A 71,570-nucleotide genomic window follows, 5' to 3' on the forward strand; every position below is an offset into this window, starting at 1 on the left:
ATTTCATTTCTTGCTGTTCCTCAGCCATACCCAGTCAGTTTGGTATCCACTTCAACTGGTAAAAAAACCCCATTTGAGTGTGAAAATGCTGCTGAAATTAATGGAGCTCAGTGTCAGACACTTTTTAGCCCACTTGTGTCTCATGTTCTAGATGCTTTTGCACTTATTGAGGTACTTAACTTATTAAATTGGGCTTTCAGTCGTACTAGGCCTCCGTTCCTCTCCCATAAAGAGGACATAAGTGCTTTTCCTCACCTCAGGATGCCTCTGTTGTCTTGCCAGCCCTATGGGATGTTTCCCCCTAGATGACCCTGCACAGAGTGCACATGGAGGCTCTTGCTTCATTAAATAATTTACAAGCTTAGCTAGTCTTTGTTGGGTTTTTATGTCCTCTGCCTTGCCATCTCTCATGTTCTCTGGTTTAGGCAGTGTGTTCTCCAAAGCACAGCAGGGTTCTGATTGCACCCCCTAAATTTGGCAGCAGATCCAGCTGTGGCTGGTGCTGCTCAGTCTCCAGAAATGGTGCTTTTGGCAGTGAGGTGTCCCTTTCCTTCAGAGGATGAGTTGTACAGCACAGCTGGCTGGTTCATACAGTGTCTTCATTTGCTGGAATTGCCTTTCTTGGGTCATATTTCCTCTGCCTTTCCACCTTTCCACCTCAGGGGCAGATGTGGAGGTGGTGACTGCAGCCACATGGACAGATCCTGTCCTGGCCCTGCTGTTCCTCCTGCTGCCCACTTGATTTGGCTGCTGCCCAGAGGTTTCAGGGGAAAAGTCACCTGACAGCAGGAGGTCTTAAGCCACACAAGCTGTTCCTTCCTTGCTCTGTGCAATGTGGGTGGTTAAGAGGACTTGGTGTAATTTCTGCTGGTAGAACTTGCCAGAAGTGTGTGCCAGGTGAGGACAGGGGGCCCAGGGAGGCTGGTGGGCACATTGCCCAGCCCTGGGCAGCTCAAGGGCCACCCCAGTGCAGCCTCCTGCTCTGGAGCTGGAGGAAGGCACTGTGTACTGAGCTGCCCCTTCCCCACCTGCATGAGGGACGTGGCAGGTCCTTGCAGTGCCCTCCAACACCCAGGGAGAGGGTTTTTGTCAGGGCTGTCACATCACTGATGTTCAGCCCTGGTTGGCTTGGTGCCTTCCCTGTCCATGTGCCCTGTGAGCACCCGTGGCGTGGCAGTGGGGCTCTGAGGAGGTGTCTCTGTAGCTCTGCTTTGGGTGTAGCTGAAGGAGACAAAACTACAGGGTTTGTGGCACCAAAACAAACAGAAAGGTGGGGTAACCTTTGCATTTCTCTGCCCTGAGGAGCTGGGTGGGCAGTCTCTGCTGTCAGATGTGCCTGGGTGTGCAGTGCTGCAGAAGCAGCACCACTGGTGCAGCCCTGCCTGCCCCCATGGGTGTCTCTGGTGAAGCTGCCTGGAGGAGAAGGGTATTCATCTCTTGTGATGTGGTCACCAACAGAAGTTGGTCACCAAAATCAGCACAGTAAAGATTTTCTTCCTGATATCTGATCTAAACCTACCCTCCTTCATCCCAAAGCCATGACCCCTTGTCCTATCACTACATGCCCCTGTAAATCCCCCACACTGAGTGTTTTCCTGTGGTTATCCCATGCAAGGACTCATTGAATCCTTTCCTTGCTGGGTTCCTTGCTGCCTGCAGTGTGAAAGCAATAGCAGGCAGTGAGGCTTCCTCATGGAACAGGTCTCTGCTCCTCTTTTGTCCTAACTCCATGTGTGAAATTCCTGTTTATGCTCTTGTACAGATCTTCTTTACAGGGCCATCGTTAAGGGTCTCTCTGTGGGATCAGCATCTCTAAGTGGTGCTTTGTATTCACTGTTGCTGCACAATTGGTGTTCAAAGTGATGGTGTTGGTGCCTCTTGTATTTTTTCTTTTTTTTTAGTCCCCGGGTGAGCTGCTTCAGGGAACTAAACAAACAAACAAACAAAACCAGGCAGGTGAGTGGTTTTGTGCTGCATGCCCTCCCTGGAGCAGCTGCCTGTGGAACTGTGCAGAAGAGTGGCTCTGGGAAACACTAGTGCTGAAGTCAGCTTAGTAAATAAGACCCTTTTAACTGCTAAAAAAAGTCTCATTTTCAGACTCCTGAGGGACTTCTCCATTTTTCATGGCCATGAACATTGCTACTTTTCTAAACAGTCAGGTAAGAGCTGCCCAGTGACACTGGTGATGGTCCATGGGGTGTGGAATTGGTGGTGCTGCTCCAAGGCCTCTGTGCAGGTACATCCTGTGCCATCCTGAAGGGATTCAGCAGGTTAAGAGCACGATTTTCTCTCAGTGGGAGGTCATGGTGTTTTTTGACTGAAGGGCAGTTCTACATAAAGATTTGTTCTGCAGACAACTTTTCATCAAAAAAAAAAAAGTAAATCCATTATAACACTGTCAGCTTAAAGAGTTTCAATTCCCTCCTAAACAAGATTTTTTTATATGTGTCTGTGCCTTGGTAACAACTCACAGAAATTTTAAAACTGTCTAGTTGGATACCTAGAAATCAAGCTCAGAATTGTCCCTTTTTTTATTAGGGGTTTGGTTTTGCAGAAGCCATTTATTTTTAATGAGTTGATTATTTTGACTTCATTTTACCAACTCTCTGCTCACGTTGCTTCCTTGAGATGAAAAGATGATGTAAAATGACTTACTGCAAAATCCCAGCCTCAATAAACTTAATGTTTTGATGGAAAGAAGGTGAGCAAAAGAGCCCAGACTCCTTGCCTTTTTGATCTGCATTCAGACATTCTTGATTGATTGGCACCTAGGGGATTGCCCAGCATGAGATGGCACCTATACTCCAATTTTGTGCATGAAATAGTCTGGCTTTTTATCTAAATTCCCGAAATCAAAAGAAAAAGTATTTGTAAAACATTTGCATTTCTGTTGCTAATAAATGCTAAACTCTACCTTAGACCTGTAGCTGTGATCTTGTGCAAACAGAGGCAGATGAGAGTCAGCAGACAGGCATCTGTTTGATCAAAGACAAGTGGAACATTGCAGTGAAAATCCAGCGTGATTTCACCTGCTATTGAGCAGTGCCCAAGTGTGTACCTGAAGTGACAGCTTAAACAAATATATCGGGTAACCAAGGGCCGTGGAGCTCTTTGTGATTCAGAAACGTGTTGGTCTCCTTTGGAGGTTTTACACTGAGCAGTCAGCAGTGATTTCCATGAGCTGTCTTTGGGGCAATCATTGCTCCAGTTCAGCGTTCCTCATTTTGTAGCGCTGACTACAAATTCTTCCTTTTTTATTTTGGGCACTTATTTAGGTATTAACAAACTTCCTGGTCCCATGCCTCTCACTAAAGATGTTCTTAAAGAGAGTGACACAAATTACTGCTGGTTTCCCGTTGGCCACGAATTCACTTTTCATTAGGAACTGCCACAAAAGCAGCGCTTGCTTTAATCAGCCCTCGTCTGGGTGTTTGGGAAGGCTTGCAAGGCTGACTGGCTTCCTCGACTTGATCTGTGCTCACAGTAATGAGGCGTCAGGCTAATGAGACCACTGCCATCGCAATTACCAGCTTATTAAATCCTAATTAGGGCTCCAATTCTGCTCGGTGCTGAGCGCCTGTTGTAAGTAGCTGGATGTTTTCACGTGCCCGTTTTTGATGTCCAGTTGAAAGCAGCGCTTGAGGAGCATTGAAGCTCCCTGTTCACGTCTGAGCTCTGTGTCAGTGCTAATGGGGTAATTGTCTCTAATGATGCTGGCTGTGTGTGATGGTCAGAGCTGCCTTTCCTTCCCCTGAGAAGCCCGGCATCAATGTCCTTGTTAAATGGGCTGTGATTCACACGGCAGAAGGCTGCGTGGTGCTGAAGGACAGTATTTCCTATATAATGTTCTGTGGCAGATTGTTTTCTGCACATTCATGCACTAGTGAAAGGAGTTTGCAACTTTATTGTTCATCAGTGCCAATTAAATGCAAACTCAATGTTAGCCAGACATGCTTCCTCCTGAATAAACAACTCAATTCTGTCCTCCCGAGGCTGGAGGATTGTAAATGTGCAGTGTCTCTTTTAGAATCTAATTGCCAAGTGACCTTCCCACTGCCTGTTTTCTGCTCTGTACGAGTTACTGAGCTGAGCAGGCAGTGCCAGCACCAGAGCAGGGCACTCTGCAGAAGTGCATTGCAGAGCACTACAGAGCATCTCTCTTCCTGTCACAGGCTGCTTGTTTTGCTGTTGTTTCTGTCAGAGGAAGGTTGTATGAGCCCTTCTAGATTTCCATCTTGTGCAGATGAAGTTTCAGGCTCACCTTGGCTAGCCTGTGGAGCTGTGCTGCTCGTGGCAGGGGTGTCCTTGCAGGATGTGAAGCCTTCCAGCTCAGTCTGACGGCAGGGGCTGCTCCCAGGTCTGGAGAGGCCGGGACTGTGCTCCCTTCTCACCCATCAACCCCCAAAGGCTGAGCTTAGGGAGAGCCCTCTGTGGTAGGTCCCTTGCTGGAAAGGGACTGGGTTTTGTGCCTCAGTGCCTGTGTAACTGTGGGCACACACACATTGCTGAAGGAGATCCTTTCCACCCTGGAGCCTCTCCCCATCCACCAGCCAGCCAGGACTCCTTGTGCTGCTGTGCAGATGTGACACTCTCTGTAGATCCAAGGTAAAATCAGCATTGCAACAGCTTTGTCATGCCCCAGTCTTTCTCATATCTTTTTTTTTTTTGATACTGTGCCATTCCTATTTACCCAGCAGTGCCTGCTCCAGCAGCTTTCTGCTCTGTGTGTGCTGCAGAGGGGATGCTGTTCCTGGTGCTGCTGCACGAGTGGACAGTGCCAGATGTACTGCAAACAGCCACATGAAACCAGTCCTGTCCCACCTGAAATGAGGCTGGATTTTATCAGAGGTGTCTTTTAAGATACATATTCTTAGCTTTTAGTGCTGTGTATTCTCACAGTGGGGTCACCTGCACCTCTAAAATTGAGCTCAAATGAGGCTCCCACAAACCCATTGCTCCAAAATGCTTCCCTAATCTTTCTCAAAAGCTAGTAAAATGGAATGGGGCTTATTTTTCAGAAGTAGTTGAAGTTGTAATTTTTTTTATGCTCCTCTTGAGTTAGAGATGAAAGTTAATTTCCTGAGTTTGATCTTGATGTCTCTCACAGCTCTCCCCGTGGCTATAATGAAGTGGTCTTGAGTGCCCAAGGTGCCTGGAATGAATTCTCCATTTTTGAGGGTTGTTAACCTCATGTAACAGAACACTCAAACACTTAGTATTAATAACTGGTTCTTTGCTTCCACGTTAATTGGAGGAATGGTGTCTTGTCTTTGTTTTTTGAGTGGTGAATTGAATGCTGAATGTGGCAGCCAAATTGCATTTCTCCTTCTTTCTCTCTCTGACTCCTCCCAGATTTAAAGTTTCATCACAACTTTCAGCAGTCCACGTCATTATTGGGATTTCATTAGCAAGGTTGCTAATGAGAAATTAAATTGAGACCTAAATGAGCATTTTTTCTCAGAGGGACAACAAATTGACCCACACTCACTGTAAGAAGCAGTAAAAAGCAGGACTTGGGTTCTGTGCCATCCTGGACAGTTTCCTCACAGAATGTGTTTGGAGTCTTACCAGACCTGGGGGAACCTGCCTGGCTTTTAGTAAGAGAATATGTTGCAAGATGCATTTGTACCTTCATGTTGCAGTTTTAAGCTACTCCCTGAACTTGGCAGTAAGGCAAAAGTGTGTAAAGCAGGTAACCCCCCCCATATTTAAGTGCAATTCCAAGAGTTCATTTCCCATCTGTTCAGTAATGGAAAAGGTCTTACCTATTTAGCTTCTTCTTCTCCCACAATATGAAAATGGAACACAGCATTTAGATGTTACTGTAATAATTGGACTTTAAAGCATTTTGAAATACATGGAGTCCTAAACCACTCTGGATGTCAAAGGAGAGATTTTGAGCCATGACTATCCCTGAGAAAATCCAACTTGTTTTCTGACTTGCTTTGAAAATAGAGATGTTGCTGGCCTGACACTAACCCTGCTTTCTGTTTTCATTTTAGAGCAAAGATCTATTTCCACCCAAGTGAAATGTCATTGGCTCAGCTGTCAAGCTCTTTGGAGGACAGCAATGATTCTTTCCTTCCCCTTCCCTTACATTCTTGCTATCCTGCTGGTTTGAATTAACAAAGCCCTGTTCTTACATTTGAAATCCTAGAACAGTTTGGCTTGGAAGGGACCTTTAAAGGCCCTCTAGTCCAGCCCCTCTGCAGTGAGCAGGGACATCTTCAACTAGAGCAGGTTGCCCAGAGCCCCATCCAACCTGGCCTTCGATGTTTCAGGGCTGGGGCAGCCCCCACCTCTCTGGTTCCTTGCTGGGCACTTGTGTAAAGGCAGTGGTGGAAAATCTGGGCTTTATGTACTCAGGCTTAGTCCAAGTGACCCTGTCTGCTTGGCTCAGGGCTTTTCTAGTCTCTCTTTTGGGGTATCTCTTTTACCTCTCAAAATGGACTTGGGCTTTTGAAGGAGATTGGCCCAACAGAGAATAAGTACTGAGGCTACGGTGCTGACCCCACACACCAACCTGTCCTTGGCCTGTTCAGTGAGCAAAAACACTACCCAAAGCAGGAGCCTTCGAGCTGTGAGACACCAGTTGGCCAAGAGAGTACTTTCTAATTTTTCGAGCAGGCAGATGATCCGGGGTTTGCCTGCTTTGCTCCCAAACTCTCTTTTCAGAGCAGCCCTGCACCAAGTGGGCAGAACACTGAAGGAATGAGTTGGTTCTGGCAGGACTAGGACATGGAATGGTTATACAGCTCAGCTTGAGGATGGCACAGCTGTCAGGTTTGCAGCTGATATTGCAGGTGTGATCACCTGGGCAGTGCTGGCTGTGCAAGGCTCTGCTCCCCACCAGGTGCTCAGCACTCCAATAACGTGAAATTTGGCCATTTCTCTCATAAATCCCCTGCCACCTCCTGTGAATAAAGACATTCCTTACAGTGCTGTCTGTAACACTTGACAGATCCTTACACTCTTATCTATCACATCCAGCAATTTCTGGTGTCACATCCAGGAGCTTTTTTACGTCTTCCTCACCTTCCTTACTCTCAGGCAAGGGCCTCTTCAGCAGCTGACCCAAGAAACACAGAGATACAGGTATGATGGAGCCTGTTGCTGCCACAAGTGAACAAACCATGTTCATGTCATAGGTGGAGAGAAGTGACTCCCCTTATCTAGGATTTTTCACAGCATACCCCTTTGTGGGTCACTCTGGGACTGTGGTAATCTGCAGGAGAAACAAAAGCAGAGCTCTTAACAAAAGAGCCACAGGAAAGAATATTCAAATATTTGTATCTGGAGTGCTGTTCTTTATCCCAGAGTTTTAAAGAAATGGCTGGAATCTTCCAAATATAGCCCTGGGTTTAATAATTAGGCTCAAAGGAAGTGGTCTGCTGGATTCTGAAGGCTTCAGCCTCACAGAAACACGTATTTATTTGCGTTGTTCTGAATCCCAGAGAAGAGCTGAGGAGTGAGTGTTAAGCACTGCCCAAAGCTCCGGAAGATGTGAATCTGTGAGATCGATCTCTTAATTACAGCGGCTGAATTTCCTGAAACCTTTATTCTCCAGCATAACTTTATTGAAAGATCTTGGCTGCAATTAACCTTTAAATGCTGAGGCAGTTGCAAGGACTGCTGAATCCCTTGGTGCATTAGGAGATTAGGGATGCCTTTCCATGGTAAGAATTGGGTTTCTGAGCTGTCTGGGAACGGGTCATTTCCATTGTCTCTCCCCTATTTAGATTTTGTGCTGTGTGCAGCTCCTTTGTACTTATCCATTTCCTCCAGGTCTGCACTGTCACACCTTCCTCCATGCCCTTGGGCTTCTTGTTGCAGCCGAGGAAAAACATTTAAAGTTATGCACGAGTGGCTGCTGTTCAGGACAGGCTTCAGGAAAGTCTGTGGGCTTTGTTTTTTTGTTAGCAAAGACAGACTCATGGAATCCCGAAGAAGATGCTGAACCACAGACTCCTGAGCACATCGCATCCTTTTCTATTTGCCCTGTGAACAGCAAACGCTGCAAATCACCCTTTTACCGTGGCCATAAGTTCTTAAAAGACTCCACTTACTGCCTGAAGGAAGGCCATTTACAGGTTGGCAGGTTACATTAGCATGTTCAGGGTTACAATTCACCAAAATAAATATTCCTAAACTTCTCCAGTTTTCCAGCAATTTGACTGGAGCTGTTATTCATGTACCTCACTTCTTTCTGTTCAGGAGCCGCTGTTCAAGCTGTTAAGTGAAGGCAGGAGTCCTTAGAGATACCTGTTGCTATGTGAATGGCATGTTCTGGCTTTCACACCTCTTTGTGCATCGATTAAAGTGGAAAACAATCGTTTTCACTATCTTGCACATAAACTGTGAAGTTTAATTTAGGGTTGGAAGTGCCCAGAGGTGATTGATTCTGAGACCAGAAAAATGTATGGTTTTGCTGCCCATTTGGTAAATTGGTAGCTCTGATTTCCAGGTCCTGAACAGGCTCTCTGAATAAATGAAAATTTTTCATGTTGTTGCTGGAGATGCCTGTGGCATAGCAGAGGAGAGAGAGAAAAGGGTAATGAGAATTTGTAACGATTGATAGCTGCAGGAATTTTGATCAGATTAAGGCAATTACTGATGGGATAATAATCATTAGTACTTTGTTATTAATACAGAGATGAATTGCTAGAAAGCAGTGTGCTGGGGTGAACAAGAATCTTTGATACACTGCCTTTTTTTTTTTTTTTGCTGGTGCCTTTTTTTTTCCCTTGCTAATCATGATGCAAACTAGATGGCAAAACAGGCTGAAAAACGTGGGTGACTGAGCAGGGGAGCAATGTGTGGGAGCAGGAAGGGGTGTGGTGCCTGTGCAGGAGGGTGGTGGGAGCACTGCTGGGCAGTGTCACCAGCCCTGTGCCTAAAATGGAGCAGAAAAAGTAGAGAGTGGGCAGAAAAGAACCAGAGACAAGAGAACAGCCTGGCAGCAAGAGAGGGAAGCAGACATGCCTGTTTAGCTGATGGAAATACTAACTTGATCAGAGCAGGCTAATGCCTTCATGGAGGTGGTTCGTGGGGTTAAAAGGGCTCTTACATGTAGCAACAGAAATAAGAGTGAGAGGGACTGATTAGGAGTGAAACTGGACAAATTAAGAACAATTTCTTTTTATGATATCACCTGCAGGAAGAAGCTGCTTGGAGGGTGGCAGGTTCTCCATATCCAGATGTCTCCACGTCTAGACTGCCTCATTGTTAAGAATTTCACCTTTTGCCCAATACATTCTGTGCTTCAGTCAGCTGCAGGTTTTCCTGTTTCCAGCACGAGCAGGCTGGAGCTCCATGACAAGGGTGTTTCAGCAGTGACTGTGTGCTCATCACTCCTGCCTGGCCACGGGTTCTGCATGGGGCAAATCCAGTCCTTGGGCTTTAAAGCATCTGCTTAGAAAAGCATCCCCTCCATCCCAATGGGCCAGAGCCAGCAGGAATCACCTGCAGCTGAGCTTTGTCCTGCACTCCAATCCTACTGAAGATAAACATTTCCAAGAGGAGCTGTAGATGCTTTAGTTAAAAGTTCCTGTTATAGCCCTTTAGGGAGCTTTGGAGTATAAGGCAAGTTCCAGGTTTCTGCACAGACACACGTGTATAGTGAAGGCCCTGCAGTAATCATGGGAACTGTAATTAATGAGCTGTGTCACAGGGGTGAGGCATCGAGGGCTGGTGCTGAATCAGATGTTGATCCTTTAAGGAGAATTTCCTGTTGCTGATGTTGATGCTGATAATTGTGTTCCTAAGGTAGAGGAGATGAGTGAGAGATCAGCCTGTTGCAGCTGGCTGGCTCTGCTGGGAATGCAGATGTGTGCTGAGGGGGAGGATGAGTGGCACTGATATTTGTGTTGGCAGTGCCCAGTTTGGATGTGTGCAAACCCAGGATGTGTACAAACCCAGGATGAGGTCCAGCTCTGGTACAACAGACTTAAAAATAAACAGCCTGAGGAATGAAGTCAGTCATGGTACGTGCCCTGTGGTGAGGTGTGAGAGCCAGTGCAGAAGTCCCTGTGCTGGGAATGGGGCAGATGTGGAGTCCTGTGTCCTGGACAAGGGTCTGTCTCCTGCCCTGAGGAGTTTCTCCAAGCTGGGACTTGGAGACAAGTTTTAACATCACTCTCTTCTTTAAGCAAGAAACCCTCTGCACCCTGTAAAGCCTGCACAGCTGTCCTGAGATGAAGGAGCTCTGGGGCTGCTGCCTGCTCCCTGACTGCAGCAGTGATGGGGGCACGTGCAGGTTCAGGGGGTTCAACACAGGAAGCAAATGTCAGCAGTGAGCCTGTAACCAGAGCCTTGGCTCTGCCTGCAGGAGGGGCTTTATTCACCTTCCTTTGAGAGGGGATCCTTCAAGGGAGGGGATGACTCTCGAGGTGGCCAGAGAGCAAACAGTGCACTATGGGTGTGGAGAAGGAAAGACATCAGGTTTGATAAGTGTTTGCCCTGTGGTTTTCTTCCAGGCCTCTAGGGTAAACTACAATGGGAAAACAGATGGGCAATGACTCTGCATCTGCCTGTTCCTCTCCCTCCCATTCCCCAGGCCTGGCAGAGCGCCTGGACTGTTCCAGTGAGCTCTTGAGCAACCTCAAAAAGTGCACCCAAGATGTGCTGTTTCCCAAGCTTGGGAGTGCAACCAAGCTCAAAGCAGTTACCCCCAGGTTTCATGAGCTCGTGCTTTGTGTTTGAGAAGCTCATCTGCTCACCCTTGGCATGAGAACATCAGCTTGAGCCAAATAGATGTAATGCCTCAAAAATCAAAGAGCAGCCTGATAATGATACTGTGTTCTTCTCCCTGGCAAGCCAAGAAAAACTGGAGGACCCTTTCAGTGTCATATCCAAGTAGTGGATTTGGCTGCTGCCCTTCATGTGTGAGATGCATTTTCAAGTGGGAGGACGAGATCCTGAGCTGCTGCCTGATCCTGAGGGCATGGCCCAAGTTCACAAAACCTGGGGAAATATCTCACATTAAAATGTATGCCCGGATATGTAGGCATTGAAAAAAACCCTAGCCTTATTTAAAAACAAATAGGAAAAAGCCACAGCCTTTGGCAGTAAGGAATATCTCAGAGTCTGAAAGAAGACAAGTCTTTTATTTTTGTAAATCCCACAAAGAGAAGTCGTGCAAGTTCATTCTTTTGCTTTGAATCTCATTTTATCCCCTCATTCCTTCTGCATTTTCTGTGGAGTTTCCAGTTGCCTGGCTGTCCTGGGTGCTCTCTTCTCTTGTTTTTACACATCACCTGGGGAATCTTGCATGCAAAGAGCCTTTTTCCCTAATTTGATCCCAGAGCCATGATAAGTCTATGGAAACGAGGTGGTGCAACAGTGCATGGAAAACCACCAAGCTTTTCCCTGGGACGTGCAGGTGGATGATCTGACACTGCCCCAGCACACAGTGCTCTTTGTTTTCTCCATGTTCCTTCTGGGAGCAGCTGATGGTGGCACCAAACTGTGGAAAGCTCAGGGAGGAAGAGTTCCTCCCTGGGGCCGGGGGTGGGAGCTGGGCTGGGGGTTAGTGGGTCTTTCACCCCTGCAGGGGCTCTGGCACAATCCCTCCCTGTTGCACTGCTCCAAGGAACCCTGCCTGCACCTGAGCATCCATCCTCTCCTCCTGGGGAGGAATAACTCAGCAGCTTGGATGCAGGATCTGAGGAACAGTGTTTTGCTGCCTCTTCCTCTTGCCTCTTTTTATCTGTCCAAAAGTGACACCCTCTCCTCCTCTCTGGAACTGCCAGGCTTGGCAGCTCAGCCTTGTGGTGACAGCAGCTCCTCCTGCACAGGGTGGGTCTCGTGCACAGCCCTTGCTCAAGCCTTAGGCAGCTTCCAGGCTCCTCCATCCAGGGGAGAAGCCAGATGAGTAAGTGCAGGGTGATAAACGGCCTGTGCTAGCTGGGACTGGGGAGGGAGATAAGGCTTGTGATGTGGAAATCACCAGCCATGGGAGCCTTAGCAGGGGATGCTGATGAACAACGTGGCTTTCCAGAGATTGTTTTGCTTCTAATCCTGCACGGCTTGTGGATGGCACTGATGAGGAGGAGTCTTGTCTGAACTGGAATTTACATGGAATCTTGATTCTTGGAACGGGCTGAAAATCCCCAAGCCCCAAATTACGCAAATCCAGTGCAAGGTTTGCTTTCATTTTTACATTAAATCATTACTATTTGTAGCTGACCTTCTCTGACTTTGGGTTGTCACAGGGACAGAACACGTTTTCACCAGGCCACTGGATATGGAGTCAATTTTCACAGCAGCAGGAAATTAGCCAGGGCTTGTCTAGCTGCTGGAAACCTGCTTCATCAGGAAACAGGAGAGGGAGTGTTTCTGATCTCAGGCTTGAAGTCAGGCACAAACCAGTTCTTAGGATGCTGTTCAGCTGCATTTGGTTTGAGATCTGCACTCCATCTTATTTTTGGCTGATGAGATGATTGGGGATGACGAATTTTCCCAAGGGGCTGCGGCTCTGGTTCTGTCCAGTCTGGAGTAAGAAGGTAATAAATTTAGGTACTAATCCATTTAGACTGAAACTGTGATTCCAGAACAGGTTTGCTCAGTGCAGTCCCATTCCATGAGAGCAGGTGCAGTGGATATTTCCCATATGTATTTGTAAAATCATTTAAAATATATTAATTTATTTTTATGAGTGCTTGTCATTGCATACTGTCAGCCAGGAGTGCACCCCTGCTAGATTATCTCTGTAGCAACCCTACTGAGCAACAAGCAGCTGAACACTTTTATAATCTGTTCAGTGGCTGCAGGAGACTCCACTGGCTTCTTTTGGGCTGCAAAAAAGAGAAAAGCTTCTGGCTGAGGGCTGGGGGCAGGGCAGAGCCCTGGGGCTTTCAGCTCCTCTGCCCTCAGTTCCCTCACCTCTGCTGCAGGCAATGCCCCAGGAGTTGTTCCACCAAACCTGGGGGGCTGTTATTAAATGAGAAACAGGTTGCATTTGGGTTGAGGTCAATGGCCACACTTGTGATCCCTTCAATTCTGGTGATATTCAACCAGTGCTTTTAGATAACTAGTGAGAAAACTCTCTGAAAGTAGTTTTTAACTTGATCTAGTGAAGGGTTAAATAGAGGGAACTCACCCCAAAAAATAGATGTGTGCTGTGAGCTTGGAGAAAGGTTAGTGAATTGTTTCAGTCGAGGGCAAAAAAATAATTACTTCCTTGTTTGGAAGAACTGACTTTATTTTAACTTGAAATGCTAACTTTTTATTGAACAGTTTCCCTTATTTAAACTTTGATCCAACAGCAAACGTTAGTAAATGGGTTTTAATGACCTTTCAAGTAAAACAATTTTGTAGGCTGACTCCAAGCAGAATGTTATTGTTTGCTTGTCTCAGTCATGAGAATAAAAATTTCTAGTCTGGTTTGTTTGGAGGTGAATTGTTTTCCAAAGTTCCTCCCAAAACCTTGAAAAATTGATTATTTATGAAGTTTTAGTCATTAATGGGAAAACAACATTGTTTTACTTTGTCTGAAGCAAATTTATTGGAAGTGTAATTTAAAAATAGAAGTATTTATTTTACAATTAGCCCGAGGTAATTTTTGCATTTCAAACTAATATATAGGGATACCTTGGTCATGGCAAGAAGTTTCCTTTAGTTACATTAATGTATTGAAACTGGACCTATGTGATTTTTTTTTTAAACTTTGATGTTAGTTGATGAATCTGCCAACATCTTTCAGTGACCTTTATGACTTGGAGCCGTCCAGGCCTGACTTAATTAAAGATGACACGGAATCAAAGTGAATTTTTTAAAAGTCTGTTTTATTATTCCCTATTAAAATTCTCCTGAATTACCCAGCTGTCAGAGATGGAATGGAATTTATCATTAAGCTATTCACTTAGATAATTAAATGTACCTGCAGCTTTATTTGAAATGAAAGTGGGAAAAGGCAGCAGGGTGCTGCACGTGACAAGTCTGCTTCCTGGCAGACTTCTTGGGGTTATTTAAGTGTCCACCCATAGCCTGAGGAGGGGCTGTGGAGTTCCTACTTTTGATTTTTGACTCTATAATAGAGTCTGCAAATACAAGAACTCCCACCAGTGCTCAGCTCAGCTCTTCTCCTCTGTGTGTTGAGCCCAAAGGGTGTCACCAACAGGGGTTTTTATGGCCCCCAGTGCTTCAGGTATTCCAGATGCACCCTCAAACACTGTGTCCTGCCCTCACCAACACACTGAAAATCAATTGTGGGGAAATTAAAGAACATCTGGGAAGAGCAGTGCTGTGTGATACAGTCATGTATGTGGGTGCCTGCCTTGCTGGGCACCAAGGGCATTTTTGACAAGAATACTTAGTTTCTGGCTCCCAGTAACTGTGCTGGAAGAAGGTTTTCTGTAGAGCGGGTTCAGTCAGCTTCTGGCCATTACAGAGCCAAATTGGTGGAATGAAGCCATGTGCTATTCATAATTATTTTCACACCACCTGCTGGATTCATTTAAAAAGAAGTATCCTGAAATGTGAGGTAAGCCTCACTGTAAAAAATCCCGGCTGCTGGGAGAAGTAGAAGATGCAGTGCTAAGCCTGGCCCCTAGGGATGGTTTTGTCCATCAGTGATTTAGCAAATTCTGTAAGACAGACGATGGAGACAGTGAAAAAGTGGGTGTTGGTGGGACAGTGATGGTGAAAGCATTTGTTAAACCCCAAGCTACAGCCCTTTGTGCTTCCCAGTCCTGTGAGTCTGCTGGACTTGGTCTGCATGGAGGCCAAGGGTGACCATCATCCACGAGGGAGCAGAGAGGGCAGGGAGGCTGAAGCAGACCAAAGAGGACAGAGATGACAAGCCCTGTGCAAGGCTGGTCTGTGTGTTCTGCTGGTGCAATGCTTCTGGAGAAGCTCTATTCAAATGCCATTTTTCAGAGGAGGCATAAAGCCATGCTCAGCCCACACAGTGAGGTTTGAACCTGCAGGTGAGTCTCAGCTTGCTCCCTGTTTTCCCCCTTCTCCACAGGAAGGAAGTTGCCTCGTGCTGGGCTGCTCTGGGGTTTGGCTGCTGCCCTGAATGCAGGGGCTCAGCTCTGCTGGCTGATGTTTGCTGGCAGAGGGCAGGGCTGTCCATCCTAACCCACTGGTCCCAGAGATGCAGCCCTTGCAGGGGTTGCTGTTCCCCCTGAACTGGGACGGGCTGTGATGCTTTTCTTCCCCAAATCAGAAAACATGCAGTGTTCCAAAGCTGTTTTCACAGTGGCAGCTGCCTGGGGCTGGGCACCCATTCCTACTCCTGTGAAGTTGGCCAGTTTTCTGACAAAGTTTTGTGCAATCTGCACTCTGCAGCCTCTGAAAGCAGCCTGGTCAGGGTGCATGTGATGCTGCTGTGCAGTGACACTGGGAAACTTGTTGAATGAGGTAAGAAAGGTTAAATTCTCAGTGTAGACAACTGAAAACACCTGCTCTTTCAAGGGTTAAAATGACCTCCTGGCTGGAGGTGAGGGTGCTGGAGGTACAGGAGAGGAGGGTCTGGGGATCCAGTATGCTCTGCCATGCAGGACGTGACTACAAAGAGAACACATCCCCTTTGGTCACTCTGAATCCTCACATATTCTGCCATTCATAGGTGGCTGCAAATTAGATACCATGTAATAAATCATCTACTTATCACTGAGCTATTTCCAACTATGTAATCTTCATTTTAATTAACAGGTCTCTTGAAAACAGAAACTTATAAATTCAGTGCTGTCTTGGGGCTCAAGTGATTGAATGCAGGACTAATTTCAAACTCCAGTAGCTTTTCTATTGCACCTGCAACTCTCAGATATTGCTTTTCCTGGCTGACTGTGTTATTATTCTGCCACTGAGCACTGGCTGTACCAACAGTGCATACAAAGGATATATAATGCAAAAAAAGTGCTATGTCACTGGCTGTCACAACTACCTGAAAGGGTTGGTCTCTTCTCCCAAGTTACAGGTGACAGGACAAGAGGAAATGGCCTCAAGCTGTGCCAAGAGAGGTTTAGATTGGATAGTAGGAAAAATTTCTTCACCAAATGAGTTGTCAAGCGCTGGGACAGGCTGCCCAGGGGATTAGTGGAGTCACATTCCTGGTGGTATTTAAAAAATGTCTGAATTTGGCTGGGACCACTCTGAAAGGTTCAATAGTGTTGCTGAAATATTTCCTAGCTACTTCTCCAAGTCTGTTTTTTCCAAACCCAAAAACTAGTCTCTGGATTTCCCCAAGGATTTCTATTGTCTCATCCCACAAAAACGTCTTAGTTTTTAATGGTATCAAGGTAAAAATAGATATTCTCCAGAACGGTGTTTGCAGTCACAGACCTCATTTCTAGGAGTCTTTATAACTGCTGGATCAAGCAAGATTGATGCAATATCAGAAAGCAAGGTATACTCCTACCTCCTGTGGTCTCTTTGAAGAGAGAAAACAGTGTTGAAGTGCAGGATTTCTTGCAGTTACGTGTCAGATTTTGTTAATATTCTTTTTATAAAGAGCGGACAACCCCTGCAGGACAGCAGTGCATTCCTAAACAAGAGGCAGCATAGCTTTATGGGACTTGCCTTGTTCTTCCTTGAAGATGTGAGCAGAAGGAGAATGCAAAGATTGCAACACCTCATTCTGGGAGTGACTTCCACACTTGTGCTCCTTGGCTGTGAGCAAGCCTGGGAATTGCTTCCTTGGCCCTTGGACACCAGGGGTGCTGCCTGCTCATAAATGCATCACACCCCCTCACGAATGTGTCATGCAGCCCCCTGGCAGTCACCCCTCAGGATGTGCTCAGTGAGCCAGGGCAGTTTTGCATTTCTGAGACCGATGGACTGGGGGATACGGTTGAAAGAGAAAAATAGGTCTTTAATCTCATAAGCATAAATTGGTTTGCATTTCCTTCAGGCTTAAGTTTTATTATAAGAAACTGAGTGTTTACTGAAAAAACATTTGGTGGATAAACTGATTTATCCACTTGAAACCCCTCAGGGAAGGTTGATCAAAGCAGGCAGGAGAGCTGCATCCCAATGGAATCCCAGCCTGTATGCTGAACTCACTTAATAACTACATATAGCAGATTATGATTATTTATGATATCTTAATTAATTTTCCATTATTATTATTGTTATTTTTTTCCCCCTTAAATATTTTATTCAGGAGTTTTACTGTGGACCAAGGAAAGCAACAATTTGTGGGCAGAGGTTTGCTGTGGTGTAACGTCTGAAATGGGCGTAGAATAAAAAGGTTTTAATTAATAACAACAAAGGAAATTAATTAATAAGGAACATGATTGTTAGTGGAGAGCTAACAGAAAACAGCTCAAGGGACAGGGGAAAGATGCTGATGGATCTTTTCTCATAACTTGCACCAGGGGAGACAGATGTACATCATATCTGGACAGGGACATCCCAGGCTGCCGTGGGCAAAGGGGGATGTTTGTGTGGTCACTGCACTTGTGTTCATTTCTGACTCTTCCTCTTGGAAAAGGTGGTTCGAATCAGGACTTAAACCTGCTGTGTCTGTTCCTGTCTCCCAGCTCCTCCCTGGCTCTCCCTTGGATGGAGAAGGAGCTGGAGCTGTCCAGCCAGGGAGACAGGTCCTGTCCCTCTGAGGGCTCTGCCCTCCTCCCTTTGTGTGCATAACACCAATTTTCTGGGGATGTTGGGTCCACATCCAGGCTGACAGAGAGCCTGAAGTCTTCCTGGCATGACTGTCACCTTGGCTCCTGGAAACACTCCCTGCTGTTCCATGACAGGTATCTGTATTGGCATAGCACCCCTTGGCTTTGACAGGGTTGTCATTTTGCACAAGCTGTCTGGGGACTCTGAGGATTTAAAAAAACCCACCCAAACTGTGATTTGTTCGTTTTTCTTTCCTACTGCTAAATTTGAGTCGTTATTGAAGTGATTTTTAAAAACAAGTAGTTCTAAGTGACCACAAAACACTCATTTGAGTTAATTTCAGACTCTCTTAGTGTGTTTGCAGACCTTAGGGACTTTTAAACAAACTTAACAAACTGGGTTAAACAAATTAAACCCCTATATGTGTTTTGTGTCATGCACATCTCTAAGTGTTCCTGAAAAATTGCTCCTCCCCCCTTGGCAGTGAAGACTTTATTTTTAAACAGTGATGCAGACTTTTAATACTTTCTATATTTTTAATGTTTTAAATAATATTTTTGATGTTTTTAATCTTTTAAACCAGCTTTGCTGCAGAGGTGAGGACTGCCTTTCCTCTTCCCTTCTCCTCTGCAAGGTTTTGGGAAGGAACTGATCTCTTAAGGTTGGACTTGGTGATCTCAGAGGTCTTTTCCAAGCTAATTGATTCTGTGATTCTTCACCACAGCATCAGCAGTGTGTGCATGGCCTTATTTTCAAAGCAGCAAAAATATTATAGGGTGTTAGTTGTCCTTTGTCCTCTGCGGAGAGAGGAGTTTATTGCACATCTATTATGATTATCACCTCTCTTAGCAGGGGTTGCTGTTGATCTCTGCTGTTGCCATCTGGGAAGCTCTCTGAGCATTGATTGCTTCCCTGGAGAGCGTTCTCGACCCATCAATGCTGACAATGAGAGTGTGTTACACCCACGACCTGCCAGGTGCACGTGAGCACCCAGGAGACAATTGAACTGCTCAGTTGGATAAAAAGAAGGCACCTGAAAAGACTCCAGTCCTCTCTGCATGCACCAAAAAAGACAAATATTGCTACTTATCACACAGCACGGGATGAGTGCACAGAGCTGGCTCTGCAGGAGTTATTCAGATAAATATCTCTGCCCTTCAAAGGCAGAAAGGGCAGCATTAGCATCTAGAAATCATTTAGGAAGATGATGTATTTAACAACTGATAAGGTTTATCCTCCCCTTGCACGTGTGCCAGAGTGGCTTTTAATTTTTTAAACAGGTACAAAGTGGATTTTGTGACTATTAAGGGGGTTCTGCAGGTCTGGCAAGGAGTGCAGTGTGTTGTAGGAGGCTGTGATCCAGCTGGTGGGGATGAGTGTGATCACAGATCTGCTGTGCCTGCTGATCTGCAGGTTTGGACCTGCTTAAAATACGTAGGAAAATGGACTCAAACTGCTATACCCTGCACAATCATGCAGCTTAATGAGACAGGGTGGAAACTGGGTTTTCTTTTTAATGGGAAACTCACACTTCTTACATTTTATGACAGTTTCTAGCAGGATGAAATTTTGAAAACAAATTTCAAACTAACAGAAACATTTTTGTGAGTTTGACAGGTACAGTTGATTTGGAAACCTTGGAAATTTATGGATGAAAAATCTTTTAGGGGGAAAAACAAGAGCTCTCTGAGGGGTGGCAAAGGATTCACGGTTGTTTTTTTCATGTTAACAAAGTGAATCGGCCACTAAATTCCATTTTTGGGGATGAACTATGGATTTCACATGTGGGACATTGGCCAGACCAATCCCTAAGCTGTGCCACCAATTTGCCATTTTATAGAGGAAAGCATTCATATTTTTTCATGAGGTTGTAGTGGGATCCCCACTGCATTTTCTCTGACTTGCTCCTGTCAGGAGGAATAGAGCTTTTAATTAAAATGACAATGTTAGACTAGTCAGACTTCTATTATCATATGTAAGGAGGGCTTTGGGGAGCTATAAACATGACAGGGTTGGTATTACTGGTGTGATTTAACAGAAAAGTGCCTGGCTTCCTGAGCAGCTCCTTTAGGTGTTTCAACGTGCCCCTTGGGGTATTTATTTGATATCTCCTTTGCTGCAGCACTGAAGGATGTGTTTTGTTCTGATATTTGTATCCTTAGTTTTTAAAAATCAATTCTGAAATAAATAATTGTTCATTATCTTCCTTTAAATCAGTCACCTGGAGACTTCCCCAGCACTGCTGCCTTGCTGAGTTTTTTCATCCCTTTGTTTAGGTGTCTTCAGACAAACACAAAAAAAAGCACACTGAAATGGGACTGATTTCTTGCTTTTGTGTATGTAAATCTCTTAATTAATCTGCTTAAAAGTCAAAAATGAGTGTTTTAGTTCATAGTAGAACTGAGAGCAGAATATCTGCACATTTATTACAGGTGATATGCAATTACCCCAAAAAGCTGGCAGAACAGCTAAAATACTTTTCCAATTCACTGTCAGAGTCCTGGTAATTTTTTTTTTATTATTAAAACCGACTTTCAGATGAACTTGCTAATATGAGTCCATTGTGCTTATATAATTATCACCACGGCTTAGAGCTGGTCCAATATATTCTAAATAAACAGGCACTGATATCTATTTAGAGAGACCTATTTTAATTCTCCTTTGGTGACCTGCCATGGGCACTCAAGGAGGGTGCAGTGAAGTCTCTAATGTATTTTTTTTTTATCTCCAAGTGGAGCAAAGTTTTGGGATAAGTTTAATTTTAGTGCTTTAATTTTACTAGTGTTGATGGATACTGAAAGCTAAAGGGTTTTTAGGAAGAAAGAGCAGCAAGAGAAGTTTTTTAGAGTCCTGCAGTGAGGATTATGGTCGTTGTGGTTTCCAGGTCAGCTGTATTGCTGCCACATCTGAATTCATCCAGAGCCTCATTCCCATTGGAGGATGTGGAGCTCCATCTTACAAGATGCACCTTGGCAAACCATTTGTCATCCTTCAAAACCAGAAAGGGCCCACAATGATCCCTCTTGTTGCAGTTGCTTCAGTCCCCCTGGCTGCACCCATGGGCTCCAGGGGTGTTACAGCTGGGACAGCTGATGGCAAAGACTCAGAAAGGACACTTCTCAGAACAGAGCACTGCTTCCTAACACATCCAAGAGCAGGATATAAGGGGTGTAAACTACAAATTCAACATAAGTATTCCCTCAGGAAAATATTTCCTCATTATCTTATGAAGAAGTTTAATGCGTTTCTGACCTGCACTCTTATTATCACAGTTAAGTGGGAGGTTTAGAGACAAACATATTGGAGCAAGAAAGATCCCCAGAGAAACATGCTTTTGACAAAAGGACCCTTATAAGTTTCAGCTTCAAAAGCTGGGACTAAAAGGACTTGGCTGTACAGGAACAGCCTGTGGAAAAGCTACATGGAGGAGACCTTGAACTTCTGTCTCAAAGTGTTTGAAAATGGTGAGGAATTTAGACAGAGAAGTGCAAGCAGGACTTCTATTGCTATCTCTATTCTCTTGCTTACCTGATTTATGAAAATCACTCTCCTTCTCTCTGTAAGGACTCATCTGTCAGAATGATCAATGTGCTTTGATCTCTTGAAAGCAAACCTTGTTAATACAGCCCTGATGTGCAAGGCTGGATTGGATTTCTCTGCCTACATTTATGTTTTCTTCTTATCTGGGGTATTTTATCTTCAGAATATTGTTCTCCTTTCCAGTGATTGCTTTGCCTGTGGTGATTTAACTCTGCCTCCTGACATGCAGCATTTCAGTGATTCCACCACCTCGAATCCCTAAAACTTGGCCTTGCTGGTCCTGTGAGACTCTCTAGTACCTACCTGTGGGTGTTAAATGAAGTCTTTGCTGACTCAGTATAAAAAGATGACTGGTACAGCACTTGTGATATCTGAGTTGTGATTTGGTTTTGCCTCAGCTTCCCATTTGCATTGCAGGGTGTACCCACACCCCCGTGCTAAGAGTTGTTGGTAGGAAGCACAGGCTTGTGGCAATAGCTGAGGGACAACTGGGGCTACAACATTTGGAGAGGTGTAACAAGTGGCCTGAGGGATTAACTGCTTGTGTCAAAATAATCTGTTGCAAATCAGGTAGCAATCAAACCTCGTAATTTGGTCATCTGCCTTGGCTTTCAGAGGATTGTTATTCTCTTCCAAACTGACAAGGAAGTTTATTATACAGCTGATTGCAGAACCAGTGTTGTGAGAGGCCCAGTCCAAGGGCTTTCTCTTCATCTGCATGTTGAAGTATTCACCTTAAAAGAGAAAACTGGGATGTTACTCTGCAGGCTGGGAAGATCCACAGTGGGAGGGAATTAAGAAACAGTAGTGTTCAGCTACACCAACCATAATTTCTGTGCTTTCTCCTCAGCTGCCAGGAATCCTTTCTGCTATTGGCTTCTTCATTTCTCTGCTGTTGATAGAGCAAAAAGAGCTTCTTCCTTATAAAATTCCGTTTTTCCCTGGTGTCATGGAATCCCTCCCCAGTGCCAATGCTCCTGCACGTTTTAACAACCATTTCCACTCTGTCTAGGAGGGGAGGGTTTACTCCCACAGAAGAGAAGACAGAGAAAACCAAATTTTACTCGAGCTGCCCGCAGCTGTTCTCCCAGGCAGGATTCAGAGAGCTGCTTGCATTCCTTCATGCTCAGCTGGGCACAGGTACCCAGATCCAAGAGATGTGTGTAGGCTCCTGAGTCCCACAGCAGCACACTCTGATTGCAGTACAGAGATCCTGCAGCTTGGACCAGTTTGCTCACATATCTGGGTATCTGTTGGTGGATATATCCAAGCTCCATATTCAGAGTCAACACTTCAATTAAAAGTGAATTAGCATGTCTTTTATACGAGGTTGCTCATTTGATTAAGGGTGTGGTCTCTCTTTAAAGTGTATTCCCAGAGCAGGTATCTCACAGTATATCTGAGGTGAGACAGGACAGAGAGCCCCAAGGTTCTTGCCTCACTTGTGTGATGAAAAACTGGTGGAAGGGGCAACAGAGCAAAGAGGCAGCTGCTGCTGGAGCTCTCAGCAGTCCAGGCTCCAGAGACACAAGTCTCCTGCAGCTACAAGGGCCATTGGGTTTTGTTGCTTCAGCTCAAAAGTAACTCCTTTGATGCTGTTTAATTTCAATTTTTTGAGTGATTAGTGATTATATAGATGAGATTAGGGATTATAGAATTTTTCTGGGATTCTTTCACTCCTACAGATTTTCCTGGTTCTCCAGGTGTGGTTATAGCACCAGGATCACATTCTTTTGACTGTGGATTATTCCATGTCTTGCTGCTGCATTTTCTGATAAGAGACTGGAAGCATAAAGAAGCCAAGGTTCCATTCCCATAAAGCACCATATCTCATATATAGATTTTTTTAATTAAACTATATCAGTTCTCTCCTGAAATCATTGTTCAAAAGAAGTCTACCATCTGCAGAACCTTTTTATGAGTTATTATTTTACTTTGGATTTCAGGGAAAAGAGAAGACATTTCCAGTTCTACAGTTCCAGTGGGCTTTGGACAGCAAAGCTAACAGAAAATCCTCAGACTGTTCTGAGGTCCAGAGATGATTTTTGCCTGTATCTTCTCTTTTTGCAGTAGTAACTTAATTTATTCTTAATTGGATCCTGATATTTTAATGAATGATGTACTCCAAAGATCTCATTCCTCTGTGATTAAGACTTTATCCCTTTTTTTTTTCTTTTTGCCAGCAATCCCCTGACATTGAGGATCTGATTTAAGACCACTTGAAGTCAGTAGAGAGATATTGATCAATTTTAATGGGCTTTGAGACAGAACCAAAAAAACTGGCTGAAACAACTGCTAGCATTTCAGGAAAACCACAAGTTATGCAGCTGAATTTGGCAGCATGTAATTAATTACTGAAATTTAATATTGTGTTGCACAATACTTTGCTCTTCACAGAAGCAAGCAGGCATTTTTTTAATATTTCTATGCTCCAGTGCAAGACATATTTTATAAGTCATTGCCATGAACCAGAAGAATGTCTTTCATTATGTTCAGAATTGACTGCCTTTGGTTTTTATCCCCATCAGAGGATAATGAAAACAGCTGGAGTTAAATTATTATAATTCAGAAATATCCCCTGGCATACTCCTCTCTCAGTGTGCTCTGTCTCGTGGAAATGAGTTGCATGGTGCTGAGATCAGGGGCAGTTGTGCAGCAGCCTCTGACTTTTGAGGCAGAAAATCCCCGACCTGCTCTGGTCACACAGCTCACCTCCAAACCAGTGGCTGGGCCCTTATTTGTGCAGTATTTAGACTCCCCAAGCCACAGATATTTCTATAACAAGTTCCCCATTTGCTGTTGGACCCAAACTCTGAGCAGTGGGGGGATTTGATAATCAAATGCAGGGCGTGCATTTGATAATGGCTCTGACGAGCAGGAGCAGCAATGACTTCACGTCCCTGACAAATTGTTATCCAGGGGATTTAGCAACAGGCTTGGCTGAAGGACAGCACATGAGGAGAACAGCAAAGCTGGCTTATGGTTTGCAAAATTCAAAGCCATAAAATACTTTGGAGATGGGCCTTTTGATCTGCTAAATCTCATTTTAGTGACTCGGGCAGCAATGTTTTGAGGGTTAAGTAGGATACGACAATCTTCTCACAAAAGTTTTCTTTGTTTCCCTTTTGTATTCTTACACTTGTCTGAATTTCATTAAAAATATGGCTTTGCTATTCACTGTCATGATACTTGTCTGATGAACACAGGATAATAAAACCATTTGCAATTTCTGTAAGGAGGCAGAAAAGGACAAAAGGGAGGAAAACTGTTGTGATTTTATACCTTCCTAGACATCTACTTTTTATCTTTTAATTTTGTCCTTTAGGGCAGACTGAGAATGATGCTTTTTGTCTCATCTGTCGTCAATTATTGAATGAATCATGGTTGTCCCTTGTTGATCTGTTGTTTAAAGGTATAAAATGAATAGCATCCATTCCTCCTCAGACTGAAATATTATTTAGCATGAGAGAAGAAGGCAGGATTTAGCCAGAAATTTTATTGCTAGAGCAGTATTCTGCCAGTCCTGTGGCCTTGCATGTCTCAGTCCTGTCTCTCGAGATCCAGCTCTAACACCTATATTTTCCTTTGGGCTTGTCTACTCTGTGGCAAACTGCATAGAGTTTGAAAGATGTGCTTTGGCACGATCCCAAACAAATTAAAAAGCATGTTTTCTCCAAATAATAGATGACCTCTGCCTGGGATCAGAGTCTGGCTGTGCCCAGTACGGGGAAAGGCAATGACAGTATCCTGAGCTCCTCTGAGCCAAGTTATATATTTATATTTCTGTGTCAGGTTCTCTCTGCATCAGGCCAACTTCTGACTTGCTAGAGGAACTGAAGTGCCACATGGAGCATGGCTGCAGATGAGAAAAGTTTCTTCTGAGCCAGTGTCTGACAGATCACAGTAAGCAAGGCATCTAATTAAAATCCTGTTTGAACCTTGATCTCCTGTTCTTGCTCCCTTACCAGCAATGAATGTTTGAAAGGATGCTTTTACCAGTACTTTGCAATATAAGTAATATTTTCCTGACCTGTTTTTCATGTGTAGCAGTATCACCTCTCACCTTCAGTCCAGCAGAGAATTACTGTCTGTCCTGAGAATGCAGAAATCTGGATTGGTTCATTGTTTTACTGAATAAATCATGCAGGATGCCTTTACATTCGTTCTTAATGCAGTGCAATGTTTATTTGGTCAGACCTTTTCCTTGTTATCTTGTACCTTCCTCAACGTGTTTACCAGCTTTCCAGCCTCCTCATTAAACGTGAAGAGTTATGCAACTCCTGAGAAAAGGCCATGCATGTTGACAAACGCTGCAAACAACAGATGTGTTTCAAAGAGGAACTGGAGCTGGTTTTCAGGTTCTGAGAATAGTGTGGGTTGGAGGATACAGCCTATTCTCACTTTAGGCTATCCTGTCAAACTCCCAGCTAGTGCAATCTCGTCACGAGGTGGTGGCTTGGGAAGCATCCTGCCAGTTTTTCTGTCATCCAAGAGCAGCTGTTTTGTTTGCTTTATGTTCTTTCCCCTGGCAGCTGTAAATGAATATACTGTGAGACAACACGTGAAACCTGGGAGCCAGCTTGAGAGGAACCATGGAAGAAAACAGAAAACATAAAGGCTCAGAAAAGGACAGGGGAAATCAGAGGGAAGCAAATGAAACAAATCCAGGATGTAAGTGCAAGAATCTTCCTTTCTGCTCACATTCCTGGTAATGAACTTACTGGGCAGAGACCAGGAATGGGGTAAAACAACCCAGGAGAAACACCACACACAAAAATAGACAGATGCTGGGATGTTGGGGCACCAGAGTTATTGCAGGTACAGCTCCTGCAATAAGAAGGTGCAATAACACCACTACATGTGTGCCTGTGTGCTGATGAACAGCCAAAATTCACAAAGAACACGGGGGTTAATACAAGAGGGAGAAATATAAATAGGAAAGCAGCATGGAAGAGAGAATAAAAGTCTTGGTTCTATGCTGGCTGAGTAAGTCCTGAGCTGCCCTAGACATGCTGAACTGGAAGCTGAGGAATCTGAACAGGACACACAAAGATTTAGAGCTGTTTAAAAATTAAATCAAGCACGAGGAATGTGAGCTGGATATGCTCTGTGGTGCTGTTTGATTTCAAGGAAAAACTATCCCAATGTGCATTAATGCACCAGAAAAAAAAGGACAGAGAGCTCAGCAAAAGCACCACTTGACAGCAGTGACATGGTGAACTGTTTAAAAGCCTCTGAATGGTTGTTTGAACCAGGAGACCTGAGCAACAAAGACACAGAAATTCCGTAAATAATTTATTCCAGGACATAATGTTCTCCTACTGACAGTAATAAATATATGGAAAATACACTTATTAAAGGTTAGGTGGAAAACTATTCTGAGAAGACGTTCTTTGCAAATGTCATCCGGCCTCGTTGCATTTCCAATTTAGGTATAAGGTTTTTATGTCATTTTGGCAACAGTGTGAAAATACAGATGATTCATGTGTAAAGGAAGAGAATTTAAGAGAAATGCAGATGGCATTTTAGACAGAGAAAATTATTTTGTTTATTTGCAAATCTGGGGCGAATGGAGTTAAAATGGGCCCAATCTGAAATCAACATACAAACAAAAGGATTTGAGCCCAGATTTAAGTTTTGTGGCTCCACTTGGAAAGAATATCTCATCTGATGGAAGTGTGAAAAGCTCACAGTCCTTGACAAAGTTAAAGTATGAAACAGAGAATTCATGGCAGTTAATTAGTTCCATCACAGTTTATTGCTTGACTTTTCTCTCCCTCTTTTTTGTCTCTTGAATCATTTAAGGAAAACTTATTTGAGACCGGCACACTGAAGTCAATTGATTAAATCTGATTGTCCTTTTTTCCCCATTGGTTGCCACTGGAAACGAGCACATTTAAGAAGAGCCTCCACTCCCTCTTTGCAGTTATCTGACAAAGGCCAGTGGGGCTGGCATTCTGCTGAGGAACAGTTTCTCTATTACACTTCTTTCTGTCATAATCTTGGAAAACATCAGGTTATTCTGGCCAGCTTTTACATTGCCCAGGGGATTTATTTTGTAACTGAAACACAGATTAGAAACCCAGGTGATGGGGTGGACCCAGGTGCCTCTTTGCAAATGATTTATGGAACTGAGTTGCAATTGAAACAACGAAGGATTTTCACAACTTTTCCTTTAAAAAGTTCCAACTCTGCTCTGGGATGGCATTCGATAAATAAATCTAAGGGGCAGGAAAAATCATGCTTTTTTACTGACTGGTGCCAAAACAAAACAAAAAACAAACCCAAACTTTAAACCCAACCAACAGACTTTTCACAGCTTTTTCAGGTGTGCTGCATTGTTAAGAAAAAAAAAAAAAGTACAGAAATACAGGCCAGGAACACAGTCTGCTGTCACCAGTAAGAACATTTCCATGATTATCCATGAGAACAGGTCCTTTGCTTAGCTCATTAGGAGCTAGAATTCGTGCCTTGCCTCACCTTGAAATAAAAACTGCCTAATCCCTCTGCTGCGTGGTGATGTCTCTCGGTGCTGAGCAGAGTTATAGGGGGAGCAGAAGCAGAGGCACGCAGAGGAGAAACAGTTGATTGAGAGAAGTGTCTTAATTCTCTGCATTGCTGCCTGATTAAAATAGCATGAGGAGCAGAGGCATGCTTTTATCAAGCACAATGAACACACACAGTGTTCCTGAATTGTTTCTCTCTGGCTTTTAAATGTGTCGATATTCGTTCCAGTGCCATTCTTTTGTTTAGGAAATGCTCAGCTGCCGACCCTGTGGTTTAAGTCAATTTTACTCCTGAGCCTTTGTCATCACAGATCCGTTTATTCCAGGCTCAATCTGAAATTTATGTGCTTGTAACCCAGGGATGTAGCACGTGGGTCAGGAACATCTTTACCAGTGGCTTTAAATAGAAGTAAAAATTCTGAGCGAGATGCACAATCAAATCCCAGGCAAGGAAGAAGAACATGCACATCAGAGAGTGTTGAAGGGTTTAACCCTTAATGCATGCCCTCCACTCACTTCCTGAGGAGTATATTGTCCTCAGGAAAAGGGAAAAAAGAAAAGGAAAGGGAAAAGTGAGCTTTCTCTGGCTAATTGGGTGCTGTGTACGGGGAAGCAACCTCAATCATCACTTGAAACTTGTAAATCCTGTGTGAGCAGTAGAATACCTTCTAGAAAGACAATCAGCTCTTAGATCTTGAAATGTTTAGAAGGATTTTAAGCAACAGGAAATCCATATTCTCAGAAAAGAGCTCTAATGTCCAATTAACTTCATAGCTGATGTTCTGTGCCTTATTGATAGCAATAATTTTTCCAGCTCCAGCTTTGGCCTCCAGCTCTCATTATGCCTTTTGTAGATTAATAGTCCCTCCATTATCAGATGCTCTCATCATGTCTGTATGAATTGGAACATCTTCACCTTTTAACCTCCTCTTGGATGAACTCATATTGAGGTCCTTTGAGTCTTTCCTGATCACAGTGAATTCTAGGAAAGGCTTTCTACAATATATTGCTTTTGTGTATACTGGGTTTTTTTTAAACCAAATGCCACGTGGCAGTGCAATAAATGGTTTACAAAAGCTTGTATATGTGTTAGTGCAAGTTTCTTCATCAGCAACATCTGTAACTCATGAAAAATATAAGATGTGTTTGTGTATGAATGTTCAAAACTGTAAATGTTTCTGTTCAAGACAAAGTACCTGGGGCTGATTAGAAAAACCTGACTGGATCACTGTTGGAAGGGTGCAGATATAATGTGCTGGAAAGAGTGAACATGCTTTCTTAGAAAATACTCTCAGGCCTTGTGGTTGCATTGGATTTATCTTTGTAAAACAATCACCTTGTCTAACTACTTTCCAATAATTTATGTAGATGAAAAGGTAATTTTCATTTCAGTGTCCTCCATTGGACTTAATTTCTATGGAAGTCAACAGGATTATATTTTTTAACTGCAAATGATTTTCAGAGTAATTCACTCCCTCTTTTGATTTATTTCTGTATTAGTTTATATTAATTTTACTCAAGGACACTTTAAATACTTAGTCATCTTTTTGCAAAAATGAACATCCCTTTTATACCTGATTACACCCATTAAACCTAATTGTTATACAGGACAGCCAGGGCTTAAAAGAAAAAATGATCAGAGGCTGATGTGATTAGTATAAAAAAAATCATCCAGTGTGATCATGATAATCAGCTCAAACCCTTCAAAGGATTTCTATTGATTGTCCAGGGCAGTATATTGGTAAATCTGATTCCCACCGTACAGGACAGGGCTTTTTCAATGGGGCACTGCTATGTGGCCTCTGATATCTGCTCTGCACCGAGTCTCTGCCAGCTGTGGATCTGCCCCATCAACCTCTGTGAAAGCACCTTTGCATGAATAAAGGTGGGTGCAGAGTTTAGCTGGTGTTGGGCACAGCATGGTACCAGTGGGAGGACAGTAATTCCACATGGCTGGTTATTCACACTGCAATTATAACCAGTACTTGCTGTCCTGAACAGCCTTGCTCTAGCTAATCCCTTGGAGAAACAAGAAATATTTGTTACCTGACAAAAAGGTCTGAAAAACCTTTCTCGAGGTTCCACTTATTTCTGGATGCAGTTGAGCTGGAAGAGAGGGGGAGAAAGAAGAATTAGAGACTATTGTGCATCACACACACACACACACACACACACATACAAAGGCATTTTCTATTCCTTAGTTGTCTCATATACAGGCAGAACTTCACTCCCTGTAGATGTAGCAGTTCTGTATTGCCTGTTTTATGCTGACTGCTTTCTTTGGGAAGCTTATAAGGTCACATTTGTTTACCTATAGTGTGATTTAGTCACATGAAACCAGATTTCAAGGTAGGGAATATTGCCATGGCCTCACTGAATCTCTGCTGAAACGCAGAGGTTACACTGAGCCTGTGCTGGATTTTTAACTCAGGCCTCATCTCCTTCTCCATTCCCATGTGTGGAGTGGTAAACAAGCAGTGTGTCAACAAGCTCAGCCAAGAGCCAGAATCACTGTGCTCACAGCTGGGAATTGGGCATAAAATGCTCTTTCTCCATCATTACTGAAGCCACCAGTGTGACTGAAGCCACCAGCAGTGCCACTTCCCAGGGGACTCAACAACGGAGCTGCTTGTCTGGAGATGGCTGGAATTCTGTGCCCGCTGGAGCTTTGGAGAAAAAGATAATTTCTGAGGATGAGTCATGTGGATCTGGCTGCCACTTACTGAGAAATATGTGTGCATGTGGGATGTAGCAAAAATTAGCTGGGTCTACTGAGCAGCAATAGAATATGTACAGGGAAAAGATTTAAAACATGTGAATGTCTCTCTCTAGTGACACTGAAATGAGGGCAATAGGGGCAAACAATCTGGTTAAATTAAGCTTTTCCTGGCAATCAGTGAGCTGTTAATAGAATCTTCTGGATTTCAGTTCTGTAGATCTTTACCAGGCTATAGGCATCCTTTTTTTTTTTTTTTCCTGCTTTTCCAGCTTTATTAACCTGTTTTCTGCCATTATCAGAAAGGCACAAGGGACCGTGTCAGAGTCACTCTCTCCACCTCCAGCCCCTGGGACTCTGTGGTGAGTCAGAGATACAGTGGTTTGGGAACAGCCTGTGAACCAGCCCTGCTTATTAATAATTTTGTTTTTCACAGTGTTATTTTTAAACGAGGTCAGTTCCTGACCAAGGTCACTGTGCAGCTGCCCAGGCACTTCCAGGGCAGAGCTGAAGGGCAGGAGCAAAGTGGCAGCAGGAGGCAGGGAGAGAACTGGCAGCAGCATCAGCTGGCTCTGCTGTTTCCAGGAGTTCTGCATTTTGAAGGAAACCAACCTCTGAACTCCAAGGGCAGATCTGACACTGCAACTGGTTGGTTGGTTAGCTCAGCACAGGCTTTTGGAAATTTGGACCTGGGCATGGTCATGACACCAAAAGAAGAAAAGTCTTGAGCTTCCACAGAGCTGAGCCCAGGAGCAGAGCTGGCAGGCTCTGCAGGGTGGGGGTGTTTGATGCCAAGCTGGATGGGCCCTGAGCAACCTGACCTGGTGGGTGCCATCCCATGGCAGGGGGCTGGAACTGGGTGATCTTCAGGGTCCCTTCCAACCCAAACAGTTCCATGATTCTGTGAACTTGTAGCCTTGTCATGCAGTGACCAGCACTCCTGGGCTGTCCTGGCAAGGGGATTGGAACTGGAAAGTGATTTTTAAAAGATCCAAAACTCAAGTGCTGAATCCCTGGAATTCCTCTCTGCTGGCAGGTCTGGGAAGATCAGGGTGTGTAACCTTTAGCAGCACACGTTTCTAAAAGGTCATCTGCTGTTTTGGTAGGTTTATCAGAGGATCTGAAGTGCAGCTTCACAAAGTCCTCACTCCTCTACATCCTCAGAATAAAGTACTAATAAATCCTTGTTCTTGTACTACTTCAGCATAGAATATTCTGTGACTAGTAGTTGCAAGGGTAAGTGCCTGAAGCACTCTGTATGTTTAAAATATCTCTTATTCCTTTGAGGTTCAAGCAAAGGTAGAATAAGGACAATTTAGGAATTTCTGACTCCTAATGCTGCTCTCCTCAATTGGCCTCAATCTGATGCTTAAATAGGTTAATATCACAAATTCTCCCTAACAGGGATGTTGGAGAATACACTTCAGTCTTGGGTTGTGATTTCCACTGGCACATATTTTAAGGCAGTTGTATTCAGGCTTTTGCAGAGTGATTTTTATTCTGGAAACAGTTTAAGTTGAGAAATCAATCCATTGTTGCAATATTAACTTTCCAGTCATCCAGTAAATAAAATAATCCTAATGCTGTTAGGAATAGTTTTAAATTACAAATTAGCTTCAATTTCAATAAATTGCCTGATTTGAAATCAGTGGCTCTGCTGGGAAATGTGTGAATCTCATGTAGATAGCACTTGAACAAAAAGGTTAATGATGCAGTTTATTACTTGGAAAAGGAAGAAATTTTTTTAAAACTTGCTTTGTATTTCCCTCTAGGAATTTTTACAGCTATTATCACTAATCATGCAAACTAAATCAATACTGTTTCCAGTTCATCTGCATGAAGTTTTCAAAAATATTGAGCTTCTTTTCATCTGAGATTTAGCTGCTGATCTTATTAAGATGAATAATAGATGCAAGATATTCTTAATTATTAAATGATGACTTAATGGAGTTACTGGAGGACAAATGAGAAGTGATCACTGTCTGAAGAAGAAAACACAGTAATTGATTTTGGCTGAGGTTGATGATAACTCATTGCAGTGCTAACATTGGTGAATAACTGTCCAGATCAACATCATTTTTTTGGATTTTGTTGAGAGAGTGAAATTACAAGTCAAAAATGCTGAATTTATTCACATCTTTGGTATCTGGTTAGAGATGTTTAATCATTTGGAGAAACTCTGACTAGCTGATTAATGTGTTTATTCCATGGCATTCATCCTTTGGAGAACTCTCTACAGCAATATGAGGCTGAAGGTGCTTACAAAAAGTTCACCTGAAAGGACCCCAACAACAGTGTTTGACTCTCCTATGGGAATTTAGAGCAGGAATTTTCCAAGGGAAAAAAAAAAGAAAGGTTTGTAGGTTAAAATGAGAGAACAAATGATCAAAGCTTCTGAGGATCTCTCAAGTTACTGATTTTCTCTTTTTTTCTTAAGCATCACAAGATTAGTGCTCCAGGCAGAACTAATTAACTAATGAAGATGAGGGAAAATTGCTGAGGAAGGAATGGAGAACAAAAACTTGTTAAAATATAACAATTAGATCCCTCTGTTTCATGTAATATCTACTGTGTTGATCACTTTTTGTGCCAACATCCCAACAGCAGTTTTTTCTAATCATGCAGAAGTGCCAGGTACTGCAGGCTCCACACTCTCCTGCTTTGAAGTCTTGTGTCTTTAACAGTACTCAGGAATAGTAAATTTTTTTGGCTGGTTCTGTAGGTTAAAGAAACTAGAAATTTAGACAGGATGCTTGCTAAAAAAAGTGCCATATTTTAATTGTGTGGCTTTGGGTTTTAGTTGTATTGCCTGATTGATGACTTTATGGGTTGAGTGTAGCAAGCAAACTGTGTGGTAGAATCTGAGGAAGCAGAAACTGGGAAGCAACCAATAAAGTTATCAAAGAGGCAGTAGGCTTAGAACCCAAAGCTGCAGAGTTCAAATGCAGCACGTTTCTGGTGGTTTGTTTTGGATATGGATGGATGGAAATCAGAAAACAGATGAATCTATGGAAGAAAAGCCATGGAAAAAGTCTCTCTGGACTAAAGCATTGGCTTAAAGGAACCTAAAATATTTATTGCTGGAAGGCCATCCCAGGAAGGCAGCAGTACATACTGTTTCTCTTCTCCTTCTCCCAGGAGGCACTACCAGAGACAGGCTGCTGTAATTCTTCTGTTACACAATTTAATTTAATCACAAACTTAGCTTATGACTCAAAAAGTCACAGCTACTGTTCAAAGGGAAACAGCAGGAAGATTTGGTCAGTGTTGGCTTGTCATTGCTGCACCTCAGATGATAATTACAATTTGCCCTTTCAAACTCCTGTTACAGGACTATTTCTGTCCTTCCATATTAAAATCTTTCAAGTCTCATATACCTGAATTATACTCCTAGTGAGACTTGAGCTCAAATTGTGAAAGTATTGAAAACATGTATGATTCATGCTTTATATATAGCACATAAATAATAGTTTATATATTCCACTAACATGATTCTTCATGTTCCTTCTTATCCACCCTTTTTCACTCATCACTGTGCCTCTTGGCTGCCCAAAATTTTCCATGTAACTTATTTTTTCAGTTACTCGTATTTTTTCCCCTTTTCAAAATATGTGGGTATTTTGTAGATAACTGGGCACATGTATATAACATCTGTATAAAATAATTAGGCATCATAATTTCAGGCAGGAAGACCAAGCTTTCAACACCAAACTTTTACTGACTTGTAAAATTTAAGAGCTGTGGTAGCACAGTCCATGTGTGGGAGTGGGAGAAGGTTCCTGTGACACATTATGGTATTTTGGGATCAGAAAACCCGGGAAACATCTGGTTAACAAATGAGTTGCACAACAGAGTTGGTTCTTCATCTTCTTTTTGAGCTCTATCCCCAATGTCAGCTTTCCTAGGAGATATTCCCAGAGCCAGCAAATCCTCTCCAGTTGGTGCTTTAATGGGGAGCCCGGAATGATGAGAAGGTCCCAAGGGACGTGGGGGTGAGACAGCTCCTGTGGGATGGGAAATATAAGTTATCTATCTACGCAACCAGGACTTGCTTTTTATGGAAAAGCTTATGAGATGTCTGGGAAAATAAAGACCCTAAGTTGTTTAGGTGGGAGTCAGGGGCAGGGAGTCAGGAAGCTGCTGAGAAGGAAGACTCCAAACACCTCCTCCTGTGTGAGGACAATGCAGAGTGCATTGTCCCTGCCTGGTGTCAGTAATGCCAGCACACGAGTTTTACAGCAGGAGAACTCCTCTTTTGGCTGGAGTTAATGTCTTGTGCCTCCAGTGGAGTAATTTTAGCCTCCCCAGCTGGATAATTCACCCCCACTCGGGCTCTGGGAGCACTGAGCTGCAGCCACTCTTGGCAGCTGACTTGTGCCATCTCCAGCTGGGCTGGCAAGGGGGGGGGTGGCTGTGGAGCAGCAAGGCCATGGCCCTGTGACATGGCTTGGAACACTCTGTCAGGTTGGCGTAGTGCCTTTTTCTGCCCAGCCCTTTGCCCCAGACACCCTGCCCCGCTGAGCCTGAGACCTCTGTCTCCAGTTTATGGACAGGGTGTTTGACACCTGATAGCCTGATGCACACAAGCTGCTCCAACAGCTTGGATGTGTCTTTTCCCAGGACAAGGATGTGCAGATATCCCACTCTGCATTTCAGGCTCTCAGAGCTTTGTTTCTGTTTCACCTTTAACAAAGGAGCAAACGCTTTTGAATGTCCCCTCCAGGCCCCATGGAGGGGACATGAATTATGTTTTCCAGCTGGTCACAGCTCCTGGGATCTCTTTGCTGTCCTGCTTCTTCCTCACTGCCTTTGCAGCATTTTGGTACCTTCAAGCAGTGTGTAATTTCAGGGAGATGGAATAGGTTTGTACAGCAACTGAGCTGCTGGACTGGATAGAGGCAACTCCTGCTGCACATGGCAGGGGAAAAAAAAGAGTAACTCCAAGTGCAAAAAGCATTTCAAGTGGCTGAAAGATTGTGGTGTTATGAATTATAGACTATTTTTGCTGTTCTGATAATGGGACACTGTCTGCTGTGATTCACTGTAGTCAAGCAGCATTAACTTCAGAGAGAAATGGGATAGAAGGGAAACTGCTCCCTTGGCAATGGGGTATTTTGTGTGGGCAAGCACTGTGGCTATACTGAATTATTTCACTCTGCTCATTCAGATCTGACCTTCCAGGCCCTTTTGATGTTGAAGTTATATGCTGTGCAATAAAAAGTGAGTTAAAGAGTGTCTGAGTAATCTAATCAAGGGTGTTAATCAGAGAATATAATCCCGAGACATATTAACAGCTCTTAAACCAATTAGGTTTAACAGAATAGCAAAAAACCAGCAGTGACAAAAACCTCTCAGCTTCTCACAAGTGGGCATGTAGGCTTTTAAAGTGTGAAACCAAGGACAGACTACTTGATGCCATTTGATAAGGGACTGATAAATTTAGGTTCCAAACCACTCAACAGATGAGTTTAGCTTATCTTCAATCAGTCTCATGTTCCACAGACCCCAGGGAGATACATCTCACTAGACTAAATTCAGTCCCTGTGAACACCTACCTCTGCCACAGAATATATTTATTATATTTATATATATATAAAATATTATATATATAATATTATATATTATATACATATATTATATATGTATATACATGTTATATATGTATTAATTGAGATCTATTTTAGCAGGAAACTCTCTCATTATAAATCATGAATGCTGAGAGGCATTACAGACCATCATTTCTTTTTGGATACGTGTGTGTGTGTTCAAATTCAGTCAGGTTGATATGTCACAGCATGCCATTTAATTTAAATTGAATTAATCAAAAGAGTACATTAGCCACACCATTTTAATATTGTCTTGGAAAAATCCTTGGTCTGTAGAGCTCAAGAACAAGACTCCTGGACATGGTGGTGAGATGACACTATGATATTAGCTCTTCTGCAAAATTAATTCAGAAAAATAAATTACTTCTTTCCTCCCTCATCATTCTTCTTTTTTTTTAACTGCTGCCAGTTGGACAAACACCCTCTTTGTTCTGTTTTCATTTATGAAAAAAGTTATTGCAGAGGTTAGTAATGGGAGTTTAAGACTTCTCTCTCTATTCTTATTTCTTTCTCCTGTTGAGAAAGTTCTTAGATACTTCATGTTTTAGTTCCTCCTTTGCAGATTGAGTGGCAATTTTCCTCCTTTGAGTGTGTTTTGAAGACTAAAATTGAGAACTGGAGGAACTCAAGTTCTCTACAAAGCATGTCCAAGGGGGGTGAAATGGGACCAATTCATAAATCAGATTAAAATTTTTTTTGGCCTCTACTTGTGTACCTTCTCTCTTTGTGTATTTTGTTTTGCTTTTCCAATTCCATGAGCAACAAAATGTCATTAAAGTGTCCTGGAAATTGGACACATTCCAGATTCCAGAGGTTCTGGCTTCACTGAACAGAGGGGTCAGTAAGAAGTGATGAGAGCTGTCAGTTTTTGTCAGTTTTGCCATGCCCAGCTCTAATGTATTGTGCTTTTCCTTGGAAATTTCATGTTGTTTCAAGGGAAAAGATACTAATTCCATCACGTGGCTGGGAAATCTGAAGCTGTGGCCATTTCTCAAGGCTCTTTTTCCAGAAATATGGATTTTTATTTCGAGTTATAATTGATTAATTATAATGGTGGGTGATGAGGACAGCCTTGGGCTCACAGGGGGCAATTCCAGCCTTGCTGGAGCTGGAGTTCACCATTTATTGGTAAATAAATGCACAGAACTTTGTGTAATGACCTGAACAAGTATATTCAGAGAATTGGACGATCACAAAGGATCTTGTGAAATTGAATTCAGCTTCACTTATCCATAGGAGTTGGTTTCAGTCATGGAGAGGTCTGTATTGAACCATCTAGGCAACCCACAGTCTTTTATCTATGAGGTCTGCAGGGTCTATTATATTATCTTATAATTTCCATTCTGCCTCAGGTCAAATGCAGATTTCTATAGTACCCAGGGAACTAACACTGGGAAAAATTTGTTTCCAGATTAACCAGAGGTGGTCCCACACTGGAGATTGTTGTTTAATAAATGTGAAACTGAGGTTGCAGAATTTTTCATTTTCACTTTTCAGTATGCTTTAGTTATTTATGACTCCGTGCCTGAAATTTTGTTACACCCTTGTAAATCACCAGAGAAATATTTGAGAGGTTGTTTTTCCCACAGAGGAAAAGCAGTCATAACTAAAAGGCTTATTTAGCTTATTTATATCTGGATTCTTTATCAGCCTCTTGTACAATTTTGGTTTCATTGTGGTAGTGTGTGCTGCACAGTCCAGCAGTACAGATCCACAGGGTTATAGCTGGGCACTATGCAAACACCATATTTATTTTAATGGGAACATATTATTTTATAAATATTCTTTCGGAGATAAAAGGAAAATTCTCCGAATGTAAATTTGGCTCTGCTGAATAGTCATTCAAAAAGAGGGACTGGAAGGTGACATGTGTACCCCTTTTTAACTTGTATAACATTGAAAAGCCTTAGAAATTTTAGCATCATTCACGTTAACACATCAAAGTATTGGTGGGTGAACTCAAATCTCTCTGAAATGCTAATCCACACCCTTAACTGTAGTGAAATGAACATACAGATGGTTCTTCTAATTACTTGGAGAAAGAAAAGGGGATGATTTCCTTTAATGATTTCCCCTTATTTCCTGACTGAAAGCGGTTCCAGCTCTTCCCTCCAGCTAATTTGACGATTAAAAGGTGCCTTTGTCTTGCTTTCAGCTATTGAGGCTTCATCACAGTCTGTTAAAACTCTCCCTCCTGAAGCGAGGTGTGAACCCAGGGCTGGGTAGGGTTGGTTCAGAGGTCATGTGAAGGGGAATTATAGCCCTGAGCATTTAAAACCAGAATGCAGGGGGGGGATTTTCATCATCCCATGTCACTGCACTGATGGCAGAGATGGAGTTTTGGGATTAAAATAGGAGCTTGACTCTTAGATGCAGTGGGTCACTGATGAAGGAATAGAGCCCAGGTATTCAGGCTCCAGACTCGTGGTAGCCCCATTTTCCCAAGGATACAAATGAAGAGAAGCTGTTCACTTCACCACTGCTTCGTGGGGTCACGGGTGCTTCAGAGGAACTGCAACAAAAATGGTCTGTGAATCATCTCAGAGCTTTTACTTTTCGTTGTAGACTAGAACAAAGGTTGGGACTTTATAAATTCTGCCCTGAAAGATGAGATCTGCACACTAAAACCAGCTGGCATGATTGTCCCACTGCCTCTGTGCACCTCTGGATCGGGGTGGTGCAGTTCTGTGTGTCAATGACAGTCATCCCACAACCCATAGAAGCATTTCACTTCATGGCACAAGCTGCTGCTGTCACTTCAGGATTCAATAGAATTAAAAAAAAATATCATCTGATGGCATGTTTTTCTGAACATTCTAGAAGCTCCCATGTATTTTTCAATTAAATACTCAGTGGGAACAACAACAAAAAAGAAAAGCTTAAATAAATACAGCTGCTCCAGTCCTTCTGAACTTCTAAATATACATCTCATATAGTTACCCCCAACCAACAATGCTTTCTGTTCTGTTTTTGAGATACACCACTTCTCTCCAAGCTGTTCAAAAGACTGGGATTTGGTTCATGACTGTAAATACACTATTTCAGTGCTCAGAGAGAGTAATTGAGAGGTAAGAATTCAGTGGGGGCTTTTTCTACTTCATTTTTTACTAGAAAGAATGTTGTATAATGTTTTTGCTAAGTAAAACTCTAACCAGGCTTAAAAGCTCTTATTCCTACTAGAACAAAAATAGGAACCATTACTGACATAGAATAGATTTGTGGCCTTTTTGAAAGTACGATATTGTGGGTATCTTCAGAAAAGGCTTTGGAGGGCTTTGTTGCCTGGGCTGTGTATTTTGATTTTTTCTCCTTAAATCCAGGCTTTGAAATGTCAAAAAAGAAATAAGGGATGGGGAGAATGGTTAATTAGAAATTACTGTTCTTCTGGAGTGATGAGACCTCATACAGTAGTAGGGAAAGGTGGTTTGCCTACACAGGATATCAGGAGATCTAGAGTCAATTCTACCAGTAATATCTGTCCTGCTTCAGGGTAAAAATTATCCAGCCTCAGTTTTGTCCTGCCTAGAGTGGAAATGACACTGATTTTTACTTGGTATCATAAAGAGTTGCTCATTATTGTGCATAAAATGCTGTGAGCTTCTGGGCTTGTTGCATTTGCAGTGATTAAGTTCTGTTTGGGCAGGTCTTGCCTTGCTCCACTGCAAGTCTGTCTGAACACCTGGAGAGCTGCTACAGCAACAGGGTTAAAATAATAAATGAGCCCTATGTGGCAAATATCAGCTCACTTCTATGGGGCTTTTGTATTTTGCCCTAATAGAATATGGTTCTCATGGTTCACTACTGCTAGGAATGAACCATCTGAAACACCACTTCTGTTTCTTGACAGGAAAGACTTATTTTGTTGCAATGATGGAAAAAACACGTGTAAAGTGATGTAAGAATCACTTCACTTGTAAACATCTGGGGCGTGGTGGACCCCAGATTCCACACAGATTCCAGCCAATTCTCTATTATACAGAATCAGAAAGTCCTGCACTGGGGCCATGAGTTATTTTGACATTGCAGTGCTTAACTGCAAGGTTTGAGCAAAAAAAAAACCCCTTCCAGGTTAAGGCTCCCACATGCTTTAATTGATGGGTATGAGATCAACACTCACAAAATGCTGGAGGTCACTTGTTTAATGCAGCAGTAGGCACTGTGTTGGTGGTGGAGTTGGCATCAGTCACCTAGAAAGGAGGAAAAAAATCTGCTGTTTCAACAAAAAAAAAGCAGGTGTCATGTCTCAGAGAAGAGCAGCCACAGCAGAGGAGCAGCAGAAACGGGACCACCTTTTGCTCTGATTCACCATCCAGCCCTGAGGTGACTGACCATGGATAACAGACATTCAGCAGTGGTGCAAAGTAAAACAGGCTTGTTCCATAGAATAAAAATGTCTGTGGAAAAACAAGTAAATGATGGGTCAGATATCTACTGCAGAAATTGCATGTTGAAGTCTTCTAATTGATGGGAGTTCAACAGGTGCATTCAGATGTAAACAAGGCTGTTCATAAAATTAGAGCTAAACTGTGGCTCTTACTGTGCTCAGGTACTTGACAGAGCCCAGGCATGAGGACAGTTCTCCCATCACTAATGCAGCCACAAAATGAACAAAACACTTCTTGGAAAGGAATGTTAGGGGAAAGCTACCAGGAGACTAAACTCTTAATCAAAAAGCAATCAGGTAACAGGATAGTATCCATGGGGAATAATAGGACTTAATAACATGAGCCCAGGAGCTCTGCAGATGGGGCTGGGCTCCTCCTTGGTAAGAAAGGTTAAACAGAGGCAGAGTATGCACAGGAAGGGCTGAAAGAGGTGACCCAGGAGGGATCACAGTAGGGGAAATCTGGTGGTCTTTGTGATTTCAAGCTTCTTGTATCAGATAAAAAGATGGGGGAAAGCCAACAGAGCTGGAGACAAGCATTCTAAAGGAAATATATTAAAGAAAAGGGCAGGGGAGAAACTGGGCAATGTTGAAATCTGTAGCAAAATTCACATTGATTTTCATAGTAACAGAATGTAAAGTCAGGAGTACTGACATTTATAACCAGTGCTGCGAGGTACTAAAATAACATGAGAGGACAAACAGCTGAAATATGTGTGTGGGTAAGCCATGGCAGTAGGAGTCATCATGAAATGTTCATTCACCTTCTGTGTTCCTCTAATTTCTTCCACCTTTAGCATTTTTGGCTCTATGTTTTGCTCATCCAACAGCAGATGACTTTAATGGCTACTGTGAGTGATACTGTGAAGCAGAAAAAAGTAAACAGCCAAATTCTGCTGTGGAAGAGGAATTGAGAGAGTGAAAGAGAATAAACCCAAATGTTGAAGCATAATTATAAGGGCTGGATGCACATACACCCAGACAGAGTGAGACAATAGTCCTGAGAGCAAATATAGATCTGTACAGTTGGAAGGAGATGAGATCATAAATAAGCCTAGCTGTAAATATGCTATAAAATGTTTTATTTTTTAAAATGTCACTTCCTTATTCTTAGTACAAATATGCTGAAAACATACGGAAGGCTTCGTTAGAGGTTCTGTTAAGTTAGGTTTTATTGAGATGATGTAGGTTATTAAAGTACAATATCTCTTATTCCCTTTTTTTCCAAACATGAATTTGCATGAGAGAGCAGAACAACTCAATTCCAAATAGTGTTCTTATCTCTACATAATGTTATTATGCAAACTATAATCAAACTAGATGACAGTCCTCCAGAAAAACCTTTAGTATTAAGAGCTTTCGAAGCTCCAGGGCAGATTGTTGTTAGTGGGATAGTTAATTAAATGGAAGTTGGATTTTATTACTCTGTATAAACAACTAAGAGCAGCTGGGATGATGTTGGTCCTCTGGTCTTTTTTTTCCTTTTTGTTTGACAGGTATTAATTGAACTCATTGTTCCATGAAAGCAGCAAGTTTTCTCATATCAGTGTGGTCCCTACAGAACATCAGAGCTGTTGCTCTCTTCTGCCCTTCACCCAGGGTGGGTGGGCACCTTGGGATAATGCAAAGTGCTGGATTTGGTTGGGATAGAGTTAATTTTCTTCACAGGAGCTGGTATGGGGCTGTGCTTTGGATCTGAGCTGAAAACATGTCGATAACAGGGATGTTTCAGCTCCTGCTGAGCAGGGCTCACACAGAGCCGAGGCCTTTTCTGCTCCTCACCCCAGCAGTCAGGAGGCTGGGGGTGCACAGGGAGTTTTGGGGGGACACAGCTGGGACAGCTGAACCCGAGTGACCACAAGGGTATTCTCTATTATGTGGTGTCGTGCTCAGCATGTAAAGGGGAAGAATTAAGGGGGGATGTTGGAGGTGATGGTGTTTGCCTTCCCAGGTGGTGCTGCACGTGATGGAGCCCTGTTTTCTTGGACGTGGCTGAACACCCACCTCCCACGGGAAGGGGTGAGTGAATTCCTTGTTCTGCCTTGTTTGTGTGTGCAGTGTTCTCTTGAGTTATTAAACTGTATCTCAACCCACGAGTTTTCTCACTTTTACTCCTCTGGTTGTCTCCCCCATCCCACCACAGGGCAGTGAGCCAGTGGCTGTCGGGGCTCAGCTGCCCACTGTGGTTAACCCATGACGTGCAGGAAGCAGGAAATGCTTTTTCCTTCTTCAATTCTTGCGGAGAGATCCCCTCCGGGTGTGGGGTTCGGTGTAACTGCTGCTCTGATGGTTTTTCAGGGGTCGCACACAGAAGATTTCTGCGGATAAAGAACATTCTGCAGGTGGCAGGGGAATCCCCAGGGACAGGGGGGTTCTGAGAGCCCTGCCCTTGCCTTTGGGGTGGCTGTGGCTGTCCTGCCCTGTCCCACCGAGGGGCACAGCAGCTCACTGGGGTGGCGGTGGCTGTCCTGCCCTGTCACACGGAGGGGCACAGGAGCATCTCCGGGGTGGCTGTGGCTGTGCTGCCCTGTCCCACCGCGGGGCACAGCAGCTTATCCCGGGATGGGCGCTGTCCTTGGTGCTGCAGGAGCCGCTCCCGCTCCGCTCCGGGCGCGGGGAAACCTCTCGGGCAGTGCCCAAACCCTGCCAGAGCCCCTCCTGGCACGGCGGGGCAGGGGGGCACTGCTTCTCCAGGGTGCCCTAGAGCGGTGCCATGGGGCAGGCAGCATTTTGCCCCGCTGCTGCTCAGGTTTAACCCTCAGCAGCGCGGTTTTGCCGCCAGCCCTCCCCTGTGCCGGGACTGACCTGCCCGCCGGACCCGCGGGGTTCGCGGGGACCCCAAATCCCGCTGTCCGCGTCTGCAGGGAACGCTCCGAACGCTGAGTTCCTCAGAGTTCCTCTGAGTTCCTCCAGGGCTCAGCATTCCACCTGCAGATGTTCCTGGCAGCCAATTCCCACAGTCTGTCCTGGCTTGGGGCATGTGCTGGTATTGATGCTGCATCCCTTCAGGGCTCGGGAGCAGAGGGGAAATGCCAGTTTTTCTGGAGCAGCAGATGTTGGATCTGTTGGATATGGAAATCTGCTTTCTTACCTTTCCATTTTTATCCTCCCTTGTAGCAGCCTTTAAATCAGAGACATTCAGATAGCTTTTCCCAGGCTAGTCCTGACTGAGCTATTAAAATAAAAAGTAAGCACACTTTACCAGGATGTGTCAGCACTGTTGCCTAAAATCATAGTTACAAACAAAGAGAAAAACCTCTAGCTTAGATATTCCTAAAGATTTTGCCCCGTGGCTTTGTTTGTTTGTTTGATTGGTTGTTTTCCTTGTGTTATACATCCTGTCTATGGGAACTCTAAAGACAGCAAGTTTCTCTTACTGTAACATGACAAGGATCCATTTCAGAGGTGTGTTTACAGAAGGATTTGTAACAAAAATCTGAAATTCCATTGATGTCTGTTCAGACAACTCAGAGATGATCAGACTTGTTACCCAGACTCTGTTCTTCAGCACAATACTCCTTTAGCATTCTCAAGCAACGTAATCAACACAAATACCTCTTGAGTAATCATAGCATTTAACCTATTTATCCTGTGCCTAGAGATTAAAAAAAAAAAACCAAACAACAAAACAAAACCAAAAAACCAACAGCAAAACTCCTCAAACAACAGCACATACAGACACACACAAAAAGCAAAAAACCCCTCAAAACTGCACACCAAAACCTAACATAAAAAAATCAGGTCATCTTCTTTCTTGGTCATTAATTCCTGCTTGGATTTACCTGGCAAAGAAAATCTTTAGGTGTGGTGCCATGGGGGAACCAAGCCTGGCTGTACCAAGTCTCCAGGCAGTGTTTTTTTTTAGGAAGGCAGGTCAGAGAAAAAAGGATCAGTGATGGTACTGACTGAAGTGCCTTGTGATCAAACTGTTTTTCCAGAGTGACTGTGCTGGCCCTGCCTTTCTTCCTGCTTTGTAAATCAGCTGCTCTCAGCAGGTGCCAAGATCAGCAACAGGCAAACTTCATCAGGCAAATATTCAAGTGCTGTTCTAGTTGATCTTCACAGGCACTAGTGCAAAAATCTTCCTGTCAAAGAACTACATCTTAGGATGTAGTCTGAGCTGTACCCATGTGTGTGGGTCTGCATGTATACACATCTGAATTCTATCTTTTGAACATTATCAATGGGAATACTGTCGAAAAATATGATAGTGGAGTTATTTTCAAGTAGGGGTGAGTGCAGTCCAAAGTCTGTGTTGATGAAGGATAGAAAGGAGCCTCCTAAAGCTCAAGCCCCGAGCGAGAAATCAGGCCACACACACGTGATAAATGGATCAAGATTTCTGTTAAAAAGCAGGTGTTTTATCCCCCCTAATACAGTGATTGTTCCAAAAGCAAGCACTTCCAAGGGGCAATTTGTTGCCCTCCCACTTAGAAGTGTTCTACTTTCCGTGCTAAATTTGCCCATGGTGAATTTGGTCTTTCATTAATGTTGTTCCTTTGCTTAAATACATCTTTGCCTGCCCTGGAGTTTACCGTCCTCCCTAGTGTTTTTAAAGAATATAGTGCAATTCTGCTCTGGTGAATAGACACTTAGAGCAAGAAAATTGTCCAGAGGCTGTAACAAAGTGGAGGCAAATTCACCCTGGAATCTCTCACAAAGTGGTAGATTTTCTTTTCTTCCACTCTCAAATGCACTGCCTGCTTCATTGTGTAGACCTGCAACAAAATTTAAGCCACAGTAAAAATTCTTATTATTAGGTGACCTTGATCCTGTCTTTTATGGCAAGTTTTTCCTCCCCTTCTCCCTCAGGTTTCCAAAGTTTCACTGTTTAATTGTGACCTGGCACCTTCATTCCCAGGGAATCACTTGTATTTTCCCCCAGCTTTTATGCTGTTGTCTTTATTTCAGCACATGATCTTTGTCATCTGAGGAACCAACTCACTTTTCTCGTGTCACTTTCCCCAGAAGGCAAAGAATTCTGTGCATATGTAGAGTAGTGCCCCTGTTCTATATTTAGTGTGCAACCTTAAGCAAGTTTTGACTGAAATTCAAACATCCCCTTCCTTCAAGTTGTTAAGCTCCCCTTCAGCTAAAGTGAATTATTTTAAACTGAATCCTGTGTTTATCAAAGTTTGGTAGCTTGAATTTGAGAAAAGCAGCAACAACAACCCAAAAACTCCTAGCCAACCAAAAAAACCCAAACCCTTGTTTGTAAACATGGTTCTTAGAGTTTAGAAACTGTGGTGTTCCAGTCCACAGCAGGGGCAAGCATTTATATGATTGAGGGGGGGAAAGGCTGACCTGACATGAAATTATTGTGAGAAATAAAATCCTGTCCCCTGGCTGGTCAAAAGAATAATTTGCTAAAGGAACCCTCATATCTGCATCATTCAAAATAGTCAAAGTATCTGTTTTTATTGTAGGCTCTACAAGAACTACCTGATCTTTTCTGCACAGAACATTTGTGGAATGATGTGAAAGAATTTTTAAAGGAGGTCTGTGATGCAAAAGAAGTCCTCTTTATGCAAAAAAAAAGGAAAATAAACAGGAACATAGAAAACTGACACCTGAAACTGTGAGACTAATGAGACAAGAAAATGTTCTGGTCTGTAAAGCCTAAAAGCATCTTACAATGCTTGTGCTGTGCAGAGTTGGACAGGAGCACAAGAGATTATGAAAGCTCAGCTGTGAAACATTTCTGTGGGGTGTTGGCCTGGCTCTGGGTACAACATTCTCCATTGACTGAGGGAAGACCAGGGTTTCACTGAACACTGATCATCATTCCCACATGTGGCACCCTTAAACACTTGGAGTGTCAAAACAGTTCTAACGTGACAGTAACACAGTTCCTGTGACCTTTTCTCTTTTACTGAGAAATTCTCTGTGTTAAATGGACTTACAGGCAGTTCAAGAGGGACTCTGTCACACAGCCCAGGAAATTCTAAACAAGATTCATATTTGGAGGAAAGAGGATTTCTTTGGGCTAAATTGCTGGGCTGCTTTTTCTATTCAAGCCTCTATTAAATATTATCTTTCCAGATCTTGGCTGTAGAAGGCAGCTGAACCGAAGAAATCTTCTGCCTGAAGCCAAAACAAGCAGAAAATCACTGACAGAAATAGGTGGGAGCCTTCAAACAGAAGGTGTGCTCATTACTCATTTCAGAGGTGAAAAAAGGGCATTTAAAGGTAAGAGAAAATGCAGGAAGATTTACCAATACAGCTTGAAATAAAAGGACCTCTAAGGTTAGTTACAGGTTTTTTTGTGACCTGAGCATTAAGGTGACCTTGAAGGCTTCTTTAGATGATTCTGTGTTTCATTTTTACTCTCACATGGCAAAGCATAAACCTTTTTTTCATTGGAATACAGTGAGGATATTTATTGGGTCTACTCTGCAGCTCTTGGGAATGATGCAGAAAAATCACTTAGTTAAAAATGAAATTTTTAATTACTACATATGCAAGGATATCATCGTGAGGATTCTTTCCTGGCACGAGCCTTGCAATTCCAGCAGGATGTGGCAGCATGAGGACCATTTGCATATGCCCTCCTTTCATTTTTCTATGTCTTTTGGCTTGTACTAGAGACCATGTCCAAAGCCTACTGCAATCCTACTTTAAATCAGGCCATGCTTTTCTCTCACATTAAGCAAAGCAATTGCATTTATGGGTTTGGGAAATTACTTTTGCATCATGCTACTTATCACCAAGTGCCATAGTTGCACTGGGTGGTGACAGCAGCAGGAATCCCCTTTTTCCTTGCCTCTTTGCAGCCTCACCCCTCAGCTCTCTCTCCTGTTCTGGATTTGGGTATGTAGAGATAAATAGGTACCATATTCCCTTGGGTCCCATCCAGCTCAGGGAGGAGAGGTTGGACTCTGAAGTGGGCTCTAACATCCCATTTTTAGTCTGGGTCATGGGTAGGTTACCACAGGCGTGAAATGAAGGATAACACTCCTGAGTAATGAGGCTACATGCCTGTTCTCCCCTCAGGCTGGAATTACAGCAATATTCCAGTCCAGAGCATAAACCAACCCTGGATGGAGCAGCACAGAGTCAGTACTTACCAAGTTCAAAGTGCCCATCCATCACAGGCAGAATGGCTCCAGTCTGAGCAAGGGCTGCACAAGATTGCTTCTGTTTTAGGATTAGGGAAAGGAATACGACAGAAATTAAATCTATGGTAAAGTCTGATTTATGTCAGATTACATCAAATCAAAAGAAGGATACGGTTCTGCCCATAGTCTCATAGAAAATAATGGCTCAATATTTCCTTAGTCTAACAGATTAGGACATAAACTGTCATTTACAATTGTGTCTTGCAAAACCTAGCAATGTTATCTGCTCTGAAGTATTCTGAAGTTAGGTTGCTCCATTTATTTTTTAGTTTCCCTAGCTGGTACAGATGGATGTAGTGGATTTTCATTGTTTTTATGGACAGCTGAGTTATTGGTGCCAGATTGAGGTGGAGAGGAGCTAAGGGAGAATTAGAGCAATAGGCAAGAGCTGGATGGGGTGATTTTTTGCTTTCTGGTGTCTGAACCAAGCAAAACAAATACAGATGGATTTACAGACCGGTTAGTACTTGTGGTCTGGTACAGAAAAGGTTAACAAATCTACTGCAGGAATAAAGAAACACCCCAAATACTTTTGGGTAGCTGGAATATTAGAAACAGTATGCTTTAGTTCAGGGCAGGTAAACCTTTACAGCTAATCTTTTTGGATACCAGTATTTCCTTTCAGATGCTCACATGTGTTTAAAGATGTGCAAATCCTACAGAAAATAGTCACAGTGGGTGAGCAAACATTGTACCATGACTGGAAAACAAATGCAAATAAAATAAGTTCCTTTGAGCCACATGCTAAATGCACATTTCTAAGCCTAACTTCATTCACCAGGTACATAGCTGAGACCCTCTAGTGGCATAAACATTTATTTGCCTTCAGCATATTATTAAAATTCTCTTTCGCAGTCACATTACAGCAGCAAATTCACAGGTAGCTTTTTTGGACACTCTGGGGGCTGTGGCAAAGTGAATCTGGGATTAGATGCTGTGCAGGCTCATGTTAATGACTGTAAATTGATTTTTAGCTGTGAGGGGCAATTATAGATGCACTGGAAGGAGAAGGGAATTTTTGAAAGGATGTTCTAGAACTAATTACTATCAGCAAGAAGCACGCAAAGAGCAACGCAATACCCAGGACAGCCAATAGGGAGAAAAGCTGGTGCACAAATCTGTCCTGACCTGGGAGTAAGACTGTTTAAAAACACTGATCTGCACTTAGCTTGTAAATGCGCATCACCCTCTTTCTCCCTCATATATTCTCTCTCTCTCTCTCTCTGACACACACACACATCCACGCTCCTGGATTTGCAGAAGACAGACATCTAGGGCACTTCTTGGCATCCCCAGGAAAATCGTATGGGATTAAGAACCCACAGCAGTAAGTACTCGTGCATTAAATGTTTATTAAGTGGCATGCTGTCAAAACCTGGATTTAATAGTAAATACAGGAGGAATTTAATGGAAGTTGGTTGTATTTGATTTTTCCTAGGAATTGCTGGAAGCTGCTTCTCGAGGATTACAACTTCACCTTTTGCTTTTACGGATGCTTGTTTACTATCCATGTGGTAACCTCTGGACAGCCAGTAATCCATTCATTATCCCCACTGATTGAGTGAGGGAGTAGTGCAGCGGTAACTACTTCACTCGGCTGAAGGCAGACAACAAAAGGAGGAAAATGATGAATTCGGACAATTTAACCTCCCAAAGCTTCCTCTCTGCAATTCACAGCAACGCCAGCAATTTATTCTCAGGTCTCCAGTTTGTTCAGTCCTTCAAGCCACTAATCATCCCCTGCTACTCCCTGGTGGTTTTCATCGGTGTCATTGGGAATTACCTGCTCATTTATGTGATCTGCAAGACAAAAAAAATGCACAATGTCACCAACTTTCTCGTGGGCAATCTGGCTTTCTCAGACATGCTCATGTGTGCCACCTGTGTGCCCCTGACCCTCGCCTACGCCTTCGAGCCCCGGGGGTGGGTGTACGGGCGCTTCATGTGCTACTTTGTGTTCCTGATGCAGCCCGTCACGGTGTTCGTGTCCGTGTTCACCCTGACTGTCATAGCTGTGGACAGGTACTGTGCCATGGTGTACCCCTTCCGCAGGAGGCTCACCATCCCTGTCTGTGCTTACATCCTGGCTGCTATTTGGCTGCTGAGCTGCACCCTGGCTGCCCCAGCCTTGGTCCACACTTACCACGCGGAGTTCCCGGAGCTGGACTTCTCCATCTGCGAGGAGTTCTGGTTCCACATGAAAAGGGATCGCTTGGCTTATGCCTACAGCACCCTCATCATCACCTACGTGTTGCCTTTGGCTGTCATCTCCCTGTCCTACCTGAGGATCTCGGTCAAGCTGAAGAACCGTGTGGTGCCAGGCAATGTCACCCAGGGCCAGGCCGAGTGGGACCGTGCACGGAGGAGGAAGACTTTTCGCCTGCTGGTCTTAGTGGTGGCAGCCTTTGGAGTCTGTTGGCTGCCTCTGCACATCTTCAACGTGATAAAGGACATAGACATCAGCCTGATTGACAAGCAGTATTTCAACTTTATCCAGCTGCTGTGCCACTGGTTTGCAATGATGTCTGCTTGCACCAACGCCTTCCTCTATGCCTGGCTCCACGACAGCTTCAGGGGAGAGCTGAAGAAAATGTTTGCCTGGAGAAAGAAGAAAATTGGACCCGCTACAAACTGCATTATGGCCAGTGTGGTGCTGTAAACGAGGTCTGGTGGGAGTGCATCTCCTTTGTACAGTAACATTGTAAGTTTTTTCCACTTCTAATTAGTCCTCATTCCTGACATTTGTCTTCAGGGCTCAATTATAACAACACAATTCCCATGCTTATCTTCCTCAGCACCTCCACTTCTAATGGAGAATGACAGGCAGACGTCATGTTTAAAAATGTCTTTTCTTCTTTGACTGGAGTTAGAGGCAAGGAGATATTACCACAATAAGATACAGGGATCCTTCCTATCTGTTTTGGATATTACTCAGTACAGACATGGGGTTTGGGGATGGGGAGAAGCAAAGATGAGTATGAAACCTAAATACCTCAATGAGGGAGTGTTTTGGATTGGGTAGAAATTAAATTTGCTATCTACCTAGAGTCCATTCCTTAACCCAGGATCTAAGGCAGAGGACTAACAATATTCCTGTAGTCCTCTTGGGTTAGGGCCAAGCTGCAAATAGCATAAAGGTCCCTGAAATGCTGTCCCTCAGCAGCTACCCCAGCTGTGGGCAGGAAACCAGGTTGGCAGGAGCTGCTCCAAGCCTCCCTGTGCCAGCTGAGCTGTGCTGGCAGCAGGGGGATGCAGTGGTGTCCCCTCTCCCAGGGGTGTGGGTGACATGCAGGGTGATGGCAGCAGTTCACTTGCAACCCCTCCAGGTGCCTCTGTTCAAGATGACTGGGTCACCTGTGTGCCTGTGGCCCTTGCTGGGGTGTGCTGTGTCTGCCCTGCAGGGTTTCTCCCCTCACCCCCATCTGCTCCCTGCCCCAGGCCCAGGGGGTGGAGTCACAGCCCTTGGGACTGCACAGGAATTTGGGGTTTCTGCTTTTGGAACCCAGCACCTTCCTGCAATCCCAAACTCCCTGTGTCTCGTGGGCCTGCAGCAGAGCATGTAGCAAGGTGAGATGTAGTATTGCAAGAGGGTAAATCTAAGCAGAGTGATGTTATTTCTGTGATGTGAAATGTGATGCAGAGTGGGCAACAGCCTGTTTGGTAGATTTGCAAGTGTTGCCATCAAGGATGGACTGACTGGAAACACAACCTGTAGTGGAAAGTCATTCAAATAGGGGACATTAAGACACACCACCACTTTACTGCCATTGAATTGTGTTCCTGCCATTGTCTCATGCAGCCCTACTGCAAGTCAGCTGCCTTTGTCATCACAGCATTGTCAGTGCTGAGATGAATTCCACTCATTCCTCCAGGAGCTGATTTTGACAGGTGGCAATGGTGCCATCAGCTTTGATCTCCAGAGAGAGCCAGAGGCTTTGATACTGCCTTGAGGAGCCCTTCTGGAGGTGTCTGTTCAGAGGCAGTGGGCTGAAGGGGCCATGGACACTGAGTCACACACGAGCACTGCCTGAGCAGTCAAAGCCAGAGCTGCCAAGGGGAGTGGACTGGCAGGAGCTCCCCTTTGAAGGAGTCTTTTGGGAAGAAACAATTTCCTTTGACATTCACATTTCGATAAGATGAGGGAGTTAGAAGCTATAATCAAGCTGATGGTAGCCATAATCAACCTAATGGTTCCTAGTTCCTTCCTTCCTGAGCTGAAAGTATCTGAGATCACAGGGAAGTGTACGGGACAAAGTTCTGGAAGCAGACACTGATCCTGAAGAGGTTTCTTCCAGGCTGCTCAGCTAAAAGCTGTGATGGCATGAGGAGCTGCCTGATGCTGAGGGGAGATCAGCCAGAGAAGCAGAGCAACCCAGGGGCAGTTTTGGCCATCTGGCTGACCACAACTGCACGTGGACAGGTACATACTCACTGTGAGGCAATGCCAGTGGACATGAGGGCAGAGGGAAGACAGAGAAGAGGTTTCTTTGGTTTGCACATGTACTCCTGCTGTGAAACTGTGAATATAATTTTGCTCATCACCTTTCAGTAGGCTTAATCTGGTTAAAAAGCTCCCACAGATCCATATGCACACACTGAGAAAAGTGTTGGAAAAACATTCGAAATCCCATTTCACAAATTCCCTAAAATTTCAAGTTGTTTTGCTGCTAGTAAGGAGGATATTAAAATCTGTAGTGAAAGGACAATAAATTAGAATCTGTAGTGATAGGACAAGGAGTAATGGGTACATATTGAAAGGGGGGAATTTAGGTTAGACATTAGGAAGAAATTCTTTACTGTGAGGGTGGTGAAACACTAGAACAGGTTGCCCAAGGAAATTGTGGATGTCTCACTTGGTAGCGTTCAAAGCCAGTTGGATAAGGCCTTGAGCAACCTGGTCTAGTGGGAGGCAGGAGGGTTGGGAATAGATGATCTTTGAGGTCCATTCCAACCCTTTAACATTCTATGATTTTGTGACTCTGTGATTACAGAAAAACTGAATGAAGGAGGTCCTTTTAAGATGGGCATTACTTGCATTCACTCTGAGATTAAGTGTATCTGCCTTGCTTACCTTGATTTAAAGATTTGAATGACCTGTTAAAGAATGTTTTGCTTTGTTGAATTTCAGGAAATTGTTTTTCCTTCAAGCTCAATATAGCAAGCTACTGGAATAATTGGTGATTTTGAAAAGACAAAAAAAAAAAAAACACTTCCAAACAAACGAACCAAATTTTACAAGCTTTTCAGGTTTTTTTCAGGACTCTTTTGAAGACCACGAGAGAATAGGACACCAAGAGAGCACTGAAACAACACTGCAAAAAGCAGCTCCAAATAACAAAAAAATCCTGACTTTCAGAGGTTTTTCTTTTACTGAATTATGGTTATCTGTTGGTTTATAAAGGTTAATTAATACTGAAGTGGCCCATAATGTGCACAACCTCCTGCACTAAACACAGACAGTGCTGTAATCCAGAGTGACCCAAAGCTCAGTGCAGTAGCTGGGATGACTTTCTCAACCACAGCAGGCCAGGGATCATTTCCTTCTTACACATCATATTTTTACCCTCATTTGCCAGCACTGCAGTTTGAGTTATTAATGTTCCTTTGAATGTTAATGGCTGAAGATGGTGGCTGCAGAGAGCTGCCTGAAGCAAACAAGGGATTTGTCTCTCTATTTTGTTTCCTTGAGACAGAAATGAAGGGCTGTTCAGTGCACACATTGTTCCCACAGTGACAGATGCTTTGGGAACATCTCTTTTCCAGCAGCCTCTGGAGCTGCTGTTAGAGCAGTGCCAAGGTCTGTCATCTCACAGAGGTCCTCAGGAGTGCCCAGCACAGCAGGCACCCTCATTTAAGTGCTGGTTTAACCTGGACATGCCTTGAACCTGTCAGGATGTGCTTTGGCAGCAGAAAGCTCAGAGCCTGCCCCTCGCTTCAGGCACTGCTCATCAGTAGATTTTGCAGGTGCCCCCTGGAATGATCTGCATTCTCCAACACAGAAGCTCCTTCTCTCTCCTCTGCAGCCCCCTTGGTCCCCCTCACTGGTCCTGCATTGCCATTTTTCCAGGCTTTCCCTGTGTGGTGCACAGAGGAATTCCAGCCGTGGGCTGGAGGACTGGGGGTTCTGCAGCCTGGCAGGGACTGAGGCACAGCCACCTTGGCTCAGTCCTGCCTCTGAATAGAGCCCCAAGAATCTCTGCTCAATTTAATTACTGTTTTCTCTGATATACAGAGTAATAAACAATAATAAGATTTAGAGGCACATTGATGCACTACTTTAATCCAGTTATGCAAATAATTCTATTAAAAGCTATCATGAGAAACTTGTTTGCCAATCTCCACCCCTCTCCAGGGAGCTGCTGTGGTTCTCTGAGGGGCCAGGGCTCATCACTAAGGTATTTTTGGTGGTATACTTCTTAATTACAATTTAAGAAATCATTGCATGCTTTGATTTTATAAGGTAGCCTGGTTCAGAACTTGATGAATCTATTAACTTTCCCTGGAAGGGTTTTTGTTGTTCCTTGCTTACATTGCAGCCCAGGACTCGCCCAGAGCAGGGCAGTGCTCTGCAGGGATGAGCAGGGTTTGCATCTGAGCTGAGGTCTGGCAGAATGGAATATCCTCCTCCTCTGCTGGGATTTCTTTCCAGTTATTTCCGTGTACAGAGAGACTGTCAGCAGGTACAGACCCAGGTGTTCTGTGTCTTACAGCAGTAAATAAGTGTTATTTATGAGGGTTCCTTGGACTGTTCCTAAAGGACAGTCTCCAGTAAACACTCCTAGGTGCATTATGGAGTTAGCACACATGCTTGGGGGTGGGGATTTTGGGTAGGTATCAAAGGCATGAGCCAGCAAGTGGGTTATCAGAGCATGGACAGTCTTGGGCTTTGGAAAAGGAAGGGTCACTGGGGATCACACCTCCTCATTGCAAAAATCCTCTGAAAGATTCCACTGGGCCAAACCTCTACAGCTCTGAGCATCTCTGAAATGTGGGCAGTGCTATGGATATGGAAGGAAAAGCAGGGGAGAGTGAGGTGTCTTCCCTTACAGTGAAGAGCACAGATTTAGACAGCAGGGTCACAGCTTCACAATTTGAAGCTATTCTGCATAGCTGTTGGAAAGACTCACAGAGCATCATTCCAGCAAATATACTGTATTTCCAGTGTTTATAGATGCACTAATGCTTCCTCAAACACAGGCTATGCCCTGTAGTAAAACATGGGGCTCGTATCAAAAGGCAGTGTACTTAAGAAACACATATATAAGTCAGTCAGTATTGGATCAGGAACTAAAAACCAGATTAGATAGTGACCAAAGGTCACTAAAACTGAAATCAGGTAGACAAAGAAAAACACTTAATTAAACCTAAATAAGGGTCAGGTAGAGTTGTCTCTCCCCCACTTTGAGAATATCTGCTCAGAGCAGTCACAAAAGACTAAATTGCTTGTGCAATGCATTACTTCAAATAAATTTTCCTTATACTTGGATGAAGGAAATTCAAGGCTGTATTTGTATCATGTTTGGGGAATGGCAATTTATCTGGGGTGGGCAAAAGCAGGTCCTGCCATAAGGCCACTGCTCAGATGAGCACGGTGAGTGTTTCCCAGCTGATAGATGGACTGGGAAAAGCTGGTACTTCTCATACCAGCTGAACAACAGATGCTCTGCACAGTTCTAATGGAGCAAATCTTGCTGGCTGAGCTGTCGATGGTGAGTTATAATTAGATGTCTGAGATGATGCAGGGTACAGATAAAAGCTGAAAATGGTACACCTGCAGCTGGGGAAAAAAATGCAAAATTGGACAGAATTGGACAATACATCAATCAATCTGCCCACCAGATGAGAAGAGGGTAGGGAGAAAAACAATGTGCTGGTGGTAAAGCCACAGCTGCCTTTGCCATTTCTGCATGAAGAAATGTAATACAAACTTTTACCTTCAGCCCCCCACTCTCACTGCCCACTGTCTTTTTCTTTTCTCAGACAAAAATAGTGACATTTCTCCTCCTTACCCTGAAGAAAAGGTTGCCCAAGGGTCAAAGCAAACATTTCTGACTCATGGAAAGCACACTGAAAGCAGAGCTTCCTGAAAGGAGCTCTTCTCTCTTCTTTCTGCAAGCAGAAAGACACAGCAGCTCTGCACTGAAACATTGCTGTGTGGACCTGCAGCTGGCCTGGCCTGCCCCTTGGAGCTCTGGCTTTTGTGTGTGCAGCAAGTAAATACCTCTCCCCATGCTCAGGGACCTCACTGTGGGTCACAACCATCACTGACTGTTCCTTTGTACCTGATTTCCCTCCAGATCAAGATGCTTTACTGGAAGTCCCAGAGAGGAGCTGCAGGTGCATCAGAGGTATGCAGCCAACATTAATAGGACCTTTCCTTCAGAGATCACTGTCATAATCCCTGTCTCAGCAGGTTTGAAGTACATTCTTGCTGTGTACTGACGTAACAGGCTGATTTCAATCAAACTTTGCCTGGTGTTTCTCTGCTCCCTGCCCTCCCAGCCCTCCCCCAGACTTTTGAAATCATTGATCAACGACTCAGGAGAACAAGGAGCCTTGAGGATGTTGCCATCTGAAATTGGGAATACTAGCATTTTCTTGGTGCTGCCCAGGGAAGAAAAAGACATCACAGTGCTCTCTCTCTTAAGGACTCACACAGGATTACATGGGACTGGATATTAGGAAAAATATATTCTCCAAAAGGGTGGTCAGGAATTGGAACAGGCTGCACAGGGCAGTGGTGGAGTCATCATCCCTGGAGGATTTAAAAGATGTGTGGATGTGGCACTTGGGGACATGGTTCAGTGGCGTGCTTGGCAGCGCTGGGGGAAAGGCTGGGCTCCATGATCTTGGAGGTCTTTTCCAACTTAATGACTCAGAACTAGTCAGAAGGTGGCCAGGCTGCCTCCCTACAGGGCAAGGAGTGAGAGGTTAAGGGCATGGAGCTCAAATATATCTCACTGGGAGTTATGTCCCTTTGGGATCTGTAAGTTTACTCTCCTGGACAAGAAGCAGATAAGATTGACTCTCTTGTCTGTTGTTGCTTACTTTCCCTTTCTACAGCCTGCTTTGTCAAACTAAGTTAATGAAGCTAGTAATTTATATAAACGAGAAAACACACACTCAAGAGCTCCCTGCTTTATGTCTCTGACCCATTGGAAATCAATTTGGGATCACTGCTATCTATTTGCAGCTGACTGGGCTCTCCATCCCTAAATTATCACTTCGTAATTTCCCTGTGCTTTTTCTTTTTTTTTTTTTTTTTAATCTCTGCAGGGAACGTCTAAAAGGGGATTTTTAATCCCCACATCTACATTTCCTGCAATTCCTATGTTTCCATGAGGCACTGGAGACCTTTCAGCAGCGAGCAGGACTGCAGAGGGAAGCTGGTGGTGATGAGATCTGCCTCTCCTGCTGAGCACAGTCCTTGGCTTCCAGACAACCTGCTGGAAAGGTGTTTGTGGCTCACAGCAGCAGGAGGGGTTTGTGAGAGCCTGGGGACGTTTGTGGTGCTGAGGGTCACTCTTGCCCAGCTGAGGTTCTCCCCAGCAGCATCCCCAGGAAGGTGCTGTGCTCAGCTGGAGCAGCTGGGCTCTGCCGGGCAGCAGGAGGGGTTGGCTCTCTTCCTGCAGCTGCTCAGCCACAGGGAGCTGTGTTTATTTACCCAGCACAGCCACAAGGCAGGGCAATGCTCTGCTGAGAACTCCACAGCCCAAGGACCCCGGAGCCGTGATGGAATGTGGCAGGAATGTGGCAGGATGCTGTCAGCCACAGCTCCAGTTTGGGTGACCAGCTGCCCCTGGGAGTGGGAAGGTGCAGCCACAGCCTGTGTTGTAAACCAAGCCCATCTTGGGCTCGTGGAGGCAGGGCAAGAAGGAAAGAAGAAATCATTACTTTTTGGACTTGAAGCAAACAGTGCCCACCCAAAGGCTAAGTCTGTGATCACCCAGAGGTGGTCCTGTGGGAATGCAGGAGTCACTCCAGCCTTCCTGTGCTCCCTCACTTGTGCTGTGCCACTTCAGTGGATTTTTGACTGTGGTTTTCCTCCCTCCCCTCAGCCCTACAGTGCAACAGGGGCAGGCCAAGCATGTGCATGAACCACTGGTGTGAGGTCCACGTGAGCAGAGCTGTCAGTGCACAGTCTAGAGGCAGGTGAGTCTGAGGGCACATGCACCTGTGAAAGGGTTTTTTAATAAAAATAATTGAAAGATTGGGGATGGAATTCCCAGGCAAGTGTTCAACCAACCCACTCCTCAGCAACTGGAGGCAGCTCTGCAGGAACTAAGATGAAAATAGTTCAAATACTATGTGCAAGAGTTAGCTATGAGCTGTATCACCAATATATATTATATACAAGGTATTTAAAATCATTAACAAGTCAAAATCTTCAATGCTAAGCTTTGGAATTATTTTCCCTCAATTACTGGATCATTTTAAATTCAACATCTGTCGTTAATATGCATAAATTAAAAAAATAAAAATAGATTTGAAACCATCTAAAGCACTAGGCAGCATATGGCAGACCTGTTTAATCTTAACAAGTCAATAATATTATCATTATGAATCGCTTCTCCGTTAAAATGTGTATTTATGTCTGTTGTATAAATGATGTTTATTTGTAAAAGGCTTTTGTGCCACCCATGCAATTGTCACTTGTCACAGATAATTCTAGATTGTTTCGAAAAAACAATTTTCCTCTTGGAAAATTGCCACAGACTGAGGACAGACAGAAATGCAAATCATCACCAGTCAAAGTTCTGACAACATCACACATGAAGTGCAGGGAAGGTCTGGAAGGCCTGTGTTTTGCTGTAGTTAATAAGGATGGGTTTCTTTATTTTTAAGGCATTGTGGAAAGCACTGTTCCAAACACTTTTCACCCCCCAAAAGTTGTATACAGGGTCTGACAAGATCTACATTATTTCCTGGTTTCTAACATTCTTTCTTCATTGCTAAATGAAGAAACAGGTTTTCCCATGGAAGAGTTCACAGTGGCACTGCTCACCTGGAAATGCTGCTGCCCAGGGACAGGGTGAGGACACAGGAGAAGTGGCCATTAAAAGCCAGACTTCTCAGACCCTGAAATCATTAAATTATTGGTTAAGGGCAACAGAACTTTGAAAAGTTGTCTTTCAATCCTTGACTGAGAAGGTTTATCTCCTTCCCCCGTGCATGTTAAGGAAAGGCTCTTGAATTTCAGGTCCCTATTTTTCATGCAGACATGTCCCTTCAGCTCGGTGTGAGGCAGTCACATCTCAGAGATGCAGCAGGAGAAGTCACACCTTCACTTTGCCCCCTCAGGAGGGGCTGTCAGCAGGGGCAGCCCAGACAGCAGCTCATTCTGCACATCAGCATTCAACATTTTGGGTCAAACCCTCTCCCAGTGCATTGTACAATCAGCTTGGGATGCTGTCTGTGCTCCTGTGTGTTCACTCAGTCTTACAAAGTTTAGATCTGATTTGTGGGTTTAGCTCAGATCTGCTTTCCCAGGATTCAGTGGCACAGTAACAGCAGCCTCAGGTTAAATGTCTTCTGTGAATGTGTGAACTCCATTGGCAAGCAAAGAACAACCAAAAAATCCCAAACCCCCAACAGGTCAAAGGAATGAATTCACAGAACAATTCAATAATTCTTAAAATGCCTTGGTTCCTGGGGATTAGGTCACTTCTAAGAGGGGTAGAAGATGTTTCAATGTTTGCCCACCACTGAAGGAGGTATGTCCAAGTGGAATATTTGGTAGCTTTCTAAACCACTATGGGTTTGCTGAGTGATCAGAAAAGGACAAAAAAATTGGGGGCAAGAAGAAAATGCACAGGATTTTTAGTGTTAAAATGAATTACCTGGACTAGCTGAATCTGCAATGTGATGTTCAACAAACATCCTAATTTGCAGTGCTGAAAATAGAGATAATTAGGCAAGCACTTTCACTTCCAGATCCAACATGAGGTATTTGAAAACAGAGGTGGGAGGTGGGCTGGGAGAAGGCCAGACTGGCACAAGAATAGTGTTAGACTTTCTGTCAGCAGTGAGTAAAACTAAATGAAGTGTCAGCACAGCTTTCTGCATCTGAAGCTATTTACATTCAAATATTGAGACTCAAGGAGATGGATAATGTAGAGTTACAGTGAGTTTCACAATTCATCTATTTAAAAATAGCTGCAAAAATAGCAAGTTCTAGAGATTATTCTAAATTGCAGATATCTGAAACATGGATCTGCAGTTTGATTTCACCTTTTATTGTAGAAAGTCCAAGCTCTTTGAGACAGAGTTTAGAGCAGAGACAAGTGTGTCCCTATTGTGTCTTCTTAAATGGAGACCAGTGATTTAACCAAGCCACTGTGATATTCTGCTGTAGATAATAGGTCCAAAATGAGCTTTGAGGTTTCTCCCTCCACAAGATTTGAATTTGACATTCACAGCATAACCAGAGGGTAGAAAACAGCGAATCATGTAGGTAGAAACTCTTGCTAATGTCCCATTTACAGTAACTAAACAAGTTTAATCCCAAAAGAAATGAAAGAGAGCTTTGAAGTGCTCTGTTTAACCTCCGTTAGCTAGAGGTGTTTTCTATGAAATTCAAAATATGTTGTCAGGGAGAGCAACACCCTTTTAGGAAATATTCTAACCTTGTGAGCTGGATATTGCCACTTTTAACCACCAGGACATGTTTTAGTGACTGCAGAAACACAGCAAGGAAGATCTCACAACAAGATATGGCAGAGTTTAGCTGTTCAGAAGCGTGCTAATTTCTCTTACTAATGGCTGGGAATCCAGCAGGCACCTCTTATCCACTGAATATCAACCCTGCACAGGTACTAATGAGACATTTGAGAATCCACTGCACAGTAATAGTTTCATTTACTTTGGAATAAGCAGCAGTGTGGGTAAGCTGTCACTGCATCTGGAAAAGAGAGAAGCCTGAGAGGAACCTGAGAGGTCTCTGACTCAGAGCATTTAAGAACTGTGTTAGGCCTGGTTCCAAATAGCTCCTTCTTCTTCTGCTGTATATTTGGACACACTGTCTGAGCAGGCAAGGAGCAAACACAGGTTACTCCTCAAAGCTTGCATGGGGCACCACCAGCTACAGTCACACTTTGGGCTGAGAACCTTCATCCCACCTCCATCCACATCAGCAATAGTCTTGATTTCAAATCAGGATAACAGGAATTTTACAAGGGGTCCCTCCTTTTCCTTTCTCCTCCTCAACACCAGTAGAAGAAAAACAGAATAAGGTGAACTGCCAGCCTGTTCGTTTCGTGTTATACAATAATCCCAAGAACAGTTTCTAACAAGTGGAAGAACCCAAGGTCTGAGAGATCTCCTCCTAAAGCTCTGGCAGACTGAAGTCCATGAAGCCAAACCCACAAATATATATAATTATCTACCTACTAAAAAGCTAAAACAAAACTCTGAATCAGAGCTAGTAGGTATATCAAGTACCATCTCTTCTCAAGAAATAATTATCAGTTTCTCCTCAACATTCAGCATGAATGCATTTGATAAAATTAAATGAGTCTCCCGAGGTTGTGTTATTAGGAGATACTATTGCATGAAGTCAGCTAGAGCCCACATAGGCAAGACAGTGATTAGAATAACTATCTGATACTAATAAAGCAGCTTAATAAAACAGAATTAAAAGGCCTTTCCAAATCTGTTAGGAAAATAAATACTGAAAAGAATTAATGAAAACGAATTAAAACTATTTGGGGGGAGCCATAAAGGATTGATATTCCACCTAATCTTAGACATCCCTGTTCTCCCAGAGTACTAAAAAGCTGTCCCCAGGTCATTATATTCTTTCTAAGAAACGTTCAAATTTCATCCTCATGGATTTATTAACTCCTTTTTGTTCCAAATGAGTCTCTTGCTCCTACTGATTTTACCTCTTCTGTTTCCTCTTGCACTCACCTGTCAAAAGAGACACTGTGAGCCCCACCTCTGCTTCAGACTGTGTCATCTGTCTTCTGTTTGGAGACCTCCTCCACCCGTGTAAAATGCTGCAGGATAACAGGCTCCTGATGCTGCCCCAGCTGGCACAGCCTCCCATCCCTCTGCCTGGAATCTGTCTGAGCAAGAAGACAAATCAATACTGATTAAAGGTCCCCTGGAAAGTAAATGATTGCCTGCAGTGTGCAGTGTGGCAAGGAGCCCTGTTGCCTGTTTGTGCCTCTGGTTTATCACCCCACATGAGCAAGGGTTTGTACCTGGAACCAGGAATCTATAGCTGATAAAGGTCACAGCTCCTGTTGAGATAAAAGGAGCCTGCAGACCTCAGAGAAAAGTGGGTTTTTCAGTTCCACACATGCAGCAGGTAAGAGTGACCATTTCAGCTGCCTGGCTGCTGATTTCCAGCAGCTCCCAAGGATTGGAACATACACAGAAATATTCAAGAGCATTTTGTGGGGTACCTGGAGTGACCTCCCATTTCCTGCAGGAAGGATGCTTTCTGGTATCTGGCCTTCCTCTCTAGCAGACAAGAGCTAGAACAAGATAAATAGAATCAGAGAAAATTATGTTAAAAATCAGAAATGTTGCTTAGTGCAGGTTGCCTCTCACAAGCTAGGGCAGAAAATTCTGTTTCCTTGTGCCTCTGCTAAAAGGTTTGTGAAAGTGCTCCATCAGTATTGCACTGGCTTCATGTGCAGCTCAGAGGGAAGGTTCAGTAGTGACCAGCTGTAGAAAGAGGATGTTTAAAATGTGTCAGACCTCTTAATTACAGATGATCATTTAATAATTTCAGCTTTTGGTTTGAAATGAGTCAGTGCCATTAGTGGAGGCAGATCCTTCCTTTATCACAGTCCCTTCCAGCAAGGTTTGCTCTCACAGAACATGAACCATTTTGTTTAATTGCTCTGTGAGAGTCCAGGGCATCAGGAAATGGAACATCCCACACTGGCTCAAATGTCTGAGTGTTGTGCTGCAGGAATGTCACTCCATCCCAAGCACACATCAGCAGTTTGGCTCAGAAAACAGCCCCCTGGCTTGTAGGATGATTGCTGCATTTCCATGAGTCCAGCAGGTTCACTCAGCCTGTTTGGCCTGGGGCACTGGCAGAGCTGGATGCAGAGCTGACTTCTCCCCCTTTCCAATGAGAAGGTCCTTTGAGAAGGTCTCCAGGCTGTGATTTTAGGTGGTGTTCATAGTTTTCTCTCTATCCAGAGCCCATTCATAAAGAGACAAGTTTCTCCTGAGAGGATTTGCAGTTGACAAATCCCTTTGGACTCTTAATCATTCTCTTGTTTTCTCTCATTGCTCACCAAGATTTTGTGTTTTCCAAGATCTTTCTGACATTTTGAAGGTAAGCTGACTGATAGACAAATCCCCCATTAGTGTTTTCCTTCCTTTCTTAGAAATTGAATAGATTTGCTCCTTTCCAGTCTTCTGAAAGAACTTGGGGCTTCTCAGCTTTTTGTGCTGAAGATTCCCCTGTTAATGCTAATGAGTCAATAACTTCTTGCTCTCCTTACCTTTGTTTCTCAATGCATATTTAGAACTTTCTTGCTACTCCTGATATCACTTGTACAATTCTGTTCTGTACCTTCCCTTTTTACAATTTTGTCTCCTCATTCTCATGCTGTTCTTTGATACTTGTCTCAGGAGGCTCCTTTAGTTGTTACTTTCTGTAGGTATCTTCTCTGTCCTTAAGGTGATTGAAGAACTCATGACTTTTCCCCATTTGTTTTTATTCCTTTCAGAGGGAATTTTTAGAAAGAAACTCCCATTTGAGCAACACTGTCAAGAAAAGTAAAAAAAGATACCCTCCAAAAATATGAACTGGGAGGATTTTTAGTGTTGCTTTTGTGTGTGACCTGATCCTGGCAGTAAATGCTTCCTAAACTGATAATTTACTCTTTCAAGCAAGACCTTTTAAAACTTTCTTTTGAAGAAAGAAGAACCAAAACACAAAAAAACCCCAACCCAAAATAAAAGCAAGAGGCCAGTTTAATTTTAAGGGATTGTAAACAAGCTCTAGCAAGTCCATCTGCATGCAGCAACTTTCAGGACCAAAATATTAATCATGACAATATACTTAAAATTCAAGTTAAAGTAACATTGACCAATAACTCTACCTGCATTTCCTATGGAGGGGTTTTCTGGGTTATCCCAACACCGAGGGTGGTTAAAAAGGGGGCCACATAATCATTAACAAATATGGAGTTAAAATGTGATGCTGGGACAATTTTGTTTATTTTGCTTAACTGTGAGAATCCTTTCTGTTTTTCAGGCAGTTGCAGTGGACTTGATATGCAGATGTTTTACTCATTTGAGGAATTAAAGTGATTAAAACTGTTTTGAAGCCCAGTGTTTTGCAATTACACTCTCAGAAGAGCTTTTCTCCTCCTGGTTTCAAGTGAACAATGGATTTCCTTACACGTGTCTAGGGTCATTAAGCATGAGGGCACAGATTTTGGCACTTCGGGTATCACAGGTATGGGATCTCTCTTAAAATAGGGCGAAGTGCAGCTGTTTGCTGTGATGTACAGCAGTCCCTGATTGTGCCCTGGCTGTGAACTGCGGGCTCTCGGAGCAGCCCCGTGTTTGCAGAGCGATGGATTCTCTTCCACTGCCACCTCCTGGCCACGGCCAGGGGCATCTGAGAGAGAAGGTAATGAAAGCATTAGATGAACTTGAGACAACTAAAGTCTGACTTCTGAGCCCGACCTTTGACATTTTAAGTCTGTCCCTTGACCCTTTGAGTCCGGCCTCCAAGCAAGGCAGGGGGGGCTGCTGCAGATGGAGAGAGACCCTCAGCACCCTGAGATGACTGATCTGCTCTTCTGAAGCTCTGCCCATGAATTACAGATTTTAAACTGTGTTTAAAATATTCAGCTTTACACACTTAGAAAAGAGTGCTCATAACACACCAGGAATAGGGGGAAGGCTGGGGAGTGGGGGCTGCATAAATATGAACCACTCCATTCACCACAGGCAGAGCCCAGTTAGGTCTCTGAAGACACCCCTGTCTGACTTGGCCATCCTGGCTCTAGTGATGACTAACTGCAATTCAATTAAAACTTCTTTCAAAGGAAGATGGCTGATTACTGGCCTGGGAGACCTTGGAAGTAGTTATTCCTGCAAGAGGGAGGTAATTAACTTCTTCAGTCAGTGGGTGCTGATCTCAAGGTCTAGTGAACAGAGTAAGCAGCAAACTCACCCCCACAGATACACAGCAAAGCCATTCTGCAGCACTGGAGAGCCCAGGGAAGGTACTGGGAACTGGACTTGGTTCACACCAACCTGCAGAGCTGCTTCATCTCCTCCTGGAAGGCTGGGAGCAGTCTGGGCCCTTCCCTGGGGCACAGACACCCTGTGCTTTTCCCTCCCTCACCTCTGACGCCAGCAAAGCTTTTGCTCATCTCGCCCTGTCTCAATATGGAAAAAACACCACACTCCCAGACAGAGACAGCATCAGTCCCTGGGGATAATTCCCCCACTATCTTACAGGGAAGACCCCAGCAATGGGATAAACAAGCTCAAACACCAGGGCCAAAGACCCTCCCTTGGCAGATCCAAATGAAGTATGAACCTCACCTTCTGCTTTATTGTATGAACCTCACCTGCTTCCTTGTTCCTCCCCTGGCTGGGCTGGGGAAGCCTGGCAGGCAGAGCCAATCAGGTCTCGTTTGTGATGACAACAAACTCTTGCCTTTCATGGCCTGCATCCTAAACCTGCTTTCTAATTCCCTAAGGGAGGGGGATTTACACCTTCTGTTTTATCTCCAGCTAGTTAATGGTCCATTACTGTCAGAGGGATCAGTAGCTAGAACTTAAATCCTACAGGATTTATGACAGCAAGAAAACCAAAGCCTGCAGAAGAAAATGTACCAGACAGAGGGCACAGGGTACATGGAGAGGAGTTTTCAGGTCCTCAGTGCTGTGACACTGATGGCTGCACAGTGACTTGGTGACAGCTCTAGAGCAAGGTAGCTTACATTGCAGTCAGGCAGGGAGCCCAGCACAGCTCAGGTCTGCAGCCAGGACAGGTTCAGAGTCCTCCCTCAGCCTGGTCCACACCTGCAGAAGGAGGACACATCAGGCCTGGAAAGACAGTGCAGGACAGCTCCCAGTTCTGAGCCCCTCCCTCGCTCACCACCAAACACAGGATGCCAGTGGTGTTGCTGGCCCTGGAAAGCCTGGTGGACTTTAGTGCCCTTGAGAGACTCTGCCATCCTGGAGCTCCAGTGATGCTGCAATTCCCTCCCTGCCAGCACTCCCCACTGCCCTCTGCCTTGCCCTTTTGATGCAACCACACAGCTCTGAGGAACCCATTCCACGCACACCATACAAGCCCCTGCCAGCATTCAAAATTTCACTGCTGTTGCTTTTAACCATTTCATCCACTGACCTAGGAGATCATAATATTTTAACTTCCCCCCCCCCTTCCTGTAAAGCTGGGAGCACGCCTCCCCACTGAATTCTGTGCTTCTCCACTGCAGCCCTGCTTCACACACACACACAAAATAGAGCAGTGCAAATCAGGACAGGAGGAACCATAAAGCTCCTTTTCAACCCTCCCATCTTCCTACCAGGCAAGACAATGGGAAATCCTGAAAATCCAAGGATCATTAAAAAAAATACCAAACAAGCAAACAAACAAGAGAACTCCCCATCAAACCCCACCCTACCTGTGGGCTGCACCACAAATAAGACAGAGGACTTTTGGATTCTACAACTCATTCCACAAGTAAGAGCAGACCACTGCAGGACCTCAGGATCCAGCCTGCTCCACCCCAAAAACCTCACCACAGGATAGGCAGGAGCACTTCAGTGGTTCCCACCTCATCCTGACTCTTTTCAGCTGCTCTCAGTGTAAACCCCCCTGTGTATCTCCAAGCAAAGCCAGTCAATGCAGCATTAAGAGGAATGGAGGAAGAAGATCCATCAGGTCATTGGTTTGCGTGAGGAGGACACACGAGACTTCAGGGTGGTCCTTCACACTGGGTTGATTCATATTTACAACACTTTGCTTCCTTTGAAGGGAGCTTTTGGGGATTTATTTCTAATATATTTTCAGAAAAGCAGCCCTGGCCTGCCAGCACAGACAGGAACTGCAACAAAATAGGCTGTGGTTTGGTTCCTAGAGTTTATTTACTATTATTGTTGTAAATAACAGGTTACAATGTTTGTGATGTTTAATAAATCTCCTTTTTGTTAAGCCTGTGTTCATATGTAGGTGGAGCCTTCCCCCCCGCCTGTGTGTGTGCAAGGTTATAAAGCAATGTTTTTCTCTGGCAATATGAGCTTTTCATTTAATTCTTACCTTTCTCATTTTGACCATCTTTCTATTCCTGTCTCTGGTTTTCACCAACAGAATTTTCCATTTTTTCCTTTGGCTGCAAATAAGTTGGTCTTTGAAGGGGAGTTGAGATTCCTAATGTGTGGCCTCAGAAATACCTGTAAGTGCTTCCTTCAAGTTGAGAAATAGCAAGAAGGAAAAGGAGTCTTACTGAAAAAGATGCAGGGAAACATTTCCCTTGGGTAACAGCTTCACAAATTCCAATATATTTTGAGGAATATGTTTTCTCTGTTTCCTATCCTTAGCTGAGACTGTGGTCATGATCCTAAACATTGCTTTTTTATCTTGTCCAAGACACCTTTTAACTGAAATCTGGGTCTCTTCAAAACTGAGATTCACAACATGGAAAAAGAGAAATCATGACATTAAAAAAAAAAATCTATTCCAAGGAAAGAGTAAATTGCCATGTCATGTTATGATTGAGTCATCACAAACACCCTCCACTGCTCACAAAGAACTACATCAATAAACATAGTGTATGTGTAAGGAAACATAGTAAATAAAGTACATAAATAAACATAGTAAATTAGGTCAATCCTTGCAATAAATAAACTGAGAAACATACTTGTTCCAAATGTTTCTAAGTCAACATATTAGCTTAAAGAGGAAATATTTTTTTAAACAATCTCATGTTTATAAGCCTGTTTTATAAGCTTGTTTCAGGACTTTGAATCTTGGAGGACTCAGTTTTAGCTATCTAGGAGGATATTGTGATATTCAAACTGGCCAGTGCTTTGTATCCAGGAATTTTAAGGCAATGAAAAATAGAAATACAGCTGCAGGGAGAGGAAAGAGGCAGGCTTCAGAAGCAGAGATTAAGAGCTTTCCTTCCACATTTTTTCCCTACCATTTCACAGGAAGGATAGAGAAGGGAGACTTTTTCATAAGTTGTTTTTTAAGAAACACCAAGGACGCCACTGAAAACCAGCAGTAATTTCCTGGTCCCACACTACACAGTGACAGTAATTTTGCAAGTAAAGGGGCTAAATTATTTGTGTTTAGAGTTCAGCTCCGGCATGATATAAATGCAAGAGTTAAATGGGTTTGCTCAAGAACTCAGGCTGGGCTGCACCTGCTCCTGCTCCTCAGGTGCTGCCCATGAGGCCCCAGTGCTCCAGGAATAACTCTGGGATCCCTGTGAGGAGCTCCTGTGCTCTGTGAGAGTGCAGGGCATCAGGAAATGGAACATCCCACACTGGCTCAAACGTCTGTCTGAGTGTTGTGCTGCAAGAATGTCACTCCATCCCAAGCACACATCAGCAGTTTGGGTCAGAAAGCAGCCCCCTGGCTTGTAGGATGATTGCTGCATTTCCATGAGTCCAGCAGGTTCACTCAGCCTGTTTGGCCTGGGGCACTGGCAGAGCTGGATGCAGAGCTGACTTTTCCCCCTTTCCAATGAGAAGGTCCTTTGAGAAGGTCTCCAAGCTGTGATTTTAGGTGGTGTTCATAGTTTTCTCTCTATCCAGAGCCCATTCATAAAAAGAGACAAGTTTCTCCTGAGAGGATTTGCAGTTGACAAATCCCTTTGGACTCTTAATCATTCTCTTGTTTTCTCTCATTGCTCACCAAGATTTTGTGCTTTCCAAGATCTTTCTGACATTTTGAAGGTAAGCTGACTGATAGACAAATCCCCCATTAGTCTTTTCCTTCCTTTCTTAGAAAATGAATAGATTTGCTCCTTTCCATTTCCAGATGCTTATTTACACCCCACGACTTCCCTGAGATAACCCCGAGGGGCTCTGACGTTAGTTCTCCCCTGTTCCTCTGCCCCTCCTGGGCTGACATCCCCCAGGCTCAGGTGTGTGCAGCTTCCCAGTTCTCTGAGTGAGCTGATGCCTCCTCCTGCACTGCCATGGAGAGACCTTCCTGCTCTGCTGCTGCTGCTTGCAAGTCTTTGCACTCGGTCTTTCCTCTCAGAAATGCAAAACAAGACCCAGAGAACTTGGGACTTCTTGGTTTTTGTGCTGACCATTCCCCCTTTTCATTTGCTAATGAGTCAATAACTTCTTGGTTTCTTTGCCTTTATTTCTCAGTGCATACTGAGAATTGTTTCTTGCTACTCCTGATATCACTTGTACAATCCTGTTCTGTACCTTCCCTTTTTACAGTTTTGTCTCCTCATGCTGTTCTTTGATACTTGGCTCAAGAGCCTCACTTAAGTGTTATTTTCTGTAGGCATCTTCTCTGTGGTTACACTGAAGAACTCATGACTTTCCCCCATATTTCCAAATCTTCTCCAGCACCTCTGTTTGTCCGCCAATTGTCCTTTTCATTGTGATGTGCTGAGAAGGAATCAGTGTCACCATACTGTTCAATAAAATGAGCTTATGCCTGATTCAGAGTTCTGCTCTGCTTCACACTACTCTCCTGCACATTAAAATCTTTCCTTTTTTTCTACATCCTGAATAAAAATTTTAGAAAGGTAACTTCGATCCAAGGAGTTTGTAAGACTTTCACAGTAATTATTTCCTGTTTTTTTCCTTTTGAAGGGCATTTTTAGAAAGAAACTTCCATTAGAGGATGAAAGCAACCCCAAATATCCCACAAAAATATGAGGTAGGAGGGATTTTTAACGTTTCTTTTGTGTGTGACCTGATCCTGCTGCTAGTGGAAAATAAGACACACTGAGAAGGGGACACATCAGAACAACTCTGTTGCATTTCTCTCTCTGGTCCAGCCTTTTCCCCTGAGCCTGGCTGTTGGAGAATTCGGGCGGGGTTTGATCCATCTCGTCATGATGTGGCAAATACGTGCAAAAACAGCTGTCGACAGCTGTGCTGCCCTAATGCTGACTCCCTCCTGAGAGCGAACCCTGAGCGCTGAGGAGCCCCGTGTTTGCGGAGCGATGGATGCTCTTCCACTGCCACCTCCTGGCCACGGCCAGGGGGGCTTGAGCGAGAGGGTGATGAAAGCATTAAATGAACTTCAAAAGATAATGAACCGAAGATCGAACTGCCCTGTCATTTCTACCAGCAAACCCCACCTCGCCTGGGATGTGCCCTCTTGGCCACAGCTCAAAATGGAATCATTTTTGCATAGAGCTCTAATTTTTTTGGTGGTCTGGCACTTCAGTTAAAATCTAACGCTGTGAGCTGGATACTGTGAGCTAACTCTGGAACTCAACTCTGTCTGCGTGTTTGCAACAGCACAGACTGGGATGTTAGTCTGGAAATGAAGGAAAGGCTCAGGCCCATCAGACTGGCTCTCTTCCCTGGCTAAGCAGAGCAGGAACACTTCACACCAATACAAAAGACCTATTTTAAAATTGTGATAAATTTCCTAGTTTTCAAAATTCTAGGACTGTGCCTATATTTTTAGGGTGGTGTTTTTTTTGTTTTGTTTTGTTTTGTTTTTCTTCTTTGTTTGTTTCTTTTTTGTTTTGTTTGTTTTGTTTGGTTGGATTTTTGTTTGTGTTTTTTGTTGTTGTTGTTTTGTTTGTTTGTTTGTTTTTATTCCTGTAATTCCCTATATTCAGATGCTCATCAGGTACTGCTGAAAGTTCTAACATGAAAAGGGTTGGGAGGGATCATCGAGTTCCACCCCTGTGCCATGGGCAGGGACACCTTCCACTATCCCAGGTTCCTCCAAGCCCCATCCAACCTGGCCTTGGACACTTCCAGGGATCCAGGGGCAGCCACAGCTTCTCTGGGCAACCTGTGCCAGGGCCTCTCACCCTCACAGGAGAGAATTTCTTTGTAATCTCTAATCTAAACCCACTCTCTGTCAGTTTAACTCCATTCTCCCTTGTCCTGTCCCTCCAGGCCTTGTCCCAAGTCCCTCTCCAGCTCTCCTGGAGCCCCTTTAGATGCTGGAAGGGGCTCTAAGGACTCCTTGGAGCCTTCTCCAGGCTGAATAACCCCAGCTCTCCCAGCCTGTCTCCAGAGCAGACGTGCTCCAGCCCTCTGAGCATCTCTGTGACCTCCTCTGGACTCTCCCCAGTACCTCCAGGTCCTGCTCATGTCTGTGGCCCCAGACTGGACTCAGGAGTGCCCGGCCCCCTCGCGGTTTGGGTACGGAATTTAAAATGTTCTAGGAAGGAACGCCTGTGTCCAGCAGGTGTCAGTGGAAGCTACAGAATGGAGAAACTCTATCAAGGCACGGCTTTATTCACCTTTTACTCCTCCAAGGTGCTCCCTGGCCAGGGGAGAGAGTGGCTGCTCCATTCCGTGGAGAAATGGCATTGTAAGCCAGGTTACTCAACTATTTTTTTCCTTTGAAGTACAGGTCAAAAATTTGCAAAGTGGGATGCTGTGACTTCAGAGGGGGACTGATGAAGTAGTGTTAAATCATTTATTGAAGGGATACATTTGAAACATCTGAATTAGTGACTCAATTCACTCATATTGCTACAGGGAGTTAAGGATCTCTGACTTTACTCACTGGAGTAGTGCTTTACCCTGTGGAGCACAAACCCACTAAAGGGCAGAGATAAGGTTCTCTCAGCAGCTTAAATCCTGACATTTCCTAGCATTTGAGTGCTTTAGATGTGACTGATGCAAACTCTGGAGACATGCCATATGACATCTACCTGCCTGGTGTCATGCATCTCAAAGGCAGGGGGTTATCTCTTCCCCCAGACTCCACCTGTGTTCCCACAAATTGCCAGTGCTCTTCCCACAGCCCCCCTGACCCACGAGCACCAGTGCAATTGCTGCTCATGTCACACCTTTCCCTTCCTTCATTCCTGCTGACTGCCTGCAGCCTTGGGTGGTCCCAGAGACACCTTCCTTGAGCCAGAAAGGAGCTGCCACTAAAGTACTTCCAGTGGTGGCTGTGCAAGCTGCTGGCACTGCCTGGCTAGTGCCAAAAACCAGCTGGGACCCAGGGCTCCA

General features: G+C 43.9%; 1 protein-coding gene across 6 annotated transcripts; it reads left to right on the forward strand.

Moving 5' to 3' along the window:
- The first annotated feature begins 4,281 nt into the window (after positions 1 to 4,281).
- On the forward strand, positions 4,282 to 58,065 carry PRLHR (prolactin releasing hormone receptor). 6 transcript variants are annotated; one of them, XR_010432411.1, is made up of 8 exons: positions 4,283 to 4,605; positions 38,915 to 40,259; positions 42,275 to 42,342; positions 46,366 to 46,512; positions 48,702 to 48,768; positions 48,880 to 50,142; positions 55,739 to 55,789; positions 56,718 to 58,065. XR_010432411.1 is itself a non-coding variant. In XM_064663673.1 (6 exons), the coding sequence occupies exon 5, from the start codon at positions 49,066 to 49,068 to the stop codon at positions 50,098 to 50,100; it is 1,035 nt and encodes a 344-aa protein (XP_064519743.1). In that variant the 5' UTR covers positions 4,282 to 4,605; positions 38,915 to 42,342; positions 46,366 to 46,512; positions 48,702 to 48,768; positions 48,880 to 49,065; the 3' UTR covers positions 50,101 to 50,142; positions 51,737 to 55,551. The 6 variants fall into 6 exon arrangements, 2 of the variants coding, with proteins under 2 accessions (XP_064519743.1, XP_064519742.1); XR_010432410.1 differs by having other exon boundaries at positions 38,915 to 39,007; positions 40,087 to 42,342; XR_010432412.1 differs by having other exon boundaries at positions 4,282 to 4,605; positions 38,915 to 42,342; positions 55,561 to 55,789.
- The last annotated feature ends 13,505 nt before the right edge of the window (positions 58,066 to 71,570 follow it).

Source organism: Pseudopipra pipra, chromosome 8 (genome assembly GCF_036250125.1).
Source record: "Pseudopipra pipra isolate bDixPip1 chromosome 8, bDixPip1.hap1, whole genome shotgun sequence".
NCBI classification, from domain to species: Eukaryota; Metazoa; Chordata; class Aves; order Passeriformes; family Pipridae; genus Pseudopipra; species Pseudopipra pipra.

Bases quoted from the DNA above. Each gene is read 5' to 3' on its own strand.
- PRLHR (XM_064663673.1), top strand. From the start codon at position 49,066: ATGATGAATTCGGACAATTTAACCTCCCAAAGCTTCCTCTCTGCAATT.